Genomic DNA, 72089 nt, shown 5'->3' with positions numbered 1-72089 from the left:
CATTCAAGTGGACTGATGAGGCTACTATGGCTTTCAAAGCCCTCAAATATATTATGGTGTCTCCCCAAGTTCTTGCTTTACTAGATTTCTCCAAAGAATTTACAATCGAAACTGATGCTTCCAATAATGGAATTGGTGTCGTTTTACATCAAGGGGGTAAACCAATTGTTTTTACAAGCAAAGTATTAGGTCTCAAAGCTCGAGTAATGTCCACTTATGAAAGAGAAATGTTGGCAATTGTGCATGCAATCAAGAAGTGGCAATCATACATTCAAGGAAGGCATTTTATTATTAAAATGGATCACCACAGTTTGAAGTTCTTTTACAGAATCGTGCTCACACCCCTTTCCAACAGAAGTGGATTTCTAAACTTCTTGGATTCGATTACGAGATACAATATAAACAAGGATGTAATAATATTGCTGATGATGCCCTTTCTCGAATGCATTCTGATGTTGAGTTGTCTGCCATTTCGTATCCGTACTTGGGTTGGTTGGATGATATAAGGAGGCATGGAGAACACGACCCTTGGATTACTGCCAAGATTAAAGACTTATCCTTGTCGCCTGATGGTGCTTCCACTTCCACAACTAAGTACCATTTTGATAATGGTTTTCTTAAGTATAAAGGCAGGATTGTATTAAGTCCATCAAGTTGTTGGTGGGAAAAAATCTTTTACGAGCATCATTGCACTCCAATGGCAGGCCATTCTGGTTTTCTTAAAACTTATAAGAGGATTGCCAGGTCTTTCTAGCGGCAAGGCATGAAATCGGATGTGATGCAATGGGTGGCAGCTTGTCAGGTCTGTCAACAAAACAAGTCTGAAACTCTTGCTTCCCCTGGTTTACTTAATCCGCTCCTCATTCCCTCTACTGTGTGGACGGATATAGCAATGGACTTCATCGTTGGTCTTCCCCCTTGCAAAGGAAAAACCATTATTTTTGTGGTCGTTGATCGCATTTCTAAATATGCTCATTTCCTGCCATTGTCTCATCCATATTCTGCACATTCAGTTGCACAAATGTTTGTTGATAATATCTTCAAACTTCATGGAATGCCGTCCACAATAGTGACCGAGATCCTATTTTCTTGAGTTCTTTTTGGAAGGAATTTTTTGCACTGCAAGGGTCCAAATTGTGTCTCAGTTCAGGTTACCATCCCCAAACAGATGGTCAAACAGAGGTTACCAATCGGGGTTTGAAAACGTACTTAAGATGCTTTTGCAGTCATCAACCAAAAAAGTGGGTTCATTGGCTTCCTTGGGCAGAATGGCACTACAATACTACTTTCCATACTTCATCAAAACCGACACCTTTTGAGGTTGTATATGGTCAACCACCTCCTGCTTTGCCTACTTATGAATCATGAGCAACTAAAGTAGATTTGGTTGATAGAAGCCTACAAGAAAGGGGACGAATTTTGTCTCAACTCAAGACTAATCTTGTCTCAGCTCAAGTACGGATGAAACAGCAGGCTGATAAACATCGAAGTGAACGATCTTTTGAAGTTGGGGATATGATTTTTCTGCGATTGGTACCATATCAACTTCAATCTCTCGCTAAACATCCCTTTCATAAGCTTCAGCCACGGTTTTATGGTCCATTTAAGGTGTTGCAGAAGATTGGTCAGGTGGCTTATAAAATTGAATTACCTGCCACATCCAAACTTCATCCCGTTTTTCATGTTTCTTGCTTGAAGAAACAATTGGGCTTTGATATCATCCCTGCAATTCCTTTATCGGTAGCTACCGAGGACGGCCTCTTGGAGGATTATCCATTGGCAATACTGCGGAGGAGGTTAACAGGCCATGGCAATTCATCTACGACAGAGGTGTTGGTGCAATGGACACATCGCTCTAAGGAGGAGGCGACATGGGAAAATTATGCATAATTTGTCCACAGGTTTCCTGCATTCCAACCTTGAGGACAAGGTTCAATTTTTAGGGTGGGGTAATGATAGGATGCTGTTAGTATTTGTTGGTTGTTAATGCTAAGTATCCTATTTGTGATTGTTAGTACTAATAATAAGGGGTAAGTTGGGATAAGATTTGAGAAATATCTTGTAACTGCCTTAGCTTGCAGTTTGGTATAAATACTGAACACTTGTGCAAATGCGGGGGATGTCTTGTAAAAGAAGTTGTTAAATGATATTGAGAGGAATATTATTGTACAAGTGTAAGGTTAGAACAAGGGGTTCTATTAAAGAAACGTAAATGCAGTTTGTTACGCCATGCATGAACCAAACCTGTATCCATGGGAGAGAAAGCTTGAGTCTTCATATCTTTGTATCTTCACAGCACCCTCCTATTACTATCTTAACCTTACTTTGAGCTTGGTGTGATAGAGGATTAATGTTTACATTTTGGATCAAGGAAAGCCAAACTTAATTGAGATCTAAACAATCTCAAATCCAGTACCCACCAGACCAATCAAAATTCAAAAGCCAATTTTTACTAATGGTTCCTATAGTTTATTCGAATTTTCACTTTCGTTTCAATATTTTTTTTACTGCATTGCATTTTCTCCCTGGTGGTTCATGTTGTTTTCAAGTCAGTTCATGTTGTTTGAAAAAAAAAAAAAAAAAAACCCAAATTGCAAAGATTAAAATTACAAGGACGAAATGCAAAATCTGAGTAAATTACAAGAAGTATTCATGTAATCGAAGCAATAGAAAATTCTATCATTTCTGTCTATTTGTTGTTGAGTCACACGATTTCATCCATCGAGTGAAAAATCCCCTTCATTGTTGCTAATATAAGACATGTTGATTGGGAGAGGTTCCTTGAAATTGTGGCAATATTCAACAAACTGCAGATTGCAGAGTTGTGTCAAAGTTGATTAACTTCTAATCAAAGTGTTAGTAAATTGATCTTTGTGGATTGTAGAGTAAGTTTCTGAATTCGTATGTTTTATACAGATGAACTAAAATTCCTTCCGTCGTAATTGGTCTGGACGAGGAAAGTCTAAGGTTCAATGCCATCCAAACGTAACAGAAAAGAATATATATAATTAAATTGCAACATTGTTTGGTGGGAGGTCTTCACAAAATTGCAACATTATTTGCTAATCTTGTGTATTATGGAAAGGGCTGGAAAAATTTTCCCAAAATCTCAAATCAAACAAAAAAAATTCTAATTCTATACCGAAAAATTTCCACACCGATAATACCAATATTTTCTGGACTCCATACTGAACCAATCCCAAATCTTTTGGTATGGAAATCGGGATTACATATTTAATGTTTCGGGAATCCCAAACCGAAACCGAACCAAAAATATATTTTATTTATTTATTTATTTTGGTAGCATGCATGTTAAATGTTGAATTTAAGTAGTTTGATAGTAGATTATATTATAAATAGAAGTATGAAATTAAGTAGTTTGAGACTTTGGAACATCAATTTGACTTGGTATGAATGAATTGGTATGATATTAAAAATCTAAATTTCAATTGATGTGAAATTGGGTAACAAAATTTCAAGGCAAAACCCAAATTTTAGCCCACAACCGAAAAATCTTAAATTTCAACCCAAAACCAAAATCTAGTCCAGATCCATCCCGAAATATCGTAAATATTTTGAGAATCTCAAAAATTGAGAATACCAAAATTTGATTCGGGATTGGTATTCAAATTTCGGCCTGAACATTTTCTCATTGGACTTTGAAATCTCATTTTCAATTTGAGATCCCGTACCGATTCACCCTTAATTATGGATGTGATTAGAAAGGTCATCACGTCAAATATGGTTTGCAATTTTGTTTGGCAGGAGGTGTGCACAAATTATGCCTTTTACTTAGTCATGGTAAAGAGTTGGAGACAGGCATGTCTGAGCTATCAACAACAAGAAAGCTGTCGGTGGTCCAATCAAATATTTTTACAATCACTTCTTCGAATTGAAGCCACAAAAAATAAAATTAACAAAAAGTTATTTAATATCTAGTGATTAAGAAATGGATATTAATAGGAAAACTCAAAATACAATGTTAATTTCACTGCTATGTTTTCAGTATGGAGTTGGTGATAGGTTTCTTATTGTCGTAATTTGATAAAAAAAATAAAAAGGTCGTACCCAGTGCATAAGGTTTTCGCTTTACGCAAGATCAATTAAACAATCATGATAATATTTGTTGTTTAACGTAACACTTGTTGCTCGATACGCTCATTTTCTGCTTGATATATATGCCAAAATAATGCTAGATGGGTCAAGAGATGTATATAATCAACAAATAGAAATTTCTTTTATAAAAAAGTCCCTAACTTTTCGGATTCAGAGATATGAAAGCCACTTGGCATCAATCCGTGTCTTGTAGACTAAAAATAAGCGCCACAGAATAAACTTTTTATAAAATAGCAGTTTAACTTTAAAGTTCAAAGACCTTAATACTGTTTTTAATTAATTTTTCACACGACTTATGACTTATGTGAGTCTCATAATTACTATTTAATTGTATTATTATTTGTATTATTTTTCTAATAAAGATGTAATTTGTCACGCATATGAGTATCATCTCTATTAGAGAAATTGTATAAATAAATTATAAGAATATAATGTTTGGATGTTTAATGGGGGAATTAAATTGAAAATCTTGCGGTTGAAAATGAAATCCAATTATTTTGCACATGGTCCTACTGTTTAACACGCTTGACGTCAACGGCGCACGTTAGCCTCCCTCACCTTTTGAAAAATAGAAGTCTTCTCTCTCTCTCAACTTCACACGGCTTACAACCACCCGCCATTTTTACGTCTACGTCCTATCTCTCTCGCTCTCTCTCTCTCTCTCTCTGAAATGAGGCGAACCCCATCGTACGGACGCCGGAATCCTACCTCTGACCCGCGGAGCACGCCGGACCGGATCCCCTACTCCCCGAGCTCGCCCTACTCCCAATCCTCAACCGGTCAAAAGTCCAGCTCCGGACGGAGCGTGGTCTCCGTCGCCGCCCGCTCCGTCGCTGGGGCCTTCACCTCGTGCTTCACCCCGCCGGAGACGAAGAGCTCCGTAAGCTTCGGTGATTCTGAAGAGTTCAAAGCTCCCTCCGGTAAGTCCTTTTTGTTTTGAGGAATCTGAACTGGGACTGGTAAAAAATGTAGATTTTTGGTAGAGATGGAATTTTAGAAATTTCAAGTCTTTTCAATAAGATCATTGTGAGGCTGAGGGCACCTTTTTGAATTGCTTTTGTAGAAAGTACTTGAGCTCAAATGACTTGTACTTCTTTTGCTATGAACATGCTTTGGCACCTAAGCGTTTTAAGGATCCAGAAGCGCTTTTAAGGTTTTCTACTAGACATGGTTAAGAGTTGATTTTGCTTGTCAGAAAACACTTTTAACCGTTACAAAAGTGATCCCAGAAAGACCAATTCCTCCATTCCGTTCTGTTAAATTCCTGATCAGCGGCTTTCCCTTCATTCGCAACCCAGGGTTATGGATTATTTTTCCGAGTTTTTCCGCAGGGGAAAAGTTGTTAATGGAAATACAATGACCGGTTAACCACTTTTTTCTTTTATCTTTATATAATATTTGTATAGCGTATGTAATGGATGAGTAGAGTGGGTGGACAAATTTTATATTAATGAAGTTAAGTAGAATTAAGAACCACTGGCCTGCTTTGATTAAAAAATGAAGAAAGTATTAGGCTGCCATTTGTTTTCTTCTCTTTCGTATCTGTAAGAAGAGACAAACAACTCAACGCCATGACAAATAATTGAATCAAATTAGCTGTTTAATGAGTTTTATGAGGTGTACTGAACAAGTAAGTTGTTTTTCGTAGTATTTTCGGATGCGTCGAGAGATGGGAGCGAGAGAAGGCGCAGTTCAAGTCGAGGCATCTACTTCAACTCAAATAACTCGAGGCACGAAAGTGAGCCCGGGATTCTAAAGTTCACCATGGAAGAAATAAACAAGGCCACAAAGAACTTCTCTCCATCTTTCAAGATCGGACAAGGCGGTTTTGGGACAGTTTATAAGGGGAGACTCGGAGACGGGACCCTTGTTGCAATCAAACGTGCCAAAAAGGTTGGCTACAAGTTTGTAACATTATATTCAATTTCTCATGTTTCTATGACCGTTATATGGCTAAAACCGGTGTGTGATTTCGGATTTAACTGAGTTGTTACTTTTGTTTTCAGAGTGTATATGACAAGCATTTGGGAGTGGAGTTCCAAAGCGAGATTCAAATGCTGGCGCAGGTGGAGCATTTGAATTTGGTCAAGTTCTACGGGTATTTGGAGCATGAAGACGAAAAGATTGTTGTTGTCGAGTATGTTCCTAATGGAACCCTCAGACAACATTTGGAATGTAAGTTCTATTTGTGTTACTCTCTTTTTTTCGTCTTCCTTTCTGTGTGCCGTGTGTGCCTGTGCGCGCGAATGAGCGTGTATCGGTGCACCTTGGCTCATAAATGCATCACCTTGAGTGCCTAAAATGTGATACAATGCATAGTGCAGGTTTGTACGGTCAGATTCTTGACCTTGCGGCACGGCTAGACGTTGCAATTGATGTGGCTCATGCCGTCACCTATCTGCATATGTACACGGGTAAATCTCCTGTTTTAGTTCACTTAGAGTTGTAGAATCTGTGTCGGGGAACTAACAGGACCGTGCTTGGCTTTCCTTGGCAGATCATCCGATTATTCATCGAGACATCAAGTCTTCCAACATTCTCCTAACCGAAAACTTCAGGGCCAAGGTAGCTGACTTCGGTTTTGCCAGGCTTGCTGCTGATAGCGATTCAGGTGAAACCCATGTTTCCACTCAAGTTAAAGGAACCGCTGGCTACTTGGACCCCGAGTACCTGAGAACATATCAACTCACGGAGAAGAGTGATGTCTTTTCATTTGGTGTACTACTGGTTGAGCTAGTTACAGGCAGGCGCCCAATTGAGCCTAAACGGGAAATCAAGGAACGAATAACTGCAAAATGGGTATGAACTTCACCTCTTCAGCTCTTTTATCACATTACTCGGTTTACGTGGGAATGTAACACATAACTCGGGGTTGGTTTTGCAGGCTATGAAGAAGTTTACTGATGGAGATGCTCTTTCGATTTTGGACCCGAGGTTAGAACAGACAGCAGCAAATAATGTAGCCATCGAAAAGATCCTTGAACTAGCATTGCAATGCTTGGCTCCACGCAGACAGAACCGGCCTAGCATGAGGAGGTGCGCTGAGATCCTCTGGAGCATCCGTAAGGATTACAAAGAGGTATTAGCTCCAGACTTCCGTTCATTTTCTAGCCGTTCACAGATGAGTACCTGAACATGAGAAGAGTGACAAAACAATGAGTCTTGGTGCTCCCAGAAAACGGAATGTAATGATTATATGGTTTTACCGGAGATGGAACATGAAGAGTGGTTGCGTTTTGGTAAAAAAGAACTACGCAGTAAATGTGCATGAGCAATTTGAGTAGCAAATCGAGTAATTCTTGAAGAATGATTCTGCAGATCGGATTGTGTATAGGACACCTTGATTTTGAGTGTATTTTGGTTACTTGAAAGTTTTATTGAGTTGTTTATTGTTGTTGGAGGATCTTGTACATTTAGGGCTGGTTTGGTATTGCTGTGCTGTGATAGTTTTGAAAGAATTGTTTGTATTGAAAATGTGTAAGGTTACAAGAAAGAGAACTTATACAAGTGGAGAAGGATGTCGTGAGTCACCCGATGAACATCACACACCATGCTTCACACACTAATATTCTAACACCCATACTTTACACATTAACCCATACCTATAACCCATACTTTGGATATTAGATATTCTACCCATACCTATAACCCATACTTTGGATATTAAATAATCTAACACTCCCCCTCAAACGAAGGCTAGTATATTCATCAAGCCAAGTTGGACCAAAAGAGTGTTGAATTGAACCCGAGACAATCCTTTGGTGAAGATGTCTGCTAGTTGATCTGTGCTCCGAACAAAAACAGGTTGAATGACATCAGATTGGGTTTTTTCTCGAACAAAATGACAGTCCATTTCAATGTGTTTGGTTCTTTCATGAAATACAGGATTAGATGCAATGTAAATAGCAGCTTGGTTATCACAGAAAAGAGGCATAGGCAGTGTTCTCTTGAACCCTAAGTCGTTGAGCAAACCTTGCAGCCAAATTAACTCACAGGTAGTAGATGCCATGGCACGATATTCAGCTTCTGCACTTGATCGAGCCACCACACTTTGTTTTTTGCTTTTCCATGTCACCAGATTTCCACCAACAAATGTACAATATCCAGTAGTAGATCTTCGATCAATTTTGGAGCCACCCCAGTCTGCATCTGTGTAGCCAACAATGTGAGCATTTCCGATCTTCCTCATCACAATCCCAGTTCCAACAGTGCCTTTCAAGTAGCGCAAGATCCTTCGAACAGCTTGTAAGTGAATTGATCGAGGAGCATGCATGAACTGACTGACTAGGCTCACGGCATGCATGATATCAGGACGAGTAATGGTAAGGTAAATAAGTTTCCCTACCAATCTCTGGTATAAACCAACGTCTATCAGTAAATCTCCATCTAATCCAAGTTTCTCTTTGCAAGCTATTGGGGTTGCCACTGGTTTTGCCTCAAGCATTTTGGACTCTTGAAGTAAATCAAGTATGTACTTGCGTTGGTTCAAGAGCAAGCCTTTACTAGATGAAGCAACTTCAATGCCTAGAAAATACTTCAGAGTTCCTAGATCTTTAATTGCAAACTTTTTGTGAAGAAAGCCCTTAAGTCGCTGAATTTCTGTCAAACTGTCACCAGTCACAATGAGATCATCGACATAGATGAGAACGACAAGTTTACCTGCTGAACTATCTCGCACAAATAGTGAGGAATCTGCATTGCTCCTTTTAAAACCAATGTTCTCTAACACAGAACTTAACTTGGCATACCAAGCTCGAGGAGATTGTTTGAGGCCATAAATGGCCTTGTGTAACTTGCAAACCATGCCCTCTTCTTCTTGTGGATGTCCCGGAGGCAACTGCATGTACACATCTTCTTTAAGTTCTCCATGCAGGAAGGCATTCTTAACATCCATTTGGTATAGGGGCCAATCATGGTTGACAGCAACCGAGAGAAGCACTCTTACCGAGTTCATCTTTGCCACAGGAGCAAAGGTTTCCTTGTAATCAATGCCATAAGTTTGAGTAAAACCTCTAGCCACCAATCTAGCTTTGTGTCTCTCCACTGAACCATCACTCTTAAATTTGGTTTTATACACCCATCGACACCCCACAGCTCTCATCCCCTTAGGTAGCTTGGTGATGCTCCAAGTTTTGTTTTCATTTAGAGCTCTAAGCTCCTCATCCATAGCTGTTTGCCAGATCAATTGAGAGTTAGCTTCTTGGAATGAGCTTGGTTCAGATGAGGCTGAAATTTTGCTTAGGAAAGCAGCATGAGACGAAGATACTCTTGAGTATTCAAGATATTTTTCTATAGGATGTCTTGAGGCATAACTTACATAATCTTTAAACCAAGTTGGCTTACCCCGATTTCTACTAGGGTTTCTCCTTGGAGTGATCACTTCAGGAGTAATAGCAAGGTTCTCCTCGGACGAAATTTGATTTTGTTCAGTGTCTTCAGTTGATTCATTATCAACAAGTATGTCAGATGATGAATTACACTCAACTGGATCAATCGAAATTTCATTGTTGCTTGGTTGATCTGGAGCTGAAAAATGATGAAGCAGTGCATTGATTTCCATAATTGGCGTGAGGATTTGATCAAGAAAGTCCTCCTCCCCCAGAAGATCTTCACCCCTGGTACTAGCAAAAAAAGGAGTTTTCTCGTCAAAAACCACATCTCTAGACACCAAAAGTTTCCTGCGCTTTGGGTCATAGCACTTATATCCCTTTTGAACAGATGAGTACCCTAAGAACAAACACCTTACAGCTCTAGGGTCCAATTTATCTCGATGCAAGGTTTGAATATGAACAAAGCAAACACATCCAAACACTCGAAGGTGAGACAAGTTAATTTTCCTGCCATTAAGTGTTTCAAGAGGTGCCTTGAATTTGAGAACCTTGCTTGGAAGCCTATTAATTACATATGCAGCAGTAAGAACCCCATGAGACTAGAATTTCTTAGGTACACTCATTTGAAGCATAAGTGATCGAGTTTTCTCCAGTAGATCACGGTTCTTCCTTTCTGCTACTCCGTTTTGTTGCGGAGTACCAACACAGCTCGTTTGGTGAATTATTCCATGACAAGTTAGATATTGAGTAAAAGCATTAGACATATACTCAGTACCATTGTCTGACCTTAAGACTTTAAGTTGGGTTGAGAACTGATTTGTAACAAGACTGTGAAATTCTTGGAACACATTAATAACTTCATCTTTTGATTTCAACAAATACAACCAGGTACATCTTGAGAAATCATCCACAAAGGTGACAAAGTATCTAAAACCATCAAAAGAAACCAAGGGTGCAGGTCCCCAAACATCAGAGTGCACAATCTCAAAAGGTTTACATGACTTGGTTGATGAGACATCAAAAGGCAACCTCGTCTGTTTTGAAAAATGGCAAACTTCACAATCTTGAGTCATCACATTCTCTGAAGTTTTGAAGAGATGTGATTGCACAAGATTAGAGGGATGCCCTAATCGTCTATGCCATAATAGATGATTCTTCAAAAAACCAACTTGAAGACCTCTAGCTTCAACAGGTTGCAATGAAAGCATATAGAGGCCATCTTTATACATGCCTTCACCAATCTTCTTCTTCGTGATACGATCCTGGAAAATCACATTGAATGGCGAGAATATAACATCACAGTTTAAGGAATTTGTCAACCTTCCTACTGACAGAAGCTGAAATGGAAAGGAGGGCACATATAGAGCAGTTGATTCAACATTAGTATCAATTAACTTGACTTTCCCTTCACCCAAAACTGATACACCAGTTCCATTAGCAACAGAGACAAATTGCGGAATAACTGCCTCTTTAAAGTCATGCATATATCTTTTTATATTTGTAATGTGATCAGTCGCTCCAGAGTCTATTATCCAAACATTTGCAAGTTTTCTGGAAGCAAGTGCAGCACTAAATGAGTTTAGAATACCTGACATATCAACGGAAGATGACACCTTTGTCTGAAGAAATTTTGCGAACTGCTCAAATAATTCAGTGGTGCTAGCTTCACTGTTTCCTTTATGAAGATTGCTTTCATCTTTCTTCTGAGTGAAGGAAGTGAACTCACTCAAGAGAGCTGAGGGATTAGATGTGAAGTTCCCAACAGTTGAGGCAGTCTGCAAGCGAGGGACTTGATTTGCACTGCGACCAGGTTTGGTTTGTTTGGAAAAGTTAGGCTTAAGGTGTGGATACAACACCCAACAAGTGTCTCTGAGATGATTCTTCTGTCCACAATGACTGCATTGCATTTCTCCTTTCTTTCCTTTGAAATTTTTTCCTTCAAACCTTCTGTCACTTGCAACGAAAGCTCTAGACTCAGGATCACCAACCTTAGTACTCATAACTTTCCTTCTTGCTTCTTCTCGTTGAACGATAGTGCACACAGTATTGAGAGATGGTAGTTCAACACTCATCAATATGTGGCTTCGCAGGTCCTCATAGGTAGAGTCAAGACTGGATAAAAGCTGAAAGACCTTGTCTTCTTCAGCCTGCTTAAGAAGGATTGCTGGGTCTGTAGTGTGAGGTCGATAGAGATTCAGCTCATTCCACATAGACTTCAGTCTTCCCAAGTGCTCGATAAAAGTCTTTCCATCTTGATTCAAAACAGAAAGACTCTTCTGCAGCTCAAATATCCTGGCTGCATTATTTTGATTTCCATACATCTCCTTGACAGCCTTCCACAGATCAAAAGCTGATTCTGAAAAGCTGAAAATTTCTGATACCTTTGAGCCCATTGAGTTGAGCAACCAGGACATGACGAGCTGATCCTTGCAGAACCATTCTTCATACTTAGAATCACCAACCTTGGGAGGTACGATAGTTCCATTGATGAAACCAAGCTTAGATCTTCCTCCAAGAGCTAAAGTAATAGCTCTTGACCAAGGAAGATAATTAAACTCAGTTAGGAGTATGGAACAAAGACGTTGATTGGGATTTCCATCAGCTTCACTTGAAGAAACTGATGAAGAACCAAGGATGTTCTCGGATGAAGCAGCAAGTATATTTTCTTCTTCCATTTCAAAAGATTTCAGAGAACAGGTTCTTTAGGAAGCCTGCTCTGATACCATGTGATAGTTTTGAAAGAATTGTTTGTATTGAAAATGTGTAAGGTTACAAGAAAGAGAACTTATACAAGTGGAGAAGGATGTCGTGAGTCACCCGATGAACATCACACACCATGCTTCACACACTAATATTCTAACACCCATACTTTACACATTAACCCATACCTATAACCCATACTTTGGATATTAGATATTCTACCCATACCTATAACCCATACTTTGGATATTAAATAATCTAACATGTGCTTTGAAAAAAAACTGCTTTTGCTGTGCTGTGAGAATAAGCAACTGTGAAATAAAGCAGCAGAGTATTTGGTAAACTTTTTGTAAAAGTGCTTTTGAAAAAAAAAAAAAAAACAGTATTGTAGTGTTTGGTAAACTTTTATGTAAAACAGATGTGAAAAAAAATCGGTTTTTCAAAGTTGGGTTTTGCAGCTTCTTGTTTTTGGCTTTTTTTCATCCAAAACTATGAAAAAAAACTGAAGCTGAATGTTTACCAAACACAAAAACAGCTTCCAGCTTTTTTTTATACCAATTTTTTTCAAAATCACCTCAGTACCACATTAGGCCTTAAAGGCAACTTGTATTTTAAGCCATCGAATTCGATATGCGTGTATTCTTATCTTTTATCAAATATACGAGCGTATTGGGATTATAATAACTAAGGGTGGATGAGATGACTAGCTGATTTAGCAACACTCAGTCTCTACTTGATTAGAAATGACGGATACATGTTTGTAGCGAGTTCGGTTGATAAGTTGGGGCCGGTCACCATTTGGCGACAATGGTAAGAGTTCCAGGAAGATATAAACATAAACAAAAAGTAGGAGCCAAATCAAAAGACTCACATGAAAATAATATTACCATTTACACTTTCAATGACCAAACTAAACATCGTCTTTAATTTTCCACCGAGGCCCTTCAATAACTCTCTCATATTTCTCCAACTCAATATACTGCCTACCTATATAGTAAATATTCACAAACCTTCCATCTCCCAAAACATTTTACCTTGGCAGTAAATAAAAAAAAAAGTTATTTCTTTTTTCTATAACCTTACCTCTGCAAAATTTCCCGTACTACTCCTCGTTATTGGCCTCTTGAAAATGAATCTTGTCGAGTCAATTCATAGGCTCCATTCTGTGGTATTTGATTCCCAGTATCTACCGTAGTTGCAGGACTTGCTTTCGAGCATAGGAAGAAGAAGGAAGATGTATATATTGTTATGTGCCAAATGCTGCAAATCATTTTATGCACCATTCATGAGAGAGAGAGAAAGAGAGAGAGAGAGAGAGAGAGAGAGAGAAAGAGAGAGAGAGAGAGAGAGAGAGAGAAGAGCGAGAGATTTTCATTATATAACTATACCTGTGCCAAATCCAGTAGCTTTCACTGGTCTCCAGTACCCAGCTACTTGCTGCAATGGCTAATGCAACTAAACCTGCCAGTACAAAACCCCAGCGAAATCTTTTAATAATTGTCTTAATGAGGTTCTTGAGCCATCCCCTAACAGCTTGCAACCTGCGTAATCCGTTTGTATTTCAGAAAAGGGAATGGAATGGATAAGCATAAATACAACTCCACCATAAAAATGTCACTGCAAAAGTTAACGGGCTACCATCAACTTATCTACTAGGGCTATTATACTCATATAGGGTTGGTGCAAATTGTAGATGCCTGCCCAGCCCATGCTAATTTAAAATAACATCGTAGCGTTCCAAGGATACCCACCTCTCAATCATATTTAAGGAGAATCCGGTCGAAAAGGAAAATGACCTAAACTTGGTTGACAATTCTATCAGCCACCCAATAAGAAGAGCCGCGGAGCCAATTACCATTACAAGAATAATATTGGCCGGCCTGCAAAGTTCAGCATGGTTAGATGCATAATGGAATTACTAAAAACCGGCCCAGATTTAAAATGCACGGTAACTATACCTTGTGGCCTTAGTATAAGCCATAAGGGCAGTAAGGATTGCAACAGCAGTGTGTACTGCTCTCTTAAGATCGTCCTCAAATGTGCCTAGGTACACAAATGTGCTCACTACGGCCATGAAAGAGAGCCAGAAGTCCATGAACTGAAATTTCCAAATAACTAATTAATCGCACAGATTTAATGCAATGTATATAACTGCTTAATTACATGATACCAGAACGGATTTGTCAACTTCAAATGCGTCCAGTCTTTTGCCATTACTTGTGTATCCCGTTCTCATTGTTTATTATTTTTACAAGTGTCTTCATAAGTTTGTAACACCAAATCGTTGAGAGAAATATTATCTTTCTATCTCAGTAAAAACAAAAGGTTCGATCAATAGTTATTTCTTTAAGAAGGAAAATAGAGAAAGAAGTGTACCTGTAAGACACCAAAGCCCAGAGGACACCAGGTTCCCACATCACATGCATGATATATTCCGCTTGCAATTCCACTAGATGTAAATATCACCCACTCAGCCAATGCCTGCAAATAGAAATCATGGTCTACTTGTTAAAAGCAAAAAAAGGTTTCCGGTTGGATAATGAAAATCGTCTAAATTCCAGAATTGAGTCAAACCAATATGGCACCAGTTCAGTGTCCACTTAGGATAATCTTATGGAGAGTACTGTAGCAAACTTCAACTAGTAATATATTATTACATTATGTTTGAAGAAGTCTGGTTATTGTGAATCAAAGTTAAAGTATTACCTTCTGTCGAAGGGCCCAAAATGCAGGAAGTGCTGCTGCAGCATTTGACGCAATAAGAAAAATGGATTGCCATACGTGCCCTACGACAATTTTCAGGCAGGGAAATAAGTAAGAGAACAATTGTAGAGCACAATATCAATCTCAGGTAGTTTGCAACGTAAATAATAACTTTGTAGAAAACCACTTCAAACTAACTACATCAGATTCAGGGCCTATGTCAGCCAAACTAAGTAGATACAGTATATAGTTAGACAAGTCTATATTGTTTTCCAAAACATCTTTTTCGCTGAATGATATAAATTTTTGGCAATTTGATCATCTACATTTTATTCTCCAAAATAGCGGGGCTATATTTTTGCACATTTTGTCTTAACACTTTCTATTTCAATTTGCTTCCTGGAGGAAAATCATATTACCGGCTGCAGGACAAACGAACCTCATTCAATGAAAAACAGACTACATTAGCATGTTTCGAACTATGTGCAGAAAAAGTTAAAAAAGGCCAACGGCATAGACAACAATTTTGTATAAGTTCACTGCTGAAATAACACATACCATGAGTTGTTACAAGTTGAATACTACAGTCAAAGCCTCCATGGTTTCGATCACATGAGCAGAAGCTGACAAAAAAAATTAATATTAGAAAACTATACTGTTCGCAATTACTATGGAAAGATTAAAAATTAAGGTGTCAGCTATCTTCCTAATCAAGAAATTTAAAACATAGGTGTTCCGAAAAAGGAAACTGAAGAACACAGTAGATAAAAAACCATAAAGTGAAGAATTAAAAATAAACCTGTATGATGTCAATCCACTGGCATCCAATGCAGTTTCGCATTTTCCATGTGAAGAGCACCTTCTCGGGCATCTTTCAAGTGAAACAGACATGCTAGTCGGAACTTTCAAAGCATCACTGGTGGTGTTGAGATGCTTTAGACCAAAGCTCCAAGTCCCTTCTCTAACGTACAAAATGTAAAAATCGACCTTGTCTTCACTTGAATTATATAAGTTAAAAAACATGGAGCTATCACTACTGCTTGTCCTGTTTGAATAAAAATAGTCCCAGCTAGCAAGAGATGGTAATCCACCGTATCTAGCATATACTTCATAGTTAACCTTTTCATCTGAGTTTAATCGAATGTGCATGTTTCCTCCAGCTGCTCCACGCGGAATGTCCATGACAAAGTAAGTCCATGCTTCTTCTGGTTGTCCACCATGCGAGGAGTTGGTTGAAAGAGGATCAAGAGGAAAATTGGCCGAATCAGGAGACACTTTTTCACTGACGGGTAAATAGTAGTATTCAAAGTAGCTTGAACCTTTCCTCAGTGATGTCTGCAGACAACCATTCTCAGCTTGTCAATAAATCATTCCTGCCAATAAGTTTCTTGAAGCATCAAAAATTAAATTAAATACACAGAAAATGTACAGTCATCTAATATTGCAACATGGTATTAACAATATCAATGTGGAAATCAAACAAATAATCTACCACTTAGAAGAAATTAAAAAATTCATGAACTTTCACAGAAGCAGAAACATATTTATCAGCAAGCCCACCTGAAGGGTGTATATTTCCCTTGTACAATTTGCTCCGGCCTTGCCCTCCGGACATTCAAGCAGTTTTGATTCCAGGGAATAACAAACTTTTGTGTCAGTATCCAGACTCCCTCCAAGCTCCTTTGAAACGTTGAGAGGTAAAATAGTAATATACCAGCTACCGACCTTTGGAAATTGAATGACCAACGGGGATTTGTTTATATTACTGGAATAGTCATGCACAGTTTCTGAAGGTATTGCACCATGCCGTGCATAACACATTAAATTAACATCACTAACATTCTTGGTGTTATTTGAAAACGTTACATTTAACCAAACATCCTTTGCCAAAATTTTCAACTCTTGTGATACTCCCACTACATCCAAAGAGTAGAATGTGGGCTCGCCATCTCCATGACAAGTGCCAAAATTGTTTTTGCATGAAATTACATATTCAAGTGTTTGGTTATACAAACCAGCTTCTGAAGAATTGTCTGCAGCACTGTAACTGTTAGATAGAGCACAAGAAAGTGGGTTAATTGTCTGATTGCAGTCTGGGCCCCACATGGTTAGGGTCGTACATCCTTCCACAGTGATATTGGCACTGAAGGTGTATGATGGTGAGCGATTAATCTGCAATGTTAGCGTAGTAGGCTCAATTAAGAATTCAATGAACATAAACTTCAATACCATCCATTATTAGTGCATTAAGAGCCTTCGATGGAAAAGAAAAAAATGAGACAAAACTACAAAGCCTTTTTCATCTCCAAATACCACGCATTTTTCTTTCTCTATATTTGTTTTGATGTGAGATCTGAACAACAAAACTTCATCGCATACAGTAAACAGGGAACTAATGGTTTCAGGTGCATGACTAACAGCATTCCCAAACAGCAGAGCAAATCAACACAAGAACTATTAAATCTAAAGGATAATAGAACATACCATCTTTGATTGTGTCCTTGTAGGTCCAATTCCATTGAAAAGACCAAAATACCAAACTCCTGGAGAAATCTGAACTACAGTTTCGTAAGACACAGTATATAAACTTTTCTTTGGTATATACAAAAATAAATTTTTTTTGGAAAAAACAAGAAAAGATTCGCAAACGAACTAGTTAATGTTCAAGCAAACTTTCCCTTTCCAAAATTGTACAAAAATAAGTAAAAGGTTTGATGATAGACCTGCTCATTTGTCAACTTGATTGTAAAATTCTTTTGCATAGGATAGCACTGCTCTGAACTCTGAAGAGCTTGTATTCCCTTATAGGAACCATTGTAGAGGGGAGCTAGAACTGCTATATCAGTAAATTCATTCAATGCTATGTTCAATCATTGTTCAAATAGAATTCAAAGTACGATAAAACATGGCACCTGATGATCTAAATGTGTCTACGGAAAAAAAATGACACAAATTGCTTGAGTATACCAGTTGTACTTGTCCTTGATTAACCAGACACAAGGATAAATTCATGTTAAGTAATAGTTGAGAAACACTTTTGACAAAATGGCTCAGCAAGCAGATTTCTTGGGGATTCTTAACGCTAATTCAAAGAGAAGGAAACTAATCAAGGCAGACTCGGCAGTCCTGACTCTCCTAAGGTATCAGTCAAGTTAAACTCTTGTGGAATACTTTTGACATGCATGTTGATCAGAAACGTAAAACTACGGGGGACAAAACATCAGATAGAGCAGAAACACAAAGAAGTACACATGTGGCTAAAGACTACAGAGTAACATTGTTTTACTGACTCTTCAATTTAGTCAAATCATCTAAAGCTCGGTGACATTTACCTGAATCCACTAGAGAAGTGTTAACATCCGGCAGTGGGAGGCTACCAGCTCGGAAGCAAATCAACGGTAACTTAATTTTTGGAACCTTTTCTATGTCTCCAGCAGCCTGAGAATAGTTTGAATCATTAGCAAGAATGCAGAGTAATCATACTATATTCAAGTACAGATTCGATTTACAGGCTTGTTTCTTATGGAAAGGAATGCCAATCGTGAATCCAGAAAACAACTTTCATTTGGGAATCAGCTCCCAGGCAAGTACACAGTATACCTTTCCAGTTTCCATCTCAAATTACTAAGACATTGTTGACAAAAGAAAAGGTGGAAAATTTGAGCCCTGATAAGCATACTTACAAGTTCCACATTCGAAATCATTGCTATCGACATTGACGAGAACCATGGTGGCATTTCAACTAGACCAAGGAAAAACACCAAAACCAGTTAGGAATTGCACAACTAAACATTTTATATATAATTCTGAATACAAATTAAAATTACAATCTTAAACAAATCATTCATCACACGATAATCGAAATAAAATACAAAATACTGAAAATCCACTTGCTTGTGATTCAACTAATCCCAAGTCAACAACTTTCAAACATGATCACATCTAAAGTTAACAACTTTCAGACCAAAATATAGCATAATTCAACAACAAGAAAACCTTAGTCGATGTAATTTACAAATTTCCAACAACTACTGCAAAACAAAACAAGAAAATCCAACTTTTTGACTACGACCCCATCAAATACTACACCCCCATAAACCTCTCAAACCCATAGAAAAAGCGAACAAATCAATCAAATGCTTAGAAGGGTTATCAAAAAGCTAATCATTCACCTCTAATGTATCGAAATCCAGAGGGTCCGATTGTGGTCGGTGGGTAGCTGAAGCTGGAGACAGTGAAGCTGGTGTAAGGACCCAGTTCGCCGTACGAATAGCAGTGGACGAATAAGCAGAAAAAGAGAACGAAAAGACTGAGATTTAAATGGGAAGAGGAACAAAGAATCGAATTCGAAGCCATGGGAGCTTCTGATTCTTGGAACAAAAGATTAGACTAATCAGAATTATTTAAATGGTAAATCGGAGAATTTCTTTGAGTCGCGCCTTTGACTTGCACCAGTCATCCATGGCTACCGGCTGTTTTTTATTTTTATTTTTATTTTTATGAATTTTTTATTATTTATTTATTTATTTAACCTTGGACGGTGAATGAAGGCTGCTGCATACACCCCCTTTGGAGAAAGGAGAAGCGACGGAAACTAATCAATAACAAATCATAATAAGAAGTCTAGGGTTGGGAGAGTTGTTAAGTTACAAGACTAGTCCTCCAAACGTACTATAAATATATCGTTACATAAAATTAATAGTTTCATCAAAAATAATAAAAAAAAATTGAAAGTGATAAGTGAGTTAGACAAACAAAAAATATATTAGGATAAGTTGGGAGAGTTGTTAAGTTACAAGTCTAGTCCTCCAAACATAGTATAAATATATCGTTACATAAAATTAAAAGTTTCATAAATAAATACAAAATATAAGTGATAAGTGAGTTAGACAAACAAAAAATATATTAGGATAAATTTGGTGACACAAATAATGCTTTATAAAGCAATAACTTTATAATATACTAACCTCTTGACACACGTGTACGCGTGACAATTGGCACTTTTGATTTTTTTTTAGGAAAAACAAAATAATAATATATTTTAAAAATAATACTAACTAACCACTGCTTGGCTACTTTAGGATGTTTCCAATTTTATGTTATTTTCAATAATCATATATATTCATGATTGGGAAGAAAATTCCTGATAAAACTGGAATTGAAATACGTGTTAAAACATAAAATAGAGATTATGGGCAAATTTTATTTTATTTTTATAAATTAGAGAACTGACATGATTTGAACCCATACTTTAGTGTAAGAACAACACTCTTCTTTACCAGTGTAGTAGAGGACAATTTGCGCCAATTTTGGTTTGTAATCACAAATATTTTCTTTTAATTTCAGTAAACAATCAGAGATATTTTCTTTCTTATTTTGGAAAATAATCAGAAATATCTTCTTTTAAGTTTACTACATAAAGAAGATGCACGTCAAAATCACAAGAATACAAGATCATCAAAATAAAGAGGATGGCTGTTTTCGACCAAAAAAAAAAAGAGGATGGCCGTACAATTAATTTCAACCGTTGGATGAATAAGTAGCCACCACATGGAATGCATCTAGAAGCTCGATATAAATGGTACGAATTTTTGGATTAAGATATAATAAATGGTAGGGCTTATGGGTAGTGATGATGCTTGTATGCATGAATTTTTGTGATTAGTGGGCCATGATGCAATGCTTATTGTTTATCTCTTGTGTCGGTTTCAAACATTCTTTTTTTTTTATAGACGGTCTCATTGTTTTTTACTTTTACGTTTAGGTTTGGAATTAACTATTTTAATCAAGGTTCTAAAAATCGTTAGACGTTAATCAGACGGTAGGCAGGGATCTAGCGCTTAGGCAGTGGCGAAGCTACTAAGAGGCAGAGAGGGGCGACCGCCCTTCCCCTCACCAGAAAACAAGCCCAGAAGTATTGATTTGCTATGTTGCCGCCCTTCTAGGTGGTTGGAAAACCTACAAGTCCGTGAGGAGCCCATGCTGCTGTGCAGCGCAGGCTACGAACAGGCTCTTTCTTTTTCTTCTTTTTTTCAAAATAGTCAAGCCAAAGAAAGGAGGAATGGAAGTTGCATTTTGCAACTTCTGAAATGGTGCTTCTGGCTCAGTTCCAACAAAGAAGAAAAGAGAGGAAGAAGAAAGACTTTCTCTCTCCCATCCTATCCCACGCGCCCCTTCAAATCATCCAATTTGTTTTGTATTTTTTATAACTATTGTCCAATGCATTTACGCCACCTAGCTTGCAAGTTAGGTGTGGTGTGTCACAGCCCGTCCCGTGATTCTTTTTATCGAGGTTGTGAAATGACGACATTATCCTTGACATTCGTTGGAAGTTTTTGACGTCGGGACACCCTAGTTCGAAGGTGGCCGGTTTTGGTGAAGTTTCCCGACGTGATTTTTGAAGGTTTTGAGACTTCAAAGAGGTATAGCCTTCTTCCCCTCGTGATTTAGGACATTTTGGTGAAAATTTCATGGAAAATGGTTGAGAAATGACAGAGAACAAGGAGATTGAAAAATCTCCAGTTTCCAGGGATCGGAAAAACCAGTCCGGCGACTGAAGGAAGAAGATGACGCGCGTAGGGCGCGTGGGTCCGTGCCCCTCCCGGTGCGTGGGGGCGCGTGCAGCCTCGAAATTTTTTTCTAAAAATATGTCGACGTCCGTGACGTCGAGTAGGTCACTGTGGTATATTCATATACTCAAATTGAGCACCGTATGAGAAGTTATTACGAATTGTCGGTTATGTGTTTTAATTAACATTTTTATAGTTGTTTCGCATATAGGTGATACCTATCCCGAGGACGAGCGCATTCAGGGACGTCACGGGGGTTACGACCCTTCGACTTACCAGTGAATGGGCAGTATTTTCTGTATTTACCAATATACTATTGATTTTTCCCAGAAATTGAATTTAAATGAAAGTATGTTTTTAAAATGCCATGCATGCATATTGTGAATTATATGAATTAGTAATTGATGCATATATATGTGAAAATGTGCTGTGGACGCACAGGTGAGTATCAGGTGAGTTTTATGTTATTCATATGGTTTATTGATGATGTGAATTGCGTTGAGAGCTCATAACCTGCACCCCTGGTGTTAGTGCTTATATTATTCACCCGCACCGCACGCTCACCTTGGATCCAAGTAGGTGCATGTCGTACAGACCATGATAGGGTTCCGACATGCTAGTCGTACAGATCACTAGAGGTGGTTCCGACTAATAGGTGACCTTAGATTATGTGCATAGATGATTGATGAGAGAAGCACTAGAGCGTATTATTACATCATTCTTGTCGTACAGAATACTTCAGGTAGTTCTGACTTATGTGCAGAGTAGTGCCATACAGGTCACCGTGGTGACTCCGGTTGGTTTGGATATTGAGCTATGGAATTAACCGTACAGAACCAACTGCAGGGTCTCCGGTTGATTCATTATGCCACCTGTTATATTGACGCATTCTTAATCTGTTATCGACATTTATGGCATGACATATTTTCTGGGTTTTGATAAAGAATTGTGATTTGAGATACACGAAGATTATATGCATATTATGTTATTTTATGGGAAAGTATACAGATTTTACAGCGAGGGGTTAGAAATGTTTTAAATGAAATGTTTTTAAAAAACTTTGGTTTTACTGACCCACTCAATTTTGTTTTGCGCCCCTCCAGGTTCTAGTTAGCAGCATTGGTGGCCCACGAGGATTCCCACGACGTACTGACAGACTACATAAATGTAGGACTCACCTGCGGGTGTTGTAATTTAGTTATGGTCCTACTTGACTGCACCTAGTACTTGTGCTCTGAATTTGTGTGTTTCACACTTAAACTTACTCTAGCACGTTACTTGGTTATTATTGCTAGTATTTGGTTTTTGTTTATTCGTATTTCTCTTATCTATTACTTCTGCCTCGCACTTTTGGTTACGTCACGCCCACGTGACGCCCAGCACGCCTTGATTCTAGGATCGGGGTGTGTCAATTTGGTATCAGAGCCTAGGTTGCAGTCCTGTATAAATTGTTAATGCTCTAATGATCTTTTGGTGTCTTCTTCAGAACTATGCCGCCTCGTAGGGAATCACGCCGTGCTTCTGAGTCTAATTTCCCTGATATAACTCAATTAGAGGAAGCGATGGCCCATGCCTTTCAGAATGCAATCCGTCCTCCTCCTCCTCAGAGAACACCCCTGAAGACTATGTATAATCTGAAATTGGACCGTTTCATGGGTAATGAGGGTCATGAAGGGGCAAAAAGGTGGTTAGACCATATTGAGAAGACTTTTCAGGTGATGCAGAGTCAAGTGAATCTTCCTGCTAATAGATGGGTTGAGACCACTACTTGGTTTTTGGGGCGAGAGCTAGCAGCTTGGTGGGTAAATCAAACTAAGTTTATGTCACCTAAGATGGCAGCTGACTGGGAAGTATTCAAAGAGAATTTTATGAAAAGATTTGTTCCTCCGGAGTACATTGATCGTAAGAAGCAGGAGTTCACTCAATTGAAGCAAAAGAATATGTCGGCGCATGAGTATTACATGAAGTTTACAGACTTGTCTCTGATGCGAAATATATAAGAACACAAATTAAACCCTCTTTTTATCAATTGTAGTAAAGTATGTAAGTAGGGATCGTTCTAGGTCGGGGATTAGGAGGGATTGCCAAATCACTTAAAAACTGACTCAAAACGTAAAAACAAAGTTTCAAACACTAAACTAGACTCAAAGAATGCAAAACTAAACTATAAAACACCAAAACAAAGCAAAAGACTCAAAACAGCAAATAAACATTCAAAACTGCCTTAAAAACATTTTCTGGGCAGTTTTGAACACAAACACAAATTTGGATGAAAATAGGTTTAAACTTGATTCAAGACACTTAAAAATACAAACTAAATTGATTTCTAACTAATCTAACACTTCAAAATAAATGGGGATTTGGTTTTGACGAAAATTGAAAACAAAAACAAAACTTGTAAATTGAACAGATTCTAAAACGAATTTGGTTGAATTGAAGGGATGGAAAACTAGCTAAGGGGTTCTTCTTCACACATGTCACACTTGCATACAAAACAATTTCTAATCGCAATTCAATAAACCATGAATACTCAACACTCCAAGTTAATTAGGTCCGCTTAAATTAACTTTCAGATTTCCCTTATGTCAATGAATTGGATGGAAAAAGCGCATCGCAATCAAATTATTCCTCAAAAGTTCTCTATATGAAAGCGCATAATAAAGATACAATCAAAGATCATTACGTTCAATGGAAATCATAAGTATTGACGAGGCACTCGTAACTATGAAAGCGCATGAAACTTATGCCAAGAATTTACTTAACACAATTGTGATCAACAACTTTTACTACTTGTGAATATAAGTTCATAACGATTAGGTGAAATTTCCTTATATTCTAGCATTAGATTTATGCATGACAATTAAGCGTGCACTCTCAACCAACACACACAAATCAGTTTAATTCAAATAGATAAGCAAATTGAATCCACAACTTATGAAACGCAATTAGAAGTAATCGAATCATATAGCAAGCATAAAGATGGTTTCGAATCCCCCCCTAGCCAAGGGGGGATTTAGTTCCTCATACGTACAAAACAAAGAGTAGAATTTAAACATTGAAATCAAAGGAAAGGAAACACCTAAAACTTCCAGCAACTCGGACTTGAATGGCATGCACGTTCCAAGGTTCCTCCTCCTCCTCTTTGTCACGGCTCAAGGACTAAGGTCAGGTTTAGGGACTTAGGTATATGGATGAATGAGTATGGAAGGGGGTAGTAGTGTTTAGGGTGGATGGGAGGGTGCGGCAATGGTGTTTTAGGGTCAGGAATTCTGGACTTTGGTGATGAATGGGTGCGGCAATGAACAAGGATGAATTTCTGATGTGAATTGTGAATTATGGTCAGTGGTGTGTGCGGCAAAGGCTGAAAACATGTATATATAGGCCCCAAAAACCTTAGCAAATCAGATTAGGACTTGTGTAATTAAAACCCATCAGGAAAAGGCTTAAAACAATCAGATTTTGAATGGGAAAAAGCCTCCTAGGTGCGGCAGGTAAGGGATAGGGTGGATAAGGCTTCTAGAAAGCCTTGCAAGGCAAGGAAATCAGATTTTCTAGAAGGCTAGGTGCGGCAAGGAAGGATAAGGCTGATTGTGGAGGGATAGGGCTTCTAGAAGGAATAAGGTGTCCTAAAGTGTTTAGGACTCCTCTTTGGAGCTGAAATCTTTGTACATTCGGATTAGGAAAGTTTGTCTTTGTCAATCCTTCTTCATCTTGGATTCCTTTTCCTTCTTGGACTTGGAAAACTTCTTTGTTGCTGAAACTTGATGCCATTTGGATTTAACTTTCCTACTTCAAGTAGGAAACCTTGTTTGAGTAAGAATCTTCATCTTCTAGGAATCCCAATTTCACTAGGAAACCTATTTCAACTAGGAATCCTAATTTAACTAGGATTTCATCTTCAATTAGGGACTTTCCTACTTCAACTAGGAAACCTTGTTCAAGTAGGAAACATCATCTTCAAATCTTCAATTTCGTCCATCCTCTTGGCTCCAAGCATATGATGTCCATTCCAAGCTCTAATTTGCTCCAAAAGGCTCCAAAATGCATCATTTTATGTAATATGCCCTTAAAACCTGAAAACACATGAAACTAGCTTAAAAGACTACTTAAACTAAGAAAACATAACGAAAATGCATAAGAACTAGCTAACTAAGGCGCATAAATATGCTCCTATCAAATTCCCCCACACTTAGCTTTTGCTAGTCCTCGAGCAAAACAAAGAAACAAAGAGAAAAACGAAACGAAACAAAATAATCAAAACTTAACCTAAACCTTCCAACGTTTGCCTCAGGGATTTCCAATACACATGACATATTAAAAATCATCATTCCCACATATTTTAGTCATCTTCACACTTAAGCACATACTTAATCATAGTCACCACGTACTAGCTCACATTTAACCAATCAAAACATGATTTTGAACGTAGTAACATGCCTTAGAGAATTTGCTCAATTCTTTACAAGATATGCACTCAATTTTCACTCGGATTTTCTAACTACACACCCTATACTAGTTATATGTGAGAAGATTGATGTAGACATAAAAACGAACACTCACATATATATATATAACAAAGAAAGCATTTTCTGGAGTTAACAAGCATTTAGATATGATCTCATGAATGGAATGCTACTACTTAGATGCGAGAACCAGTGACACCATATGCTCATACCAATTCTAAACTCTACAAATTGAAACACATAACACTCAAGATTAAAGTCAAGGGTTGTAACGGGGCTTGGGGTATTGGCTAACAAAGAATGGATAAGGATAACAAAGGTTCTTTAAGCAATAGCAAGCAAAGCAATGAAATCGAAACTTAGAATTCACTTTAGAGCGCATAAATCAACTTTTAAACACAAGGGAAGATTCATGCAATACTTAGGGTCGAATTCAATGTTTTGGACCATTTCTTCAACAATCAACACTTAAGAGCTCAATTTCACATCTTTTTCATATTTTTCACAACTTCTTTTTTTTTTTTTTTTCTTGCTCTTTTCCTCGAAATTTCTTTTTTTTTTCTTTTCTTTTCTAACCCGTGCCACATGAAAGACTTTGGCACACACATACATCCCTTCCCCCACACTTGTTTTCTGCAATATATTGATCAAAAGGAATTCATCTTGAGTCGTGCTTTACTATGCTTCAAGAACAAGGGTATGGATGGTCCTAATCGAGGCTAGGTGAGGACAATGTGGGTTAACAAACAATATAGGCCAAACAAGGCTCAACGGGGTTAAAACCTACAAAACAAATGAACATGGGGGACACGGCAATTTGGCTTAAATAGTGGTCACTACACAACTTCATCTTAAATATGTGTTATGCAAATCAATAACATGCTTTGAATGAAATGGGCATGAGTTCTAGTGTTTGGAACTAAATGATGAAACGCCTTCTAAGTAGCAACCAAGCAAAGAATAATGAGATCACGCAACGACTTTAGAAAACAACAATGCACAGATTTTAACTCTCCAAATAAACGTTTAGGCTCAAGTCTCACAAGGTTGTAGCGTTAGTTTGAGTTCCTTCCTTCAAGCATGTTACAAAAACTAATTTTTTTTCCTTTGTGATTACATGTGAATTCATAAGTTATAACCACAACCAAGCATAAACCAAAGAGTAAATCAAACGTCCATCCATGTTTATAACTCTTTTTAACAGTCATGCAATTAAAAACTGAATCCTCATCATTGTGTTGGAAGGTACCCTAAGACATAAACAAACACACAAAACAGCTTTAAAACGACTCTTTTTGGTTTTTTCAAAACATTTTTTCAAATTTTTTTCTGGGATTTTCGGATTTTTATGTAAAACACACTAAAATGCATCAAAACAGCCTAAAAAGAACAACATTGGAATTTATGGGTGATACAACCCTACGAATTTGCATCAAAACACTTTGTTTACCCCCCCCCACACTTAAATCAAACATTGTCCTCAATGTTTCAAGCATAAACTAACACAAATAACAAATAAACAAACAAACAGCAACTAACATAATAAACATGGTAGAAATGAAATAAACAACAAAGAGAAGGGTTTAGGAACGCAAATCTGGAATTGGAGTGATTCCTTGGTCTTCCTTTGTTGTATGCATAGGTTGCCTCCCAAGTAGCGCTTTCTTTAATGTCGTACAGCCAGACGAAGCACCAATTCAATCCCCAATGGAGTCCACGGCTTGCAAGGGGATGTCATCCACGGCATGCTCCACAAAGTTGTCATAGTATGGCTTCAATCGGTGCCCATTCACCTTGAATTCTTGTCCAGTTTTCATGCTTTGGATTTGGACTGCACCATGCACAAAAACATTAGTAATAACGAACGGGCCAACCCACTTGGAACGTAACTTACCAGGAAACAACCGAATGCGGGAATTAAAGAGTAACACTTTCTGCCCGATTGAGAATGATTTGCCACGAATCATCTTGTCATGAAAAGCCTTGGTCTTCTCCTTGTAAATCCGAGCGTTCTCATATGCTTCATATCTAATCTCGTCAAGCTCATTTAATTGGAGCTTCCTATGTACATGCCAAGAGGAGTTTTATAGGCCGTGCGATAAGCCCACAATGCATCGTCCAAGCGCATGCTCCAATCCTTTCTTGTTGGACCCACGGTCTTCTCTAAGATTTGCTTGATCTCTCGGTTTGAAACCTCGGCTTGGCCATTTGTTTGAGGATGGTAAGGTGTAGAAACCTTATGGGTGACATTGTACTTCCTCAACAATGCCTCAATGGTGCGGTTACAAAAATGGGAACCGCCATCACTAATTAGAACTCGAGGCATCCCAAACCTAGCAAAAATGTTAGTTTTCACGAAATCTGCAACCACCTTAGAATCGTTAGTACGGGTGGCTTTTGCTTCTACCCATTTCGAGACATAATCCACAGCGAGTAATATGTAAAGGAAACCATGCGATGAAGGAAAGGGACCCATAAAATCGATGCCCCAAACATAAAAAATTTCAACAGAAGTATGATATTTTGCGGCATTTGATCCTTGGCCCCTATATTACCCATTCGTTGGCAACGATCACAAGACATGCAAAAGGTTCTAGCATCTTTAAATAGAGTTGGCCAATAAAAACCACATTCTAAAACCTTAAGGGCAGTGCGTTGTGTCCCAAAGTGTCCCCCACATGCATAAGTGTGACAGAAAGTTAAAATTGAATTAAACTCCATATCATGCACACACTTACGTACAATCTGATCCGAACAAAATTTCCACAAGTATGGATCATCCCAAACATAAAATTTAGCATCCTTTTTCAATTTATCACGTTGGTTTCTGTTTAGGGTGTTTGGAACGTGTTTTGACACCAAAAATTTCACCAAGTCGGCATACCAAGGCTCACTTACCTTAATGGACAACAATTGTTCATCGGGGAATGTCTCGGCAATAGGTAGGGACTCCTCATTATGCACCATTCGACGTAGGTGGTCAGCCACCACGTTCTCACTTCCCTTCTTGTCACGAATCTCTATGTCGAACTCTTGTAGTAGCAACATCCAACAAATTAGCCGGGGCTTAGCCTCCTTTTTGGTGAGCAAATACTTCAACGCTGCATGGTCAGTGAAAACAATTACTTTAGTACCAATTAGATATGATCTAAACTTATCTAAAGCAAAAACAACTGCAAGAAGTTCTTTTTCCGTAGTGGAATAGTTCAGTTGTGCATCATTCAACGTCCGGGAGGCATAGTAGATGAAATGCGGCCTCTTGTCCTTCCTTTGTCCCAAAACAGCCCCTAAAGCATAGTCGGACGCAGCACACATAAGCTCGAAAGGTAGGCTCCAATCCGGTGGAATAATGATGGGTGCCGTGGTCAACAACTCCTTGAGTTGGTTGAATGATGCCGTGCACTCCTTGGTGAATTCGAACGCCACTTCTTTTTGTAGGAGACGGCAAAGAGGTTGTGCCACCTTTGAGAAATCTTTGATAAACCTACGATAGAAACCTGCATGGCCAAGAAAAGAACGAACCTCTCTAACCGAAGTCGGAGAGGGTAAGTGACGTACAAGATCTATTTTTGACTTATCAACCTCAATACCTTTTTCAGAGATTATATGACCTAAAACTATGCCTTGTTTAACCATGAAATGACATTTTTCCCAATTAAGAACAAGGTTAGTTTCAACGCAACGTTTTAAGATCAAACTTAGATTATGCAAGCAACCATCAAAAGAATCACCAAAGACGCTAAAATCATCCATGAAAACTTCAATTATTTTCTCTACATAATCCGAAAATATGCTCATCATGCATCTTTGAAATGTGGCAGGTGCATTACATAAACCAAAAGGCATGCGACGATATGCAAATGTACCAAAAGGGCATGTAAAAGTGGTTTTTTCTTGGTCCTCGGGTGCTATGACAATTTGATTATAACCAGAATAACCATCAAGAAAACAATAGAAAGCATAACCCGCTAACCTCTCAAGCATTTGGTCAATGAATGGCAATGGGAAGTGATCCTTCCTTGTGGTGGCGTTTAGCTTCCTATAGTCGATGCACAACCTCCAACCGGTTTGAATGCGTTGAGGAACAAGTTCATTCTCGGCATTAGCTACCACTGTCACTCGGGATTTCTTTGGTACGCATTGAACGGGCGAAACCCATCTACTATCCGAGATTGGATAGATAACTCCACAATCTAGAAGCTTTATGATCTCTTTCTTCACAACTTCCATCATAGGAGGGTTAAGACGGCGCTGAGCCTCTCGAGATGTTTTAGACCCCTCCTCCAAAAGTATGCGATGCATGCACGTAGTAGGGCTAATTCCCTTGATGTCGACCAATGTCCATCCAATTGCCGTTTTGTACTCCTTTAGCACCCTCACTAATTTACTCTCCTCTTGTGCCGTGAGTGAGGATGAAATGATGACGGGCAATGTCTCATCCTCTCCCAAGAAAACATACCTCAAGTGACTAGGCAATGGCTTAAGTTCAAGTGTGGGTGGCTGCACAACTGAGGGAAGCATTTTATTAGCCGAAACCGAACTTAAAATAGGGTAAAAAAACTTACCAGTTTGCGATGGCAATGACTTAAGGGCAGCCACCATCTCAATGATATCTTCATTAGGGGGCACGGCAATGGAATCCTCATGCATGCCGTGGGTTTCCTTGGTGGCTGTTTCAATATTTTTCATGTTCTTTCCTTGTGCAATGACTAATTCAAGTGCATCGTCCTTCAAATTGTCAAAATGGTCCTGCGCCAAAGAGTCAATTATATCAATAGCAAAACATGAATGCTTTTCACTAGGAAACTTCATAGAATCAGAAAGATTGAAATTAATCACTTCCCCATCAAATTCCATCGTTAAAGTGCCATTAAACACGTCAATCTTTGTTCGGGCCGTTTTCATGAATGGCCTTCCAAGGAGGATGGGTAATGAAGGGGCATGGTCTGATTCATCCATCTCAAGTATGTAGAAATCCGCCGGAAAGATCAAATGATTAACATGTACTAAAACATCCTCCAAAACTCCCTTTGGATAAGCATTAGATCTATCGGCCAATTGTATGATTACACCATCATTTTTTAACTCTCCTAGGTTCATAGATGCATAAATTGAATATGGCATGACATTTATAGATGCACCTAAGTCTAATATGGCAGATTCAAACCTAGAATTACCAATGACACAAGGAATTGTAAAACTACCCGGATCTTTGCATTTAAGGGGCAGTTTGCGTTGCAAGATGGCCGACACGTTCTCACCTACTTTCACAACTTCCTTGGTCGAAATCCTCTTCCTAGTGGTGCAAAGTTCCTTCAAGAACTTGGCGTACCTCGGGACTTGCTTGATTGCATCCAAAAGGGGTATGTTGACTTGAACTTTCCTAAATGTATCTAGAATGTCCTTTTCAGCTTCTTCTTTCTTTGTTTGCTTGAACCTATTTGGAAAAGGAACATTCGAAGGAAAAACATTAGTAGGAACTGGATTTGACACATTCTTACCTCTATTGGACAGATTGGATGACTTAGGATCACATAGGGCTTGCGGCAAAGGTGTTTCCACCTTTGCCGTGGGTGGATTTTGTTCTTCCTCTTCAATCATCAACTCCTCCACCTCGTTAGATTGACCACGGTTGAGCTAGGCAACTTGCCTTGCTCTCGAAACTGCCCCATAAACTCGGCAATTTGCCCCACTTGCTTTTCCAACTCGTCCACCTTCTTGTCCCTTATTTGCATGCCCTGCGCCATAGAAGTTAGTAAATTAAAAATCTGATCATTATCAATAGAAGAACCTGATTTTTGGACGGGTTGTGCTTGGGGTTGAGTTGGTGCAAACGGCTTTTGATAGAAACCCGGGGGTTGTTGCCTAAAAGTGCTTTGTTGTTGGCCTTGTTGGGGTTCTCGCCATTTGAAATTTGGATGATCACGCCAACTGGGATTGTAAGTATTAGAAAATGGGTCATTCCTCGGTTGGTAATGGTTGCCAAATCCCACGGCATTGAGGGTCTTCCACCCTCAATTCTCTATCAATTGTGGGCACTTGTTCGTAAGGTGTCCTTGCATGGAGCATACGCCACAAGCTGCCACGTTTTGTACTTTTGGACCTTCCAGCACCTGAGAAAGCAAAGTAGTAAGGTTAGCCATTTGATTTTGAAGTTCGGTTATGGCACTTACCTCATTCACTTGGTGTTGCCGTGGGTTGCTCATTTGTCCAACACCTTCGTATTGTTGGGCATTCAACGCTCGATTGGAGATTAATGTCTTGGCTACCGTGGGGGTCTTGTCCACCAAGGCTCCTCCAGCCGAGGCATCTAGCATTTGACGTTCGATTGGTAGTAGCCCCTCGTAGAAGTATTGTAGAAGAAGTTTCTCCTTCATCTGATGCTGTGGACATAAAGCAACAAGAGATTTAAAACGTTCATAGTAAATAGGAAAAGATTCACCTTCATCTTGTTGAATTCCACTTATCCTTTTTCGTAGGAGGATGACTCGAGAAGTTGGGAAAAACTTCTCTAAGAAGGCCCGTTTCATGCTCTCCCATGATGTGACGGTTCCAGGAGCCAATTCATACAACCAATCTTTTGTCTTTTCCACGAGAGAAAAGGGAAAGGCCTTCATCTTCAAAATGCTCCCGTCAATATTGATTGGAGTCATGCTTGAACACACCACCTCGAGCTCTTTCAAGTGCTTGTTAGGATCCTCCATGGACAACCCATGGTACTTCGGAATGTGGTGTAGCAAACTTGACTTCAACTCGAATTCCTCGGTCTTTCCTTGGGCAGCCGCGGGATATTGAATACATAGAGGTGCGGCATTGTCCAATCCTGAAGCCGAAAACTCCTTGATTGTACGATAGTCTTGTGCCATGGCTTCCTCCACTTCACCCACTCTTGCCGTGGGTTCCTCTTCCTCAAACTCAACTTCGGCTTTTGAATTTGAACTGGATTCACTAGGTTCTGGATTCTTCCTCTTTCGTCTCAACTCTCGCTCAAAATCGTCGTCAAAGTCCAAGATGTGTTCACGAATCGGATGAGAGCTCCGAGTCATAAACTAGTACCTAAACCAAGAAACAAAACAAGGTCAGAATCTGGAACAAATTAAAACAAACTGAAATAAAACAATCCAAGGGATTAGCAACTTTGCTAATCCCCGGCAACGGCGCCAAAAATTTGATGCGAAATATATAAGCACACAAATTAAACCCTCTTTTTATCAATTGTAGCAAAGTATGTAAGTAGGGATTGTTGGAAATATGCCCTGAAAGTCAATCTTTGGAGGAAATCTTTCAGGACAAATGAATCGATGTATGGATGATTCTTATACATCAAATGGCAAAGATGCTAATTAGGACTATCTCAATTAACGATATATGTCCTGAATAGTGTATCCATGGACAATGGATCGATTGGAGAAGTAATCTAATGATGTTAGACTACAGAGACCTTCTTCACATAACCATTATGTCCAAAAGGTTCCTGGTCGTTGGATTGTCGGAGGGATACTGACAATGCGTAGACCGGTACATACTGTGTCCGCTTCAATTGGAAGGATGGAAAGTCTCATCCCATTCGTGTTGTGACACTAAGACAAGTATGTAGGTGCTCATTAAGGGAATGAGTTCACTGAATACAATCGAACGAGAGTACTTGCATGGAGATCTACTCACATGTCAAGCAAGTAACTCTAATGGTTGGAAAGATGTAAGTAATCCTTAGACCTGAGGCATCGTCGTTGTCTTGTGGTTAAGTACTTAATCTTTGATTATGTCAAAGTCTCCCCATTCGAGGGTGTCCACGGCATAATTGGGGTTAAGCCACTTAGTCATGAAGGCAAGTGTATGCGCAACAAGGAATCTCTAATCCTCGATAAGAGAGGAAGAATACTCTAAGATATGATTCGGGAATCTTCGGCCGAAGTATCGAGCGTATTGAAAGGAAAGTGTTCCTATACGACTCAAATGAATCATTTATGAAGGAATAATCACATTAGGGGTTTGACATGATATATCCATACCCTAATGATGTGATTGAGAGTATTGTATTAGAGAAGGATTGAATTACATTGTAATTCCAACTGACTAGGTTCTTCGAATAAACTTCTACATTAGCTTGGGTAGCTATGACATATGGTTAGATGTCACTCATAGCTTGTGAGTTCTTCTAGATGATTAAATGTAGTCATCAAAGAAGAAAGGTGAATTAAAATGAGGTTTTAATTCACTAAGTGATTGAATTAAATATAAGCAATTAGATTGATGCCAATCACCTCACTGCCTTGCTAATTGGAACCTAAAAGATTGTTCACCAAAACACTATTGTGGTGAGTAACTAATGGATGATGGAAACAATTAATTGGATTAATTATGTGTTGTGATTAATTTAGAAAAGTCTAAAGAAATCATAAAAGCGATAAAGATCGTTTTGGGCTTAAAGAAACGTTCGGGTTTAATTGGGCCCATTGGGCCTAAACCCAGTGGGCTTTTATTCAAGCATTGGATGACTTGAAATAAATGAAAGCCCAAAGCCCAAACAACACAAAGAGGGCCGGCCATATTAAGTGGGGAAGGAGAGAAAATTAGTCAAGTGTTGACTAGGTTTCTTTTGTCTATATAAGCAACTTTATAGAGATAAAGTTCATTAGGGTTTTTGTGTGTTAAAACAACAAAGAGGCAAAAGAAAAATAGCTCTCTAAACTACACAAAGGCCGGCCACCAAAGGGGGTTTTTACTAACATCTCTTACACCCTTTTGGTTATTCCTTCATCCTTCTCATTACACTAGTGGGTGAGGATCTTTAGAGGTTTCCTACTTTGGAAACTTGAAGAGAACCTAGGAGCACTCATTGTAACAAAGTGGAGGAGGCAAGGAGGGAAGCTAGGCTCAAGGATTTCAAGGAGCAAAGGGCTTGGAGGTGGTCCATCCTTGGTCTCAAGTCTAGATCAAGAGGTATAAGACTAACCTTCACCTTGTTCTTGATTCTTTAAAAATGTTTTGATGCATTATATATAAACCTATGAACCTTGAAGGGGATTTGCATGACTATAGCTTTGATAATATGTTATAAATGCTTCCGCTGCTTTCATATATTAAATTTGATTTGAATATGCATGATAGTCATTATGAAATCCCATTCTAGAAATCTCATAAATTTCCCTTCAGGGATCGTTCTAGGCCGGGGATTAGGAGGGATTGCCAAATCACTTGAAAACTGACTCAAAACATAAAAACAAAGTTTCAAACACTAAACTAGACTCAAAGAATGCAAAACTAAACTATAAAACACCAAAACAAAGCAAAAGACTCAAAACAGCAAATAAACACTCAAAACTGCCTTAAAAACACTTTCTGGGCAGTTTTGAACACAAACACAAATTTGGACGAAAATAGGTTTAAACTTGATTCAAGACACTTAAAAATACAAACTAAATTGATTTCTAACTAATCTAACACTTCAAAATAAATGGGGATTTGGTTTTGACGAAAATTGAAAACAAAAACAAAACTTGTAAATTGAACAAATTCTAAAACAAATTTGGTTGAATTGAAGGGATGGAAAACTAGCTAAGGGGTTCTTCTCCACACATGTCACACTTGCATACAAAACGATTTCTAATCGTAATTCAATAAACCATGAATACTCAACACTCCAAGTTAATTAGGTCCGCTTAAATTAACTTTCAGATTTCCCTTATGTCAATGAATTGGATGGAAAAAGCGCATCGCAATCAAATTATTCCTCAAAAGTTCTCTATATGAAAGCGCATAATAAAGATACAATCAAAGATCATTACGTTCAATGGAAATCATAAGTATTGACGAGGCACTCGTAACTATGAAAGCGCATGAAACTTATGCCAAGAATTTACTTAACACAATTGTGATCAACAACTTTTACTACTTGTGAATATAAGTTCATAACGATTAGGTGAAATTTCCTTATATTCTAGCATTAGATTTATGCATGACAATTAAGCATGCACTCTCAACCAACACACACAAATCAGTTTAATTCAAATAGATAAGCAAATTGAATCCACAACTTATGAAACGCAATTAGAAGTAATCAAATCATATAGCAAGCATAAAGATGGTTTCGAATCCCCCCTAGCCAAGGGGGGATTTAGTTCCTCGTACGTACAAAACAAAGAGTATAGAATTTAAACATTGAAATCAAAGGAAAGGAAACACCTAAAACTTCCAGCAACTCGGACTTGAATGGCATGCACGTTCCAAGGTTCCTCCTCCTCCTCTTTGTCACGGCTCAAGGACTAAGGTCAGGTTTAGGGACTTAGGTATATGGATGAATGAGTATGGAAGGGGGTAGTAGTGTTTAGGGTGGATGGGAGAGTGCGGCAATGGTGTTTTAGGGTCAGAAATTCTGGACTTTGGTGATGAATGGGTGCGGTAATGGACAAGGATGAATTTCTGATGTGAATTGTGAATTATGGTCAGTGGTGTGTGCGGCAAAGGCTGAAAACATGTATATATAGGCCCAAAAAACCCTAGCAAATCAGATTAGGACTTGTGTAATTAAAACCCATCAGGAAAAGGCTTAAAACAATCAGATTTTGAATGGGAAAAAGCCTCATAGGTGCGGCAGGTAAGGGATAGGGTGGATAAAGCTTCTAGAAAGCCTTGCAAGGCAAGGAAATCAGATTTTCTAGAAGGCTAGGTGCGGCAAGAAAGGATAAGGCTGATTGTGGAGGGATAGGGCTTCTAGAAGGAATACGGTGTCCTAAAGTGTTTAGGACTCCTCTTTGGAGCTGAAATCTTTGTACATTCGGATTAGGAAAGTTTGTCTTTGTCAATCCTTCTTCATCTTGGATTCCTTTTCCTTCTTGGACTTGGAAAACTTCTTTGTTGCTGAAACTTGTTGCCATTTGGATTTAACTTTCCTACTTCAAGTCGGAAACCTTGTTTGAGTAGGAATCTTCATCTTCTAGGAATCCCAATTTCACTAGGAAACCTATTTCAACTAGGAATCCTAATTCAACTAGGATTCCATCTTCAATTAGGGACTTTCCTACTTCAACTAGGAAACCTTGTTCAAGTAGGAAACATCATCTTCAAATCTTCAATTTCGTCCATCCTCTTGGCTCCAAGCATATGATGTCCATTCCAAGCTCTAATTTGCTCCAAAAGGCTTCAAAATGCATTCTTTTATGTAATATGCCCTTAAAACCTGAAAACACATGAAACTAGCTTAAAAGACTACTTAAACTAAGAAACATAACGAAAATGCATAAGAACTAGCTAACTAAGGCGCATAAATATGCTCCTATTAGTCTCGTTATGACCCTGATACAGCTGGTAATCAGGCAGTGATGTTTCACCGTTTTAAGCTGGGAACTAAGAGGAAATGGTGGACTTTTGCTAGTGCGCTTCCTTGCACCACTTATCATGAGTTTTATGAGATTTTGGTTCGGATGGAGGATTCCGACAACCTTCCTAGTAACAGTGAGGATGATGAAGATAAGAATGATAATCAGAAGAAAGATGATAGGGGTAAAGGTATTTCCACTCAGGGACCCCGTAAGACACAGAATTTCAAGAAAAGTGGAGCGAGCTCGAGTTTTTCCGGTGGAGGATTTAGTGTCACAGGCCTGAGAAGAGGTGGAAGATTTGCTGGTGGACCCAGGTTTCAAAGACAGAGAGATTTTGGTGGTGCTGATGGTTCTGGTGCTCCGTTGTGCCGCCGTTGTAACTTCAGACATCATGGAGAGTGTAGGAGAAGTGGTGGTGGTGTCCCCAGAGTCAGCAGAGTCAGCAGAGATCTTAACAGTCTGCTATGCCACCTCTAGCGCCGATTCAGCAGAGCTTTGGATCAGGCAGTTATGGTCAGACGGGTCGTGGTAGTGCTTACCACTATCAGGGTGATGCTACTCCCTATGTTTCCGGACAATATCAGTATTCCCAGGATCCTTATTCTCAAACTGGGTATTCCCAAGACCCTGGAGGTTATACTTCTTATTCTTCCATGCTAGCTAGTGGATCTCAGTGGCATCAGGGAGGTCAGCCCCGTCAGGGGGAGGTTGCTGCTAGTGGTGCAGGACCATATAGGCAGTCTAATTAGCCAAGACAGAGATGTACTTCTCAGGGGCGAGGTAACCAAGGCAACAGAGGTCGTGGTGGACGACAGCAAGCTCAGGGACGTGTTAATCACATCTCACTGCAAGATGCTCAGAACCATCTAGATTTGATTATGGGTACGTTAAATATTCTTGGTCATTTTGCTAGAGTCTTGATTAATTATGGTGCTACACATTCTGTGATTTCTCATACGTTTGCTCAAATGACTCAACCTCACCCTACACCTCTAAGATTTGATTTAGAGTTTGCTATGCCTAAAGGGGACAAATGTTATGTTGATAATGTTTATCCAGGGTGTCCAGTGATGGTAGATGGTGTAGTTATGCCAGCTAATCTTATCCCGTTAAATATTGTGGATTTTGGTGTGATTTTAGGGGCAGATTGGTTGCATTATAATCATGCCCATATAGATTATTACGGGAAGTCAGTTACTTTTCATCGTCCTGGACTACCAGCGGTTACTTTTGTTGGTGAAAGCAGTGGGGTGAGACATGGTGTTATTTCTGCCATGAGAGCAAAGAAGTTGTTATCGAAAGGTTGTCAAGGATACTTGGCACATGTGGTGTTAAATGATGTTGTTCCTAGCAGTGTGGAGGAAGTAAGAGTAATCAGGCACTATCCTGATGTATTCCCAGATGATTTGCCGGGATTACCGCCAGATAGAGATGTGGAGTTTTCTATTGATTTGCTTCCAGGTACAGATCCTATATCTTTAACTCCATATAGAATGGCTCCAGCTGAACCGAGAGAGTTGAAAATTCAGTTACAGGAATTAATTGATAAAGGTTTCATTCAACCTAGTACTTCACCTTGGGGAGCTCCAGTGTTATTTGTAAGGAAGAAAGATGGAACTTTGAGATTATGTACCGATTACAGGCAATTGAATCGGGTAACGATTAAAAACTGTTATCCATTGCCTCGTATCGATGATTTGTTTGATTAGCTTAAAGGTGCATGTGTGTTCTCTAAGATTGATTTGAGATCTGGCTATTATCAGTTGAAGATTAAAGATGATGATGTACCTAAGACGGCTTTCAGGACCCGTTATGGACATTATGAATTTTTGGTGATGCCATTTGGATTGACTAATGCACCTGCAGCTTTCATGAGGCTAATGAATGAGGTATTCCAGCAATATCTTGACAGGTTTGTCATTGTCTTTATCGATGATATTCTGGTATACTCTAAGTCAAAAGCAGATCATATTCGACATCTTAACTTGGTATTGAAGAAATTGAGGGAGCATCGGTTGTATGCCAAGTTCAGTAAATGTCAGTTTTGGTTGAATGAAGTGGCATTTTTGGGGCATGTAGTATCGGCATAAGGAATTCAAGTAGATCCTCAAAAGATTACAGCAGTGGAAAATTGGGAACAGCCACAAACCGTCACTGAGGTACAGAGTTTTCTTGGTCTAGCAGGTTATTATCGACGGTTTGTTCAAGATTTTTCTATGATTGCTTTGCCACTAACGAAATTAACCAGGAAGGATGTTAAGTTCGAGTGGGACGAGAATTGTGAGCAAAGTTTCCAGCAGCTGAAATATTGCCTCACTCATGCTCCAGTATTGGTACTTTATGATGATAACGGTAACTTTGAGATTTACAGTGATGCTTCTTTGAATGGTTTGGGATGTGTTTTGATGCAGCATAATAGAGTGATTGCCTATGCTTCTCGACAGTTAAAGATTCATGAAAGGAATTATCCTACTCACGATCTTGAGTTGGCAGCCATTGTCTTTGCTTTGAAAATTTGGAGGCATTATCTATATGGTGAGAAGTGTAAGATCTTCACAGATCATAAGAGTCTCCAGTATCTTTTCACTCAGCATGATCTTAATCTTCGTCAATGAAGGTGGATGGAGTTACTAAGTGATTATGACTGCACTATTGAGTATCATCCGGGTCGTGCAAATGTGGTAGCTGATGCGCTGAGTAGGAAACCTCAAGGTCGACTCAATGCTTTGTATGCTTGTCGTGTTCCTCTTCTTGCAGATTTGAGAGCTACTGGAGTAAAGTTGGAGTTAGAAGAACAAAGAGAAGCTTTTCTTGCTAGTTTCCAAGTCAGGCCAGTTTTGGTTGATCGTGTACTTAAAGCTCAGATGGTAGATGAAGAAATTCAAGAAATGATTCAATTGAGAAGTGAAGGGAAAAAGAAAGACCTCAAAATTCGAGAATCAGATGGCATGCTTATGCAGGAGAACAAAATGTATGTGCCGAATAATGAGGAACTAAAGAAAGAATTTTTGGATGAAGCACATTGTTCGGCTTATGCGATGCATCTAGGAGGAAATAAGATGTACCATACCATTCGACCATTTTATTATTGGCTGGGTATGAAAAGGGAAATTGCAGAATATGTAAGTAGGTGTATTGTTTGCCAGCAAGTTAAAGCAGAAAGAAAGAAGCCTTTTGGGCGGATGCAACCACTTCCCGTTCCTCAGTGGAAATGGGAAAATATAACTATGGATTTTGTGTATAAGCTTCCTTGTACAATAAATGGATTTGATGGTGTTTGGGTGATTGTAGATCGGCTTACCAAATCAGCACACTTCATTCCCATGAGGGAAAAGTATCCCCTGAATAAATTGGCTAAGTTGTTTATTACGAAGATTGTGAAGTATCATGGAGTTCCAGTGAATATTATCTCTGATCGAGATCCAAGATTTACTTCTAAGTTTTTGGTAGCTTTTCAGGAAGCTCTTGGTACGAAACTGCTTTACAGCACTGCTTATCATCCTCAAACCGATGGGCAATCAGAGAGGACTATTCAGACGTTAGAGGATATGCTGAGATCTTCAGTGTTACAGTTTGGTGATTCTTGGCATGATCGCCTAGACTTGATGGAAATTGCCTACAATAATAGTTTTCATTCGAGCATTGGTATGTTACCATTTGAGGCACTTTATGGTAGAGCTTGTCGTACGCCATTGTGTTGGTCAGAGGTTGGCGAAAGAGTGTTAGAAGGCCCAGAGATTGTGGATCAGACTACTTAAAATGTTCAGGTGATTAAGTCTAACTTGAAAGCGGCCCAGGATCGACAAAAGAGTTTAGCAAATAGACATACTACTGATCGAGTATATGATGTGGGTAATTTGGTATTCTTGAAATTGTCACCTTGGAAAGGTGCAGTGCGGTTTGGAAAGAAAGGCAAGCTAGGTCCTAGGTACATAGGACCTTATGAGATCACTAAGAGGATTAGTGAAGTCGCTTACAGATTGGAGTTGCCTCCGGAGTTATCTAAAGTACATAATGTGTTTCATGTCTCGATGCTTCGACATTATGTTTCAGATCCTTCACATGTGATTCCTCCTCAACCTTTGGTGATTAATCCGGATTTGACGTATGATGAGGAACCAGTGACTATCTTGGATTGGAAAGACAAGGTTCTAAGGAATAAGACTGTGAGCTTGGTAAAAGTATTGTGGCGGAACCACTCAGTAGAAGAAGCTACTTGGGAGATAGAAGATCGAATGAGAGAGATGTATCCGAGGTTGTTTTATGAATATTAATGGCTTGTTTGGTTGCATGAATTTCGAGGACGAAATTCTATAAGAGGGGAGGATTGTCACAGCCCGTCCCGTGATTCTTTTTATCGAGATTGTGAAATGACGAAATTATCCTTGACGGGTGCTAAGGTAGGTGTGTGACATATTATTGAACAATGCATTTTCCCTAAGTTTTGGAAAGTTTGAATTTTGATTAAAGTTTGTATGTGTTTTGTGTGGTTAGGGAAAGAAGTTGGACTTGTTTTGGGATGGACCACACACACACACACGGGATACCCTCACCCCGTGCCCTCTCTCTCTCTCTCCTCATTCTCTGTCACTCTCACTCTCCCCCTCTCAAAACTGTACGGACTGACCCAAAAACCCTTGAAACTTCATGGATCGAAGTGGAGATTAGCACCATTGTGTTCGTGAGTGCCCTACGAACTCAAAGGTTCCATTTTCAGGTAAGAAACCCTTCGTTTTCACGTTGAAAACTCAAGGTCCGAATTGAGTACTATTCATGAACTTTGTAATGGTTGGTTTTTAGGACAATCCAAGCTCATAGTGAGCTCTAGGAAGTTCCCACGAAGCTCGGGGACGTTCGTTTGGAAGTTTTAGACGTCGGGACACCCTAATTCGAAGGTGGCTGGTTTTGGTGAAGTTTCCCGACGTGATTTTCGAAGGTTTTGAGACTCCAAAGAGGTATAGCCTATGTCCCCTCATGATTTAGGACATTTTGGTGAAAATTTCATGGAAAATGGTTGAGAAATGACAGAGAACAAGGAGATTGAAAAATCTCTAGTTTCCGGCGACTAGAAAAACCAGTCCGGCGACTGGAGGAAGAAGATGACGCGCGTGGGGCGCGTGGGTCCGTGCCCCTCCCGGCGTGTGGGGGCGCGTGTAGCCTCGAAAAATTTTTCTAAAAATATGTCGACGTCCGTGACGTCGAGTAGGTCACTATAGTATATTCATATACCCAAATTGAGCAACGTATGAGAAGTTATTACGAATTGTCGGTTATGTGCTTTAATTAACGTTTTTATAGTTGTTTTGCATATAGGTGATACCTATCCCGAGGACGAGCGCATTCAGGGACGTCACGGGGGTTACGACCCTTCGACTTACCAATGAGTGGGCAGTATTTTCTGTATTTACCTATATACTATTGATTTTTCCCAGAAATTGAATTTAAATGAAAGTATGTTTTTAAAATGCCATGCATGCATATTGTGAATTATATGAATTAGTAATTGATGCATATATATGTGAAATGGTGCTGTGGACACACAGGTGAGTATCAGGTGAGTTTTATGTTATTCATATGGTTTATTGATGATGTGAATTGCGTTGAGAGCTCATAACCTGCACCCCTGGTGTTAGTGCTTATATTATTCACCCGCACCGCATGCTCACCTTGGATCCAAGTAGGTGCATGTCGTACAGACCATGAGAGGGTTCCGACATGCTAGTCGTACACATCACTAGAGGTGGTTCCGACTGGTAGGTGACCTTAGATTATGTGCACAGATGATTGATGAGAGAAACACTAGAGCGTATTATTACACCATTCTTGTCGTACAGACTACTTCAGGTAGTTCCGACTTATATGCAGAGTAGTGTCGTACAGGTCACTGTGGTGACTCTGGTTGGTTTGGATATTGAGCTATGGAATTAACCGTACATGACCAACTGCATGGTCTCCGGTTGATTCATTATGTCACCTGTTATATTGATGCATTCTTAATCTGTTATTGACATTTATGGCATGGCATATTTTCTGGGTTTTGATAAAGAATTATGATTTGAGATATACGAAGATTATATGCTGATAGGAGCATATTTATGCAACTTAGTGAGCTTGTTTCTTGGCATTTACTTAGTTTAATTCTAGTTATTTTAGTACTTTAAGCTATTTTCGTGTGTCTGTAGGTTCAAATAACAAAGTTGGCAACAAAGTGCTATTTGGAGCACTTTGGAGCATTTTTGGGCCAAGATTGGATAGTGCAAGCATGGAGACATGAGGATGGACGTTTTTGAAGATTAGAATGCTAGAAATCAGCATGTGTGTGTGTGCAAGTGTGTTGACCTACAACTACAAACACTCATCCACTACACCCATTACATCCACTCATTATCAAACATCCATCCACTACACCCATTACATCCACTAATTACCAAACACTCATCCACTACACCCATTACATCCACTCATTACCAAACATCCATCCACTACACCCATTACATCCACTCATTACCAAAACTACACCTATTACATCCACTCATTACCACAAACACTCATCCACTACACCCATTACATCCACTCATTACCAAACATCCATCCACTACACCCATTACATCCACTCATTACCAAAACTACACCTATTACATCTACTCATTACCACAAACACTCATCCACTACACCCATTACATCCACTCATTATCACAAACACTCATCCACTACACCCATTACATCCACTCATTACCAAACATTCATCCACCACACCCATTACATCCACTCATTACCACAACACTCATCACTACCACCTTAATTAGATGGTGGTCTTCTCCCTAACCTATAAATACATCCACCCTTCACCATAACAAGGGGGAAGAAAACCAGATAGAAGACAATCCACCCATCCACCCTTCACCATAACTCACCTATATCCATCCACCACCATAATTTACCACTCATCCATCAAACCACACCTTGTGCCGCAACAAAGAGAAGAAGGAGGACCCTTGGACATGCTTGCCATTCAAGTTGGATTGTTGGAGCGTTTTTAGGTGTTTTCATTCTTTTGTTTTCAATGTCTAAATTTGTTTATCTTTGCTTTGTGAGTATGAGGAACTAAACCCCCCTTAGCTAGGGGGAATTCGAAACCATGTTCATGCTTGCAATATGATTTGATTACCTTCAGTTGTGATTTCATAAGTTATGAATTCAATTTGTTTAACTGCTTGATTGATAACTTATTCGTGTATGTTTATTAAGAGTGCACACTTAGTTTGCATGCATGAATATGATGCTAGAGTATAAGGGAGTTTCACCTAATAGTTACAAACTTATATTCACAAGTAGTGGAGGTCGCTTATAAACGATCGCGTTAAATAAATTCTTGGCAGGAGTTTCATGCTCATCATAGTAACGAATGCCTCGTCAATACTTATAGTTTTCATAATGCTTAATGATCTTTGATTGTATCTTTATTGTGCTGTTCACGGAAAGAACTTTTGAAGAATGCTTGAATTGTTGTATGCGTTTTCCCATCCAATTCAATAACTTAAGAAGAACTTGAAGGTTAATTTAAGCGGACTTAATTAACCTGGGGTGTTGAGTTTCATGATTGATCGAAAGAACAACTGAAAATTGGTTTATGTGCAAGTATGTCATGTGTGGAGAAGAACCTCCTAGCTAGCCTTCCATCTATTCAATTTACTCAAATTCGTGCAGATTTCATTAGTTCTTTAATTTACTTGTTTTGTTTTCAAATTTGTCAAAACCAAAACCCCCTTTACTTTAAAGTGTTTTATTAGTCAAAATCTGTTTTGATTTGTATTTTTAGGTGTCTCAAAAGTGTGTTAGAGTCCAAATCTGCCCAGTTTGTGTTTTTAGGCAGATTTGAGCGTTTTTAGCTTGTTTTGAGTCCTTTGAGTTTGTTTTAAGTTCTTTGAGTCTAGTTTAGTGTTTTTAACTTTGTTTATATGTTTTTAAATCAGTTTAGAGGTTATTAGCAAGCCCTCATAATCCCCGGTCCAGAACAATCCCTACTTACATTCTTTACTACAATTGATACAAAAGGGTTTAATTTGTGTGTTAAGTAATTTTCACATCATATGCATATTATGTTATTTTCTGGGAACGTATACAGGTTTTACAGGGAGGGGTTAGAAATGTTTTAAATGAAATGTTTTTGAAAAACTTTGGTTTTACTGACCCACTCAATTTTGTTTTGCGCCCCTCCAAGTTCTAGTTAGCAGCGTTGGTGGCCCACGAGGATTCCCACGACGTATTGACAGACTACATAAATGTAGGACTCCCCTGCGGGTGTTGTAATTTAGTTATGGTCCTACTTGACTGCACCTAGTACTTGTGCTCTGAATTTGTGTGTTTCACACTTAAACTTACTCTAGCACGTTACTTGGTTATTATTGCTAGTATTTGGTTTTCGTTTATTCGTATTTCTCTTATCTATTGCTTCCACCTCGCACTTTTGGTTACGTTACGCCCACGTGACGGCTAGCACGCCTTGATTTTAGGATCGGGGTGTGTCATGGTGAATTATTTTGAGAATTGTTTTAATTTTTAATTGTTAATTTGCTCACTTTCCTAAGGTTTTTAACCCACGTGTTTGACATCGTTATATATCTTAAAATTTACTATAAATTCACACGAATTTAAAAAAGTATTTTTTAAAGTACTACAAACTCGTAACCATTTCAATTTTTATTTCTTACCATCAAATTCAACAAAGTAATAAAGAAAATATATCAAATATTTTTAAACATTATGTTCTATAATCAATATTTTTTATACTATATACTATATAATAAATAGACTCTTATCCATACAATATTATAATAAATTTATTTAAACATCTAGCCGCCAAAATCCTTGCCTAAGCGTTAGGCCATGTCAGCTACCCAACTAGCACTTAGCATCATTTAGAATTTTGCTCATTATATAGTTATGTACTGGAACTTTACAACAAGAAACAATGCTTAAATTCTCCTTCAAATAATATTGTTAGTTTAAATCCTCCTTCGAATCTTTCGGTCATCCCAAGTCCTCTTTTGAATATTTCGGTTAGTCCAAATCATTCTTCGAATATTCTGGGTAGTCCACATAGTCTTTTTGCAAACCTTGGACTTAGATCTCAAATGGGTGTCCCCATTTTATTGGAACATTTTACGTTTTTAAATTTCGCCCCTCCCCTCAACAATTCCTGGCTTCGCCAATGGGCCTAAGCAGATTTATGTAAATTTATTATATATCTTGTAAATAAGTATCTGTTTACACCTAAAAAGGAATTATACTTGTATGGATAATAAAAGAATGATAAAATGCAAAAATAGGAGTAGAAGAATACACAAATTATATACATCCAAAAAATTCAATATTTAAAAAACAGTAAACATATAATCATAATGAGGAGGATTTGGATGATAGACTAAATTCTTCTTGTCACATCCCGGCCTGGGCCCCCACCGCATCCTGGGCCCCCACCGCATCCTGGGCTCGACTCCGTCATAGCACGATATTGTCTGCTTTGGGCCCCGACCATGCCCTTACGGTTTTGTTTCTGGGAACTCACGAGCAACTTCCCAGTGGGTCACCTATCATGGGAATGCTCTCGCGCGCTACTCGCTTAACTTCGGAGTTTCAATGGAACCCGAAGCCAGTGAGCTTCCAAAAGGCCTTATGCTAGGTAGGGATGAGAATATATATTTAAGGATCACTCCCCTAGGCGATGTGGGATGTTACACCCTCTTTCTCCCTTCTTTATTTATATATCAAAATTCAGCTCATTCTATTTTTGAGAATGGTACTATCTACATACTACACACTCTTTTTCACTGCTCACACACTCCGTGTTAATTTCTATCCATTTATCTTCTTTAATTCATTCGATACGATGACCGAAATTGAGAAGAATGTGTGAAAGGTTAAAAAAAATGTGTGGATAGCAACGCTTATTTTCCAATCAAATACAACAAACTATAGTTATCTCTCTATTATTGTTCTCTTATTTTTTATTTTTTTTCTACAAGGCGCAAGGCCTAGACAGGCCACCCTTTTCCTTCTTTCTATCGGTCTAGCAGGCTAGCGCAGCAGGGCAAACCAGGGATGGCCCAAGAAGCCCAGCCTGCGACCAAGCTCAGCAGCAAGAGAGAAAATGCCCCGTGTCTCTCTCTATCTCTTCCTTCAATAGTCGGTGCCCTACAGCCCTTTCCACACTTGCCCCGCGCCAGGCCCAAATCCCAGAAAGGCTTGAGCCTCGCAGTTAGCCCAGCTTCGCACCTCAGCACGCTGTTCACCTCGGCCCAAGACGAGCTGAGCACCTGGCCCCCGTCAGCCAACCGCGACACACCACACTAAGGCAGCTCATCGGGCTGCCCAACTTGCGTAGGAGCCCCGTGGCTGCTCTGTCACCATCCTCGGGCCTCACTGAGCCATTCCATTGAACTTCGAGGGTCCAGAAAAATAAAGAAGAAATAAATTTACGTTTTTCTTACCTTGATGCAGCGCAAAGAAGAAAAATAACGACGACAATCAACTCTTCGTAAGGGCAAGCAAAGAAGAAAACTAGGGGATAAGTTTTCTATATCCTCTAGCCTCCAATTTTATTTAGTCCTCTACTTAAGACAGGCTTAAATAAGTTTTGGTAGCAATTGCTTTTCCTTTTCTAAGAATACTCTATTTCTTCGTCAAACTGGAAGATCTACATCAAATTGAGAAACAACTCTCTGCACACCTAAGAAGCTTGGGATTTCTACACCTACTGCCATTTTCTGCTTATAGCACAATAGGTGTGGGGCATTTGTGGAGAAAAAAAGTAATCCAAAAATATAGAAGACGACACGTGTACTTTTTCTGAAATAACAAGATTGCTCTTATTAAATGGGTAGGGCTCTCAAATACTCCATTGCATAGCTCAACATCTCTGGACGTCCAAGTAGCTAACTATGACTGCTCAAGGCTCCCTTGCTCATGGCATGGAAAAGTCAAATGCATTAAAGAAATGATTAATAACTAAATCCTATCTTTAATACATTCCCAATTGAAGGTCAATTTCATCAAGTAAGAAATCTTTATCACAATCAATCATGGATGCTTTCATCATTATCCCAATATATTATATCCTAATCAAAATCTTGAAAATATTATTTCCTCATTCATCCAACAGTTGACACACCTTGGCCAATAGAAGGCCGCCATGTGAAAAGCAAAACTCAAACCCTATGGCCGACCACTCCAACAATAAAAAAACTCCATCTCCACCAAATTTTGGTAAGCTATGCATAAAAGCCCCAAACACTCACTCTTTCGACAGATACTAACTTAGGCATCAGAGATCCATTGGCTAAACCCCTATCCCCTCATGAGCACATGAGGCTTTGGATTTTGAGTAAGGGTGTTAATTGTTTTGTAGATACAAATTCATCAATACTCAAGATGATGGATTTTTGCTACCACAACTAATATAAAAGTAAAGAGTAATACTAGGTAGACTAATTTTTTAGACCACATTTGCAAACTATGTGATGTGTCACCAATATGAAATAAACACGTTAATAACACTTAAATAATAATCGAATCATCAACAACTATATCATATGGTTTACAAAATATAATTTAAATAGATGATTTCCTTGACATTATCCAAAAAATAAATAAATAATAATTAAAATAACAAATAAGTGCAACCCTGTTGGGGGGGGGGACTTTTAGGTCGAGTTGGACTTGGGCTTTGACGGGCATCTTGTGCTTCCCCTGGTTCGTTTGAATACAAGTCCCGGATACCTCGAGAGGATTAGCGTGTCTTAGGAAGTATCTTTGTTGTAGTAATAACTCAAAGACATCACGATTAAGCAAATAATGGCTTGCTTAAGCGAGGCATGATATGGAAGTTACAAGTTTACCAATTTAGCATGAGAGAGAACTTTGAATGGTTGCATAGTGTTCTGGGTTGGGTAATTTGGATTTCCTAGGGTTCTAAGAGAGCTTATATTAGCTGAAGGAGATCAAAGGAAGCTGGGAGGAACTCCTAAGATAGTAAGAAAATGGCTTTTAGGATTCAAGTTCGTTTGCACTTGGGGAGCGATTTCCATTGCTTTGTACAATGCAATCTTGAATCTCTCATCTCTCTGTAACATTTTGTCCCTCCTTGTATTGGGTTGAATCTTCATTTTTGTAGGTGAAGAGTTCTCTTTTGTACGCTTTCTTAGGGCATCTCCTATTATAGCTAAGTCTTCCTCCTCCTTTTTCCTAGTGCAACTGCGACCTTCTATTTTGGTGTAAGACAGCGGAGCGCCTTTGTTCTCATGAAGACTATGCTGCATGTTCTTCCTAGAGTGCCCCTAAGTCAACTTCCACATGCGTTAATTCTGGTAACTCATCTCCTGGCTTTCATTCATTGTTCTCTTACATGAGCTAGAAAGGAAAAGTCTACCTCTCTTTTCATTAAATGCAAGCCTTCATGTGAACTTAAGGCCTTGAGTTTGGTTCTTTTCTAATTGACTTGGCTGGCTTGATAGGGAAAAAGGAAAACTAGGTTTGTTCGCTATCAAACTTACCTGCGTAGAAGTCAAGGATTGTGAGCTTGGATTTTTAGGCTCCCAAGCAGCCCAAAGTTTTCATAATCTTGACTCCCCTAAGGCCTAATAAACTCTTGTTACTGTCTACACCACAATTCACTTGACAAGCCCCGACACGCAACTTAAGCTTATTTTATTGTGATAGTAGTTACTGTGATAAGTCACGGTGTGGTAAATATGCATGAATGTGCATGGACATGACGTGATTAATACAAGTGTTCAACATCGTGGCTTGATTGTAAATGTTTTTCTTTCTTGATTGAATACATTTACATGTGTTTAGGCTTGACTTGGGACTTTTGTAACAGTCGAGCCTTGAAACGTAATTGGGTCTTCATATGATATTTTTAGGCCCCAACAAACGCCAGAATGTAATGAGTGTTTGAGTGTTGTACATAATACATCATACAAGTACACCTGTCAGAATCATACATGGGAAATTCTAAACAAACATCAAGAGAAAATAAACTAGCATCTTGCTCTGTGGGCCTATGATTATTACATTATATTCTCCGCCGTACAATAATTAAGGAATTAAAATACTCATAACACAAAACTCAATTGGCCTCCATCCATTCTTTGTCTTTCCTTATCTCTGCCTTTTCTTACGTTTCTTTTTCATTTCATTTCTTAAGGAATCAAAACGGTCAACGTAATTAGTTGGCCTTCATATTTGCCATCCTCCGACTGAACCCAGAAAACCCACCACTGCAACAAGAGTCTCTGATCAGTTGACAACTCAGAGAGAGAGATGAGTGTGATCGATTTGATAACGAGGGTTGATGCAATATGCAAGAAATACGACAAGTACAACATAGATAAGCAAAATGAGCTTAATAATATTTCTGGGGATGATGGTTTTGCTCGCCTATGCGGGGCCGTTGAGGCCGACCTCGATGCTGCTCTCCAGGTCTCTCTCTCTCTCTCTATTATATTTTTCTTTCCTTAGCAAACTAGCTTGTGTCTGGTTGGTTGGTTGATGAGAAATTAATTAGTTGAAGTAGAGGAAGGGAAAAATAAGAAAATACCTATATAGAATTCTCAATTCCATGTTTCATATGAAGGGTGCTAGGTAGGTTTTTGTGACAATAATATTTTTGAGATATAATTTATGCGCATCCTTTTTCATTAACGTGTATTCTTGATTATTTTTATCTGTTGATTCTTCTTTGCTTTATTCGATCTATTAAGGTAAAAAATAATGTGACATTCCGTTCCGAAATTTTGTCGTACTTTATTCTCAGTAGTAGTGATATTATCAAAATACCCCTGAGATGCCACATAGGCCTTCCACGTGGACCTCAATTTTCCTGTCACTTTTCCAATCTAATTTTACTATTTTTGAATAGTACTCATTTTTACGAATACGTAGACGCTAGCGGAATCGTTTTTTGAATCCTTATGACGTGGTTACACCTCTGTTTACAAGAAATAAATTCAAACATTTTTCTACCTATTTGGTGGGACCTACATTTAATAATTTAAAAAAAAAAATTGGGATAGGAAATCCCATTTCGTGATTTCTATTTTTAGTGTAGTAGATCCTCTTGTATTTAATCATCATATCCATTCCCTTAGCTTTCTTTATTATATCCTATTTTACACTTCCACTCTTCCCCATACTTCTACCTCTCTTCCCCATGCACTCTTTCACTTCCTTATTCGAGTCTCTCTCTGGCTCTCACACGTCACCCTCTCTCTCTTCCCACTCACTTGCCCTCATCTCTCTTCCCTCTCTAACTCTTCCGATTCTCCTTCTCTCTCTCATTCTCTGTCTCTGTCTCATTTCTGTCATCATCCCTCTTCATTCTTCTCTCTCACTCACCTTCACTCCCCGGGAACACTACCACCACCTCGTCGTTGCGACGCCGACGAACCACCATCACCACCATCTAGACGTCACGATCTCGAGCCCAGACCAGATCTCATCTCTCTCACTCTCACCCCTCTCGTCCTCCCTCTACCATCACCGGCATCGAGACCAGAGCATCGAGCCACCACCATCTCCACTCCGGTGAACCACCTCAGCTTCCCACTCTCTTTTCCCATAACTAGCTCTCATTCTCGGTGAATCCGAGACCTCCACACCCATCACAAACTCTGTTGACCCACATATTTCCCGACGAGGTAGGGACCCCACACTCTCAAATTACGTCATTATCATCATTTTGGGTTTCTTTTTGGATCATTTGTGCGAGTTGGGGACGTTCTTAAGAGGTTTTAGTGTTGTTTGGACGCAGAAATACCCCGAGAGTAACAAACCTAGTTTTTCGGCAGAGATCCGACGACTTTCGATCCGTTTTCCGGCCAACTTCGGCCACAGTTGGCCACATTATAAGTGTATTTTTTTTTCCTTTTCTCTTAAGCTTCATTTTGGTAGGTAGAGTGTGAAAAATGGTTAAGTTTTGAGCTCGTTAGGAGCTCGGGAGTTTTTCTGGCCAAATCGCCAGTTTTCGACAATTGCAGCCGCAACCGACAGGAGAAGAAGAAGGAACAAAAAAGGCCAACCGGATCCGTGGGCCAGATCCAACCCGCCCCAAACTTTTGGACTGACCTGCGAGTCCAAATAGGTCAACCTAACCTAGTACAAAAAAAGGGTCGAAACTTAGAACCAGCCCAAGCCCAGACCTTCCGACCTGGATTCGAACTCGGGATCCGACCCAGCCCAGATTCTTAAATGGATTTTGAAATATTCCTTGTGTTGACTTTTTGAAATTTTGTCGGAAACCTTTCTAGGCTAATTTCGATGCCCTGAGTCCATTTTGATATCTATTTAGTGAAATTTCAAAATTTTAACGTAGTTGACCACCGCGTCTCAGTTGACTTTTTAGGGTTGACCGTTGACTTTTTCGTTGACTTTTTACAAAATTTGACTAGGACCCCTTTTAGCGTATTTCGACGCTTTGAATTCGAATCTGCACTCTGTTTTCCCAAATTTAGTCATTTGAGTTGATTTTTACTAATAGGTGCCAATATTATGCTTAGGTGCAATTACTATCAGAGACTCCGACTTCCCAGATCGAATGGTTGAGACATTGCAAATATCTGTGAGTAGGTCTTTTCGTTTTTACGTGTGTGTGTATATATATATATATATATATACGTGATTCTCCTAACATTTACTTTTATACACTTTATGCTTTTAATATTATTTGTGGGCATAAACTTGTGGCATGACATCCTTGCATTTTATTTGCTCATATTACATGTTGCACAGTGTCTCTTAGTTATTTGTTTTGTTCTGGGCCAAAGACCAGCTTCACGTGTAGTTCACATGCACCGTTTACATTCGTTTTGGATCCAGAGTTAGATGACAGCCTGTCCTTTTGTGTGATGTGTTGGACTCGTATGTGATGGGACTATCGCAGGTCACATGATGTAGTTACTAGAATGTAAACCTACACCCAACCTGTTCCATTGTCTGAATATCTCTACAATGGACTTGTGTGCTTACATAAATTAATGAGTAGTGTTTTCTTGTAATAACGTTTTGAGATACTTTGATGTTGAGATACCTTGTTGTTGTGCCTACATCATTTAGCTCACTGTGATGCAGGGTACCTATTACATACTATTGTTATAATATTTTTGGGAAACCATATACTTGTTTTACAGCGAGGGGTTACACTTTTCGAAAAGGTTTTACAAAACTTTATTTTTCAAGCCCATTCACCCTTGTTTTTCGCCCCTCCAGGATGTCAATGGTAAAGGTTTCGTGACGACGAGGAATGTTGGCAAAAGCTGTTATGTATGAGACTTCTCCTTTTGGTATAAATGTTCATACTCTTCTTTTACTGCAATTTATCTATGCTCTGACATCACTTGTGTGATATGGGTTCAATCTCACTCACATGCGCACTCTAAATTAGTCACTTTTAGGTTTTAATTTATTCACATTTTCCACATCACTACACTTTATGATTTTGTCACATTCCAAGAGTCGGCCAGTATATCGTGATTCGGGGTGTCCAGGTGGACATTCTGGGTTGGGATGTGTTAGTTTGGTATCAGAGCATAGGTTAGACAATATCATTATCATCACACATGTGATGTAAGCATTCTTGGTTTTAGAATCATAACGTCATAATTATGCCACCTAGTTGAGCACGAAATATGCCAGCTTTTCATGACCTTTAAGCAACTTGGAACAACTATCACTGATACTTTTTATGATTTTCCAACCTTCTAGAAGAACACTTTGGCGATCATCACTAGACTTTACGTGAAGAACCTCTTCGACATAGAAGACCCGAGATGGAGACATTTTGTTAACCCTAAAGTAGGGTAGCTGTATTGATAATTGTGTACCACCAAAAATTTTACCGACCAGTCCCAACTACAATCTAGCCATCGTTACCAACCCTTATTTGTTAGGAAACCGCAAGCGCTTTCATCCTTGTCAATCTTTATTTATTTTCGTGCCACCTCCTATGATTTCTTCAAGGTTTTGCTTCACCTTGAAGTTTTAAAAATGTCTTGAGTGACTATGTTAGTGCTGATGTAGTTGCACTTAATGGAATAACATCTGGAGAACATTCACATTTGGTTCCCGACAACGTCGATCTTTCCAATCATAGCAGTTATGATTCTGGATCTTCAAGAGGCAAATCAAATTTTGATTTTTCCCATTTTGAGGTAAAGTTAACCACAATTTCCACTCTTGAGCTTAGGGTAGTTTCACATACACTAGTTTTGATAATTACATACTAAAAGCAGTAGTCAGTGTTCTCAAAAGCGACAAAATCACCTAATAGGAACAACCTTCCTAGAAAATCTTACTTACTCTTCCGACCATGCCCTAGGTAGTAGCCAACCTAGGTGACGCTATTTGTCACCAGAACGAGATTGTCTAGTATTCGGGAGTTGTGAACCAGTATCCAGGCAGTATGATCTCTTTATATTGAAAGTGTGGTGCGGTACATGAATATCATACCATTGCCAGGATACCAATTCACTATTCCATGGAGACAGACATTACTAGAATACCATAGAAACGTTAGGTAGCATCACCACCGACATACACACGTATCAAGACAATTAGAGCCAACGGAACCACAATCATAGAAACTTAGGAGCAAGCCATGTAGGCGAACAACAAACCCGTAGTCATGACAACTACTTTAACCACCAATCAGTCATATTATCCTTGTTTGTTCAAATACTTCAATCACCTTAGTCGGGTACATCTTGACAATTCCTATGCCACAAGGCAAGTTTGTTATGCCAATGCAAGTGTAGTGGTTGCACCATTTCCATTACCAATTTGGTAATGCCAGTTAATCTTATTTCATTGGATATTGTGGAATTCCACATGATCCAAGAGATATATCGACTGCATTATTATTATTCATTTGGTGGAGCATCGATCGAAAGTAGTCATTTTTCTAATGACTTGTCATCCCTATGGTCACCTCCACATGCAAAGATTAGAAACTGAAGTACAAATTAATCCCCGCTGTAAAGGCGAAACATTTATTAAGAAAAGTTGTGAAGGCCTATTAGCATGTGTTGTAGAGGAAGAAAACAATTTGGTACAACTGGAAATTATGAACCTGATCAAACTAAATTCCTGACGTCATTCGTATATATCTACCTGTGATACCACTAGATTGAGATGTGTGAGACACCATTGACCTGTGTCCATGTATAACACCTATTTTCCTTGAATCTTCATCGTAGATACCTCTGCTTCCATTCTTGAAGAGCAAATACCTAACCTTAAAATTTTACATTATTTACTAGCAATTCAATTGGGTGACGATTAAAAACTGCTAATCCATGTCTTGAATTGATCTCTCAAACCAACTCTATGGAACGTAAGCTTTCTTCGAGACTGATTTGAAGTTTGGTTGCAACCAGCTGAAGATCAGAAATAATGATGTTCCTGAGACTGCGTTTAGGACTCAACATGTTCATTGTGAGTTCCTTGTAATGTCATACGGGTTGACAAATGCTCCAATATTGTTCATGAACCTGACGAACCGTGCATTCCACCCATGTTTCAAAATATTTGTGATAACCTTATCAAGAACTTCCTTTTTTACTCCAATAATGAAGTCAAACTTTCTAAACATCGATGATTTAGTCTGAGCAATTTCAAAACGAATCAGCTTTAATTAAAATCCCTAAGTGCCATTTTTGTTTAAATAATGTTTCTTTTTGGGATACATGAGCTCAATATACGACATTCTTGTCAATCCAAAAAATGTTGTAGTTGTAGAAGAATTGGGACCCCCACAAGGTTTTGCGAAATGTGAGGTATCCTTGGTCTCGTTGATTACCATTGGCATTATGTGCTAACTTTTTCCACCTTAGCCTTATTCCTTACAAGTTGACCAGTAAAGCAATTAGTTTCATTTGAGATGTGAATATGATTAAGTTTCTAACAAGTGTGATGTTGTCTCTTTCCGACTATCGTTCTTACACTTCTCGATGACACCAATAATTTCGGAATTTGCAGTAATACTTCACTAAATGATCTAGCTACCTGCTATGCGGCATAGTAGGGTAACCGCTTATGCCTACCAACAACTGGAAGCACATGAAGTGAACTTTCTCACTTACAACTTAGAGTTGACAATTGCTACCCTTACACTAAAAACTTGATGGCGGTTTCTCTATGGAGAAACATGCGAAAATCTTCATCAACTCCCTTAAACCCCTCAAATACCTCTTCACTTGGAAAAACCCCTCAAATACCTCTTCACTTGGAATGAGCTTAATTGCAGATGGCGGCGATGGAAGAAATTAATCTTTTTCTACAATTGCACCATCGTGTACTACCTCGGTTGTGTAAACGTAGTTACTATCGGCCTTAACAGAAAAGCACAAGGTTGACTCAACCGTTATATCCTACTTTAGTTACAACTCACAGGTATTGATGTGACATTACTTACAGATCATCAGGAAACCTTGTTAATTAATTTCCAAGTCCGACCCTTCCACTTTTGACTTGGGTTGAAAAAGGAGATTGCTTAGGCATTAAGCAAGAACTTGATTTGTTAGCTAGTCAAAGCAGGCAGAAAGAAATTGTTTGAGTTGTTACAGTCACTTTTTATATCCGAATGGATATGAGAGAATATCATTGTGGACTTCATGTACGAACAGCCTTGTACACGTGGAGACAATGATGATGTTCGGTGATTGTCGATCAACTTACTAAGGTGCCCATCTTCTGTCGGTCCACAAGGACACTCTCTAAACCAATTGGCAGGATCTCATCCCACATTTTTTTTAATTTTATTTCCCTAAACTCCCTTGGCCGGCTAAGTGGAAATCCTACGCGAATTTCATGCGTGGACATCTGAGTCCTTATTACTCTTTGTTCTTTTTCACGTCTTTCTAGGTAGTACGTGTTCTTATGAATATGTGTGCACGTATGAGGCGTAAATCGCACGATTTATGCACCTTTCCCAATAAGGGGCAAAATGGTAATTTTGCACTCTCATAGTCGCACATAATTGAAAAAATCTTGTAATTTTATCACCACACCTTAACCAATTAGACTTTGTTTTTTGAACTCACATCACTTCCTCCTCCTTAAGGACTTGAGAAGGTCTTTCATTAATTTGAGCCTCTAGGTGAACTTTCTCACTAAAATTATCTGAAGAGTTATCATTATAGTTAGAGGACATAAGTTCCTTCTGGATACCATCTAGCTGCTTTAAAATTTTATCTTTTTTCTCCTTGACTGAGCCAAACACCATGCGATTCTAATGTTTAACAACCTTGAAATGATCCAGAGGGGAAAGCCCCTCACTATAGTTCCACGCCCCCTTAACAAACTATTTAAACTCAGGATGAAGGTTCCACTCTTCCCTATACTTTCTACGTCTCTTTCCATGCACTCTTTCACTTCCTCATTCGAGTCTCTCTCTGACTCTCACACGTCACCCTTTCTCTCTTCCCACTCACTTGCCCTCATCTCTTTTCCCTATCTAACTCTCTTGATTCTCATTCTCTTTCTATTCATCTCTCTGTTTATCATCCTCCCTTTTCATTCATCTCTCTCACTCACCTTCACTCCCCGGGAACACCATCACCTCGCCGTTGAGACATCGACGAACCACCATCACCACCACTTGCATGCCACGATCTTGAGCCCAGACCAACTCTCATCTTTCTTGCTTTCACCCCTCTCATTCTCCTTCTACCATCACCGACACCAAGTCCGGAGCATCGAGCCACCACCACCTCAACTCCGGCGAACCACCTCAGCTCCCCACTCTCTTTTCCCGTAACTAGTTCTCCTTGTCGGCGAACTTGAAACCTCCACAGTCCACACCCATCACGAACTCTAGGGACCCATGGATTTCCATACGAGGTAGGGACCCCACACTCTCAAATTACGTCATTATCATCATTTTGGGGATGTTCTTGAGATGTTTTAGTGTTATATCGTATATGTTTTATGTACAGGAAATAGATAGACAAGTGCCATTGATGGATGAAATAGATAATAAGGTAACCCATTTGCCTTCTAAGTCATTTTTTTTCGTTCATCTATTAGAAAGCTTTAAACTTCATTATTTGGAAATCGTGAAATCTTTATTTTCCTGTTATGTTTTGATGTTGATTGCATCAAGTGGCAAGTGGTTTAAATGCAATAATTGAGCTCTATTTCGACACCACTCCAGGTTGACAGGGCGAATGCTGACCTTACAAAAACTAATGTGACCTTAAACTTTTGCTTTGATATCACCCTCCTGATTTTGATTTTAGGAATCGCCACCTATTTGTACAAGTAAGTTTGATCTCTTTGCTAGCTGCATTAATAGTAATGGTCTGACACATATTTGGCTTTTTAGTTAAAATGGTCCTTGAGATTTGCATAACACATCACTTTGGTCCCTGATATTTCAAATCAATAGAAGTGGTTCCTCAGATTGTCCACCATCCATCATTTTAGTCATTCCGTTAAAAACTCAGTTAAGTGTCCCAGAACTCTTGGCTGAAAGTTTGGGCAATTTTCAAAACTTCGTAACTCAATCGTTTCTTAACTAAATTCGACCTATAATATATCAAAATGAAGATAGGAAAATGTAGAATAATATTATATCTATTTCAAAGCCCAATGGTTGCCAGAGATGGCCGGAAAATAGACTCAAAGTTGACTGGTCCGAGGGATAACTGGAAAACTCGCCATAAACTGGGTAAACTTTAAACGTTCATAACTTCTTCAATACTCAACAAAATCAAGTGATTCAAAAACGAAAATCATACTTCTCGATGAGAGGAAGATAATGGTACCTTTTTTTTTTATAGCTAACTAGCCGTGGTTTGGCCCAAAAATGGCTCGAAAGTGGCTAACTTGAGACCAAGACAACCATTTTCGAGCCGTTTTCCGGCCAAACCACGGTGAGTTAGCCTTTTAAAAAGGTACCACTCTCTTCATCTCGTAAAGAAGTATGATTTTTTTTTGAATCACTTGATTTCGTTGAGTATTGAAGAAGTTATTAACGTTTAAAGTTTACCCAGTTTTCGACGAGTTCCCACAGATAAGTCAACTTTGAGGCTATTTTTCGACCATCTCTGGCAACCATTGGGCTTTCAAATAGGTATAATATTATTCTACACTTTCCTATCTTCATTTTGATATATTATGGGTCGAATTTGGTTAAGAAACGATTGAGTTATGAACCTTTGAAAATTGCCCAAATTTCTGGCTAAGAGCTCTGGGACACTTTAACGGAATTTTTAATGGAATGACCAAAATGATGGATGGTGAACAATCTCAGGAATCACTTTTATTGATTTGAAATCTCAGGAACCAAATGAATGAGTTATGCAAATCTCAAGAATCATTTTGATTAAAAAGCCCACATATTTTGTTCCACTGATGTTGTCTTCTTGTGCTACCCTTTTAGCAGAATTTAATTGATTTTTCAAATTTATATAAGGCACAATGTATCATGAATAATGTAACCTTCAAATTTTTAAGCCAGCGTTCTTTGGTTTTAATGTTGGAAACTTAATTGGGTTTGCATATGATATTTTTAGGCCCCAACAAAAGCCCGAATGCAATCACTGTTCGAGTGCTGTACACAGTACATCATACAAGTACACCTGTCAGAATCAGACATAGGAAATTCCAAACAAACATCAAAAGAAAATAAATTAGAACAACATCCTGCTTTGTGGGCCTACGATTATTACATTATAATCTCCGCCGTACAATAATTAAGGAATTAAAATACTCATATCACAAAACTTAATTGCCTTCCATCCATTCTCTGTCTTTCCTTATCGCTGTCTTTTCTTACGTTTCTTTTTCATTTCATTTCTTAAAGAATCAAAACGGTCAACGTAATTAGTTGGCCTACATTTTTGCCCTCCTCCGACTGAACCCAGAAAACCCACGACTGCAACAAGAGTCTCTGATCAGTTGACAACTCAGAGAGAGAGATGAGTGTGATCGATTTGATAACGAGGGTTGATGCAATATGCAATAAATACGACAAGTACGACATAGATAAGCAAAAGGAGCTTAATAATATTTCTGGGGACGATGGTTTTGCTCGCCTATACGGGGCCGTTGAGGCCGACCTCGATGCTGCTCTCCAGGTCTCTCTCTCTATTATTATTTTTCTTTCCTTAACAAACTAAGCTTGTGCCTGGTTGGTTGGTTGATGAGAAATTAATTAGTTGAAGTAGAGGAAGGGAAAAATAAGAAAAAAACCTACATAGAATTCTCAATTCCATGTTTCATGTGAAGGGTGCTAGGTAGGTTTTTGTGACAATAATATTTATGAGATAGTTTATGCACATCCTTTTTCATTAACATGTATTCCTGATTATTTTTATCTGTTGTTTCTCCTTGGCTTTATTCAATCTATTAAGGTCAAAAATAAAGATATATGCGTAGAGAGAAAAAAAATTGCGTGGAAATCATTTTCCTATTTTCTTCAAAACAAAAACAATTTTGTGTTTTAGTTTTTGTTAGCCTTTTAGTCCATATGATTTCTGAGAAAACCGAAGTGATGTCAAAAGGAAAGGAAAGGATAGAATATGAGGCCAAATAAACATAAAGCCAAATGAAATTATGGTAATAGTATGAGATTATTCTGTGAACCAAAGTTTGGTGAAATACAGAAATTAAAGCTTTAATCGTTTTCTATTCTCTCATTTTTATCGGTGTTTACCGAACTGAGCTTATGTCCAGATGAATTATGAATTGTCTAATTGTTGGTATTTGTAGAAATCAGAGATGGTATCAACGGAGAGGAACAGGGCTACTGCTGTTGCTATGAATGCTGAGATTCGACGAACCAAGGCTCGTTTGCTTGAAGAGCTCCCCAAATTGCGAAGACTTGCTCCTAAAAAGGTTTAATCCTTGAATGTTCATATAATTAAGTTATGTCATATTCAACATTTTTCTTGGTTTCCAAGAAATGTTACAACTTGCTCCAAGTTTTCAATAAAAAATACTTACTGGTTTGGGATTTAGTGAATAATGATTTCATTGCATCAATCAATCCACAAGAGAAATTGATTATTTGGTTAGAAATTTAGGATACTATACTGAATCAGTACTAAAATATTATACACGTAATATGGCGGTTGCATTTTGTGTGTTGATCATAATATTGTCTATTGAAAGATATTATTGGCACACTAACACTCCTCGTAGCGCAATTTCTTCCGTATGTTATATAGAAGGGAGGGGTGCATAATGACATTTGTGATGTGCTAATTACAATTCCCTATATATTTTATTTTCTGATACTATTCTGTGCCGTCTTTGTGTATAACTAATTATTATGAAATACAATCATTAACCATGCATAGGTCAAAGGGCTTTCCAAAGAAGACCTTGAGGCTCGAAGCGAGTTAGTATTTGTACTAAAAGAGAGGATAGAAGGAATACCAGATGGATCAACGACTGCAGCTAAACAAACTGGTGGTTGGACAGATTCAGCTCCGTACGCTGGAATCAAAATTGACTCGAATTCAGGTAATCATGCAATCAGCATAAGGTTGTGACCAAAGTTTCCATGGTTAAGAGAACTAAAATCACTTTTAACTTTTCTTAATACCTTAAATTATGTCAGATAGGAGATCTGATAATGAGTACTTTCAACAAACTGAGGAGTCGGATCGCTTTAGGCAGGAGTATGAAATGCGAAGAATGAAACAGGCACGTATTCGTATGGCATGTTCTATCCAGAGTAGTGCTTCTAATTTATTGTACTTTCTCTGTAACGAGAGATGTGGTAGAGATTTCTAATTACTCTGTGATTAAAATTACTGATCTTGTTTGTGAAGTTCTCATTTTGATTCACTTATTAGATACATGCTTAAAATGCTTTACTTGCGAGACTGGAATCTAAGCTCCTCTTGTAAATTCTTTTGTTGCACCATTTAGTTAAATAATTCTCTTTGCAATACGGCTTGAAGATTGGAATTGTTGGTCACTTTTGCTTGACATAGTACGTGCTGCAATCTTACATCGAATATTAATTTGACTCTAACTCAGGATCAAGGTCTAGATGTTATAGCAGAAGGATTGGACACATTGAAAAATATGGCCAGCGACATGAATGAGGTTTGTTCATACCATTAACAATTCACGTATTTTTTGCATGGTGACTGTTAAAATTGTATATGTTTTATGTACAGGAAATAGATAGACAAGTTCCCTTGATGGATGAAATAGATGATAAGGTAACCCCTCTGCCTTCTAAGTCATTTTCTTTCGTTCATCTATTAGAAACCTCTAAACTTCATTATTTGGAAATCGTGAACTCTTTATTTTCCTGTTATGTTTTGATGTTGATTGCATCAAGTGGTAAGTGGTTTAAATGCGATAATTGAGCTCTATTTCGACACCACTCCAGGTTGACAGGGCAAATGCTGACCTTAAAAACACTAATGTGAGACTCAAGGATACCATAGTCAAGGTAAATGCATTGTGTGCATTTTTTTAAATTAGACGTATGAACCGAAACTGTTACATTGATATCACCTCCTCACACCCTTATCAACGTTCTGCTATAGCTGAGGTCTAGCCGGAACTTTTGCATCGATATCACCCTCCTGATTCTGATTTTAGGAATCGCCGCCTATTTGTACAAGTAAGTTTGATCTCTTTGCTAGCTGCATTAACAGTAATGGTCTGACACATATTTTGTTCCACTGATGTCGTCTTCTTGTGCTACCCTTTTAGCAGAATTTAACTGATTTTTCAAATTTATACAAGGCACAATGTATATGAATAATGTAATCTTCAAATGTTTAAGCCAGCGTTCTTTGGTTTTAATGATTGGGCTTTTGATCTGTTGCAGTGTCTTGAAGTGAAATTAGTGATCCAGCAACTATTTCTCCGAGTTCTCTACTTCGTTTATGGTTTATGTATCTCAGTATCTGCGCTCTATTCTCATTGATGATGGACAATAAATAAACGTGTGGTTTGAGGTTTCTCTGTGTATGTATTTTCTGCTAGCAGGCAGGGATGTCCATGTCCAATTTTATTGGATCAAACTTTTTATAAGCAAATAGTTGTTGCATGAAGATCCAAAATATTTGACCGACATTTTTCAGCAAATGTTTATGTGGAAATACCACATATTCATTTTGGTTATAATGGAAGAGAATTTAACTTTTGACCTAGCATATTCCTACATACCGGCCCTCATTACTTGAGCTACCTCTAACAGCGTAGGAAATCACAACTTTTGCAAACATTGCAAGGAATGCCACTTTAGATACAAGCATACAATATTTACTTGGGAAATTTATGTATACGCTATACACCAGGCCCAATAAGAGGAAAACAACTTATATAGAACGGGTGTACGGTCACGTGACGTTTTAATTTAATAGTACAATGTTATGTGTTGAAAAAATGAGTCGAGAATAATAAAGAAACACACTCACACCAGTCAAGGAATACTTGAGACCTCGATTGGGCTAGCATTACCATCTCTCTCTAAATATAAATTTGTTATGCAAAATTATCATGGTTAATTTTTTTTTTTTTTATGGTAGATAAATAAGTGGAAATTAAAAAACAATGATGAAAATTTAACCATTCTATAGCATGTTTTGTCACTTGGGAGTCTTTTTCTAATACCATGTAAGAGCATCAGCTTTGAAAGTGAAAACCAAGGTGACGACCGAGCGTCTCGTAGGACCGCCTGGAGAGTCGCCAGCATTAGACCCCAGAACATATTCAAAGATCCGACTGCTCTCATGAGCAGAGGATCATCTCTGATGCATTACCCTGACAGAGGGGTTCGTGGTGAGCTCAGTTTTAGAAGTCTACAGGTCCGCTCAACCCATTCTTAGCAAAACTCTGCATATAAAGATTTTTCAGTAGCCTGTCTATAGAGGATAGCACATGAGAAGCAAGGAATAGGTCTTAGAAGAGTTTGAGGCAACTACTCGGTGATACGGATGCTCGAAACGGGGACTGCTAAACTGGGGGGAAGACAGATTAGGATAAGTGTCTACAAGCAGTTGTGAGGGGGACAAGCCCCACAATCTGTTGGCTTTTGAATCCGGATCCTCTTTATGAAGATCCCGGGAATCTATTAATCTTGTTCGTTCATCGTACATTGAGCGGTCAGAAATTATTTTAAATATTTTTATTTAAATTAAATATAAATAATACCTAATAAAAACTGACATATTTTATGGTGTTTTACCCCTAGTGGTTGAACCCACTAGGACTGGCCGGTCCCCCCCCTAATTTTTAGGTTTATGGTTTAATTTTGGACAATTTTTCTAAGTATTTGGAATAACTTGTTTGGTTTTGGTTTATTTTTAATTCTGGATAATTATTTTATAGATATTACTTATCGAATTGATTAATTGAATGAATAGAATTATATATATGCATGTGACCAATTCAATCAATTTATTTCTATGTATGTTTAGTGGGGAAGTTAGTTGTCTCGCTGATAGTGCTACCACACACACCATATTGCGTAAGCGACACTATTTTACTAACTTCGTACCTAAGAAAGCACCTTTGACGACTCTCTCAAGCTCTTCCAACCTGATTGAAGGATACAGAAAGGCCTGTATCATGTTGTCTAATGGTACATCCTTAACCATTAAAGATGCCCTCTATTCTCCACGATCTGGAAGAACGTTGCTGAGTTTTAGAGATATTCGAGATAATCAATATCATATTGAAACCACTGAAAAGAATGGTTCTGAATTTCTTTGGATCACTTCTTACGAGTATGGCCAGAAGCATATTCACGAGAAGTTGGAACATCCTTCGAATGGGTTATACATAACAACCATTCGCGGCATAGAAGCCCACCATGTGGCCGACCTTGTGCCTAAGTTCCAGAGCACTTTGCTGCTTTGGCATGATCGTATGGGACATCCCGAACGTGATATGATGCGTCGTATCCTCAAATCATCACATGGGCATCATTTACATCTCTCCGTTGGATTCCCGCCATGCAAAACGTGTTCTTTGGGGAAGTTGAATACTCAACCCTCACATACAAAGATTATTCACAACCCCCCTAAGTTTCTTCAGAGGATTCAAGGGGATATTTGTGGACCTATCCAACCAACATGCGAACCATTTAGATACTTTATGGTGTTGGTTGATGCATTGACACGATGGTTACATGTTTTCCTATTATCCACACGCAACATTGCATTTGTGAAACTCTTAGTATAAATTATTAAGCTAAGGGCTTACCACCTTGATTATCCGATCAAGTCGATTCGACTGGATAACGCTGGAGAGTTTACGCAACAAACTTTTGACGATTATTGCATGTCAGTAAGGATTGACATCGAACATCTTGTACCCCTTGTTCACACCCAAAACGCCTGGTATAAGCTTTCATAAAGCGCTTTCAATTGATAGCTCGGACTTTGGTTATGCGAACTAAATTACCGGTACCTGCCTGGGGCTATGCAATATTAAACGCAACTATGCTGGTCTTCCTAAGGCCCATCGCTACCCAACCTCGTTCACCGTTACAATTGGTTACTGGATATGAGTCTGAAGTCTCGCATTTACGTGTGTTTGGGTGCACAGTCTATGTGCCAATAGCGCCACCACTACGCACCAAAATGTGTCCTCAAAGAAAAATAGGAATCTATGTTGGTTATGATTCGCCATCAATTATTCGTCACTTAGAGCCCTTGACAGGAGATCTCTTTACTGCATGTTTTTACGGATTATCACTTTGATGAGACAGTCTTCCCGTCATTAGGGGGATATACGCATGCTAACGTTCCTAGAGAATGTCGTGAATTGTCGTGGTATGCACCCACTATGTCTCATTTAGATCCCTGTACTACCCAGTCTGAAACTGAGGTACAAAAATTATATATCTTTAGAGCATTGCTCAAACCATGTCAGATGCTTTTATTAATCTAGCTAAAGTGACAAGATCACATATACCTACTGCAAGCGCACTTGCAAGGATAGACGTACCCCGCGTACGTCATAACATCGCCTGGGAAGGCTGGACGGTTCTCAAAGGTGGGGAGGCCGCACCTTCCACGCATCCTGGTACATTGGTGGCTAGCCAATCATCTACTTCAACCCTAAATCATGGCAGATCCCTTGGTTCAAATGATTCACAACCCTAAAAAAAGAGATTGGCACCAACTAGTAACCCTAGTTTGAATCCGACCATCGCTCACTCGTCTGTTCCAACACATGAGGTTATTTTAGATTACAGTGATGGCTTAGATGAGACAATCCGACCTCCCGAGAATCGTGAGATTTCGATCCACTACGTAGTATTGGATGAGGTTTTGAATCAGAATGAGGTGATCGTCAATGATACATTTACATACATAGTAGCTACTGACATCATACTTAGCGATGACATTGAACCACATTATGTTAATGAATGCCAACATAAAACGAATTGGTCAAACTAGAAACAAGCAATCCAAGTCAAACTTGATTCGCTTGCGAAACGTAAGGTGTTTGGGTCTGTAACTCCTACTCAACCACATGTGAAACTTGTGGGTTACAAGTGGGCTTTCGTGAAGAAGCGTAATGTGAAGAATGAAATAGTGTGATACAAAGCACGCCTCGTAGCGCAAGACTTCTCTCAACGTCCTGAGATTGATTACGAGGAGATGTATTCCCCCGTAATGGATGCCATAATGTTCCTCTACCTAATCAGTTTGGTAGTTTCTAAAAAACTGAATATGCAACTTATGGATATGGTAACCGCATATCTCTATGAGGATCTAGATACAGAAATATACATGAAAGTTCTAGAAGGACTTCTATTGACTGGTTCAAATAGTTTTAGACCACAGAACACTCTCTCTATTAGACTGGGGAGATAACTCTGCGGATTGAAACAATTTTGGCATATGTGGTATAACTGTTTGAGTGAATATTTGACGAGTCAGGGTTACGTGAACAACGAATTATGCCCATGCCTGTTCAGTAAGAAGTCACATTCCGGATTTGCAATATTTGCAGTTTATGTTGACGACATGAATCTCATTGGAACTCCTGCAAAGCTTGAGGAAATTGCTACGTTCTTGAAATCAGAATTTGAGATGAAAGATCTTGGGAAAACTCAATATTGCCTCGGCTTGGAAATCGAGCATTGTTCGGATGAAATCCTATTAAATCAATCGAACTACACCCAGAAGGTGGTGTGACGTTTTAATGAGGATAAAGCGAAGCCTTCGATTACTCCTATGGTCGTTTGGACTTAAGATGCTAAACGACATCTATTCCATCCCAAGGAGGATGAGGAAGAGATTTTGGAGCCTGAAGTTCCATACCTAAGTGCAATTGGGGCTTTATTGTACTTGGCTCAATGCATTAGACTTGACATCTCCTTCACTGTTAATCTTTTCGCTAGATACAACAACGAACCTACGCACAGATACTGGAATAGTGTTATAGACATATTTCGCTACCTCAAGAGTACTACGAATATAAGCTTGTTCTACACCCATGAATCCTCAAAATGACATGCCGCCCCCCTTGGTTCTCGAGTTGATTCTTGCTTTTTTGGTTACGCAGATGTTGGATATCTGTCTGACCTAAATAGGGCACGTTCTCAAACGGGTTATGTCTTCACCGTTGGAGACACCGCTATATCTTGGAGGTTTACCAAGCAAACGCTAGTTGCGATTTCATCGAACCATACTGAGATTCTCACCTTGTATGAAGCATCGCATGAGTGCTTTTGGTTGAGAGTAGTTATGAAACATATTCGAAGCACTAGTGGTCTTATTTCTGTCGTTGACCTTCCTACAACGATCTTTGAAGACAATGCAGCATGTATCGAGCAGTTAAAGAAGATATACATTAAGGGAGACAACACCAAACACATAACGCCAAAATTCTTTTATTCTCAACAGCATCAGAACAATGAAGTCAAGCAAATCTGTTCCCAGGATAACCTGGCTAATCTCTTCACCAAGTCATTGCCCAAGTCTACTTTTCAGAAGCTCGTCTAAGGAATCGGTATACGTAAATTATCTGAATTGAATGGCTTGTAGTTCTCTTATTTGGAAGTTATGTCTAACTCATAAGGAGTATCCAGAAGCATATTCACTTGATCTTAATGTACTCTTTTTCCTACGATTAGAAGCATTTTTTCCATTGGGTTTTTGCTAGCTAACGAGGTTTTGATGAGACACCCATCCTGGGATAATCATACTTCGTTGAGTTCACTACTTTCCTCTTGTTTGATGTTTGTTTTAAACATTATGCATACTTCTCACTTTTCTCCTTAGTTTATGGGTTTTTCTCCCACTTTGGGTTTTACCATAGCGAGGTTTTGTGAGTTTGACTACCAATGCATACTTTCTTAAATTTGAGACTCGTATTCGCCTGTTGTGCCGCCGACTTCATCAACTATTCTACCTTATCTATTAAAGATTAGAGGTGATGTTTGTTTAAGTATTTACACACTCATGGGGGAGTGTTGAAGTCATTTTTAGAATATGAATGTGATTGTGTAAATTCTAGTGGATCTAGGAATATCTCTTATATTCCTATTAGTAGTTAATTACCTATTAGAGTTGTTGATGCACAAAACTGGAGGTCTTGGAACAACGTAAATCCAACCGTGAATCTGCAAAATAAGTAAATAACACAAGATGTATTGTGGTTCACCCTAATGTTTGGGCTACGTCCACTCTGATTATTGTATTTCTTTGTTTGTGAGGGGATTGAGAAGGGGAGAGCTTTGCTCTGAATATGAGAGGGGAGGTGAGGCTTATGGCCTAGGAATTGGCCTTTCCTAATGAGGAGAGTGAGGGGTCTTTTTATAGAATAAGAACTCCTCACTTATTACATATTTGCCCTTTCCTTTATTACATAATTACATTTGAGTCCCCCGAGTATTTATACGAGGTCTAAATACAGAGGCCCTAGGTATGGTACAAACAGTAGTCCCTCAAGTCTTCAGTCAATAGAGTCTTTTGGCTGGAGACTTGAAATTCAGTCTATGTGTGGGCCGAAGTAACTAGATGTCGTCTTGAATTGATACTCGATATGAGGCGGTGCTCAATCTGTAATGATGCTCAACTAGAAGTAGCACATGTTGCGAGGCTGCTCTGCTTGTGGCTTATGTTGCCTTGATTGGCTCGGCTTGTGGTGTTGAAGGTGAGGGAGTCCCTTTTATAGAATAAGGGCTCGCTCTTCAATACATAAATGATGGGTTAGAGTTGATGCTCGCGGCGAGGCGGTTGCTCAGCAGGCGGCGATGCTCTCTAATGATAGTAAGGGAGTCCCTTTTATAGAATAAGGGCTCGCTCCTCAATACATGAATAATGGGCTAGAGTTGATGTTCTCTAATGATGGTGAGGGAGTCCCTTTTATAAAATAAGGGCTCGCTCCTCAATACATAAATAATGGGCTAAGTCCCCTAAATATTTTTCATGAGGCCCAATATATGGTACATAATGTAGTCCCCTAAGTCTTCAGTCAATAGAGGCTGTTGGCTGGAGACTTCAAGTTCAATTCATGTATGGGCCAAAATGGTGGTTGTTCGGAGGCAGTATTTGTATACCCTGCACTGAAGCTCTGTAGGTAAAGCTTTGCAAATGAAGCTTTGAAGCTAGAGCTCTGTAACTGAAGCTTTTGTAGCTAGAGCTCTGTAAATGAAGCTTTTGAAGCTAGATTGACATGAGTGATGCTCATGAATGTTTATGTTGATTGACATGAGTGATGCTCACGGATGTTGACATGAGTGATGCTCATGAATGTTGACATGAGTGATGCTTATGAATGTTGACATGAATGATGGTCATGAATGTTTATGTATGATTGTCATGAGTGATGCTCATGAATGTTTATGTATGAATGACATGAGTGATGCTCATGTATAATTTTGAAGTACTGGACGTACTTTTGATCACCTAGTCTTTTGGCTGGAGACTTGAAATTCAGTCCATGTATGGGCCGAAGTAACTAGATGTCGTCTTGAATTGATACTCGATATGAGGCGGTGCTCAATCTGTAATGATGCTCAACTAGAAGTAGCACTTGTTGTGAGGCTGCTCTGCTTGTGGCTTATGTTGCCTTGATTGGCTCGGCTTGTGGTGTTGAAGGTGATGGAGTCCCTTTTATAGAATAAGGGCTCCCTCTTCAATACATAAATGATGGGCTAGAGTTGATGCTTGCGGCGAGGCAGTTGCTCAGCAGACAACGATGCTCTCTAATGATGGTGAGGGAGTCCCTTTTATAGAATAAGGGCTCGCTCCTCAATACATGAATAATGGGCTAGAGTTGATGTTCTCTAATGATGGTGAGGGAGTCCCTTTAATAAAATAAGGGTTCGCTCCTCAATACATAAATAATGGGCTAAGTCTCCCAAATATTTTTTATGAGGCCCAATATATGGTACATAATGTAGTCCCCCAAGTCTTCGGTCAATAGAGTCTGTTGGCTGGAGACTTCAAATTGAATCCATGTATGGGCTGAAGTGACGGTTGTTCAGAGGTGGTATTTGTATACCCTGCACTGAAGCTTTGTAGGTGAAGCTTTACAAGTGAAGCTTTAAAGCTGGAGCTCTGTAAATGAAGCTTTTGAAGCTAGAGCTTTTGTAAATGAAGCTTTTGAACCTAGAGCTCTGTAAATGAAGCTTTTGAAGCTATAGCTTTTATAAATGAAGCTTTCTAGAGCTCTGTAAATGAAGCTTTTGAAGCTAGAGCTTTTGTAAATGAAGCTTTTGAAGCTGATTGACATGAGTGATGCTCATGAATGTTTATGTTGATTGATATGAGTGATGCTCATGGATGTTGACATGAGTGATGCTCATGGATGTTGACATGAGTGATGCTCATGGATTTTGACATGAGTGATACTCATGAATGTTGACATGAGTGATGCTCATGAATGTTTATGTATGATTGATATGAGTAATGCTCATGAATGTTTATGTATGATTGACATGAGTAATGCTCATGTATAATTTGAAGTACTGGGCGTGCTTTTGATTACATGGATGGTGATAATAGCGGCAGGCTGCCGAATAATTTGGAATACTAGACATACTTTTGATCACCTGGTTGGCGATAATAGCGGTGGGCTGCCAAATAATTTGGAGTATTGGGCGTACTTTTGATCACCTGGTTGGCAATAATAGTGGCGGGGTACCGAATAATTTTTTGTAGTACTGGGTGTACTTTTGGTCACCTGGTTGGTGATAATAGTGGTAAGGTGCCGAATAATTTTTTTGTAGTACTGGACGTACTTTTGGTCATCTGGTTGGTGCTATTTTGGGCTTATGGGCCTTCGCCCTTCACATAACATTCCAGTCCATTTATTTTGGGCTTTGCCGTTTTTGTTTTTTTGTTTTTTTTTTTACCTTCTGATGGGGTTTATACAGATGTCTCCGAAAGATAAGAAAAATAAATCACATCATACAAAAACAAGAAAAGTAAATCACATCATTTTGGTGGGGTGTTTATTCCTTGCTTTTGCTTTCTCTTTTGCTTTATCTTTTGCTTTCGCTTTCTTGGAGGATTGCTTTTTTTAGGAATACCGGTGCTCGATGTCTTGTCAATCCAACATCCCAAGGCACTAACACAAGGAGATGCTGGGACCTTGTAGTGGGATGGCAACAGCTTGGCATCATTAGATGTCTGAATTCCTTTATCATTGTGGTCGCGGGACCACTTTCCAACTGTGTGTTTAAAGAACTTGCTTTACCTTTACTGATTTTCCAGTCAGATGTCATCTTTTGCTGAGCTAGCATAAGTTGCTGGTGTTGACCTGTAACTTCCCGGACCGAAAAATTGCAAACTTGGAGACCTCCGAGTATCGAAACCTAATCCCGTTCTCTTCTAACAAGTTTTCCAGAACCTGCTTATCCCTGTCAGGGTTGGAGCTCTCGCACTTGAG

The 72089-nt window shown here is 38.9% G+C and overlaps 3 protein-coding genes and 2 long non-coding RNA genes across 6 annotated transcripts; 3 read left to right on the top strand and 2 right to left on the bottom strand.

Moving 5' to 3' along the window:
* The first annotated feature begins 4703 nt into the window (after nt 1-4703).
* LOC126628755 (calmodulin-binding receptor-like cytoplasmic kinase 2) lies at nt 4704-7560 on the top strand. The gene is made up of 6 exons (XM_050298551.1): nt 4704-5036; nt 5765-6009; nt 6123-6291; nt 6441-6530; nt 6614-6915; nt 7001-7560. The coding sequence occupies exons 1-6, from the start codon at nt 4787-4789 to the stop codon at nt 7247-7249; spliced, it is 1305 nt and encodes a 434-aa protein (XP_050154508.1). The 5' UTR covers nt 4704-4786; the 3' UTR covers nt 7250-7560.
* On the bottom strand, nt 7561-7794 carry LOC126628758 (uncharacterized). Its single transcript, XR_007625537.1, has 2 exons — nt 7759-7794; nt 7561-7718 (listed from the first exon to the last, which is right to left on the bottom strand). It is a non-coding gene; the product is annotated as an uncharacterized LOC126628758 (long non-coding RNA).
* Nucleotides 7795-13013: 5219 nt separating this feature from the next.
* LOC126628754 (uncharacterized) lies at nt 13014-19339 on the bottom strand. The gene is made up of 14 exons (XM_050298550.1): nt 19022-19339; nt 18533-18591; nt 18182-18287; nt 17573-17685; nt 17334-17402; nt 16410-17021; nt 15649-16184; nt 15408-15472; nt 14853-14932; nt 14523-14627; nt 14105-14244; nt 13898-14026; nt 13535-13687; nt 13014-13406 (listed from the first exon to the last, which is right to left on the bottom strand). The coding sequence occupies exons 1-14, from the start codon at nt 19203-19205 to the stop codon at nt 13259-13261; spliced, it is 2499 nt and encodes an 832-aa protein (XP_050154507.1). The 5' UTR covers nt 19206-19339; the 3' UTR covers nt 13014-13258.
* A 31083-nt stretch (nt 19340-50422) lies between these two features.
* On the top strand, nt 50423-63378 carry LOC126628756 (syntaxin-71-like). 2 transcript variants are annotated; one of them, XM_050298552.1, is made up of 10 exons: nt 58421-58517; nt 60064-60337; nt 60972-61097; nt 61562-61727; nt 61825-61910; nt 62250-62318; nt 62393-62437; nt 62611-62673; nt 62771-62847; nt 63058-63378. In XM_050298552.1, exons 2-10 carry the CDS (start codon nt 60179-60181, stop codon nt 63068-63070), a joined length of 804 nt encoding a protein of 267 aa, XP_050154509.1. In that variant the 5' UTR covers nt 58421-58517; nt 60064-60178; the 3' UTR covers nt 63071-63378. The 2 variants fall into 2 exon arrangements, with proteins under 2 accessions (XP_050154510.1, XP_050154509.1); XM_050298553.1 differs by lacking the exons at nt 58421-58517; nt 60064-60337 and adding an exon at nt 50423-50684.
* Nucleotides 51484-54414, top strand: LOC126628757 (uncharacterized). The gene is made up of 3 exons (XR_007625536.1): nt 51484-51901; nt 52760-52821; nt 53469-54414. It is a non-coding gene; the product is annotated as an uncharacterized LOC126628757 (long non-coding RNA).
* Nucleotides 63379-72089: the final 8711 nt, after the last annotated feature.

The sequence above is a fragment of the Malus sylvestris genome, chromosome 7 (genome assembly GCF_916048215.2).
Source record: "Malus sylvestris chromosome 7, drMalSylv7.2, whole genome shotgun sequence".
Taxonomy (NCBI): Eukaryota; Viridiplantae; Streptophyta; class Magnoliopsida; order Rosales; family Rosaceae; genus Malus; species Malus sylvestris.
Note: the sequence above shows the minus strand (reverse complement) of the source record. Positions and strands in the feature narration are given on the sequence as shown.

Bases quoted from the DNA above. Each gene is read 5' to 3' on its own strand.
- LOC126628756 (XM_050298553.1), top strand. From the start codon at position 50,526: ATGAGTGTGATCGATTTGATAACGAGGGTTGATGCAATATGCAAGAAA. The intron at 61,911-62,249 runs GCACGTATTCGT...ACTCTAACTCAG, and splicing joins AAATGCGAAGAATGAAACAG to GATCAAGGTCTAGATGTTAT. The intron at 62,438-62,610 runs GTAACCCCTCTG...ACACCACTCCAG, and splicing joins TGGATGAAATAGATGATAAG to GTTGACAGGGCAAATGCTGA.
- LOC126628754 (XM_050298550.1), bottom strand. From the start codon at position 19,205: ATGGCTTCGAATTCGATTCTTTGTTCCTCTTCCCATTTAAATCTCAGT. The intron at 18,592-19,021 runs GTGAATGATTAG...TCCTTGGTCTAG, and splicing joins TGGATTTCGATACATTAGAG to TTGAAATGCCACCATGGTTC. The intron at 14,245-14,522 runs GTACACTTCTTT...TGGAAATTTCAG, and splicing joins TGGGCTTTGGTGTCTTACAG to TTCATGGACTTCTGGCTCTC.
- LOC126628755 (XM_050298551.1), top strand. From the start codon at position 4,787: ATGAGGCGAACCCCATCGTACGGACGCCGGAATCCTACCTCTGACCCG. The intron at 6,010-6,122 runs GTTGGCTACAAG...TTTTGTTTTCAG, and splicing joins CAATCAAACGTGCCAAAAAG to AGTGTATATGACAAGCATTT. The intron at 6,292-6,440 runs GTAAGTTCTATT...TGCATAGTGCAG, and splicing joins CCTCAGACAACATTTGGAAT to GTTTGTACGGTCAGATTCTT.